The sequence below is a fragment of the Lathyrus oleraceus genome, chromosome 5 (assembly GCF_024323335.1).
Source record: "Lathyrus oleraceus cultivar Zhongwan6 chromosome 5, CAAS_Psat_ZW6_1.0, whole genome shotgun sequence".
Lineage (NCBI taxonomy): Eukaryota > Viridiplantae > Streptophyta > Magnoliopsida > Fabales > Fabaceae > Lathyrus > Lathyrus oleraceus.
In genome coordinates this window covers 229,727,789-229,799,877 of record NC_066583.1, presented here as the reverse complement: position 1 = coordinate 229,799,877, position 72,089 = coordinate 229,727,789, and the positions used below count along the sequence as shown (strand labels likewise).

Here is a 72,089-nt window from a genome sequence, read left to right as displayed (position 1 = left end):
GTGGTCTATGTTGGTTTTACCAGGCCTCACTGCGGGTGTCAACAGAATTTAAAAAGTTATGACATCACTTGTGTAGGACAAACAAAACATCAATCTATATAAATATATGAATAAGTGATTAATTACTCTTATTTGGAATTTGCTTATATATCATAGTTTTGGTTTTCTTTTACCATCACGCTTCCATTACGTAGTTACTGCCCTTAAATATCTTGTCTCTTCGATGTCTGAGACTTGACTCTACGACACACCACTTGTTGTTATGTCTGTTACGCCTGTTACATAATCATGTTCATTGCCGTAATATCTTATGTAGAACTCAGTCGTGTTACAAATATTAATAACTCCTCATGTGATTCGTGGTTGAGTCAACTCATTATCTTACAAATATTAATATCTTCTTAACATGATTCGAGATTGAATCCACCTCTCTTATATCGATTTAAGTATTTTCCATGGTCATGCGTGCTCTAAGACTAATGTGTTGGGTTAAACACCGTCATAAATTACCATCGCATGTCCGTAGAGCTTATATAACTTTGACATTTCTTGACATCCTCTTCAAGAATAACTTGTTTTAGTTTATCAGTTTTCAACACCCTCCAAACATAGAGCTCAACCCTTACGTACACCATGCCAAATCTTTTGAAATCCACTATAGTGAAAAAAGTGAAAAAACATAATAATAATTTCATCCATGCTAAAAAAAAAAGAACATGAACACCTTAAACCATAAACTACAATATCCAAACTATCTCATCCCAAATCCTGAATTCCAAAAGAGTAATAAACAACATACTAAAAAATAGCCATAAACAATAGAAGAACAAAATATTCAATGTCACATGTTTAAAAAATAAAAATTTATTGAGAGCAAGGTCTATATTGGAGTAACAAGTGTAGGACTCCAAATTTAGGAGTCCTAAATTTTAAAAAGTCTATTTTTTTTATTAATATTAATAATAAACAAAAAATGTTAAAGCAAAAATTCAATAAATAAAAAAAATACTATAGTAAATATTTAATACATTAAAAAATAAGATTCATCAAAAATTAAAATAATTATAATTAAATTTATTTTTAATTAGTATATAATTAAATTTTTTATTCAATACTGTATATAATAATGATATAAATGGTCCTATTTGAGAATGCAACTTAGCTAACACAATTCGCACTTGTGAATTTCATTTCACAAGTCACACTTTCCCGGTCACGTAATTAAAATATTTTGTATGTTCTCAGAAACACAATTCACACCCAAAAAACAATTACTATCCACCACGAATCTTACAGCCAATGAAAATAAAGCATTTTCAATCCAACGCTCGATGTTTCAAGTTCCCTGCTCACACGGATAGCTAACAATCCAACCGTTACAGTTACGTATCTAAATCCTATATAAACTCCGACTTCTCCGCAATCTAACAGAAAAGCACTAGAATCAGTTTCATTAGAGAGAAAAAACCTCAAGAAATCACACAGCTATGTCAGGAAGAGGCAAGGGAGGAAAAGGTCTCGGAAAGGGAGGAGCTAAACGGCACCGTAAGGTTCTCAGAGACAACATTCAGGGAATAACAAAGCCTGCAATTCGTCGTCTCGCAAGACGTGGTGGCGTGAAACGTATCAGCGGTCTAATTTATGAAGAAACCCGCGGTGTTCTCAAGATCTTTCTCGAGAATGTGATTCGCGATGCTGTTACCTACACCGAGCATGCTCGCCGTAAGACTGTTACTGCGATGGATGTTGTTTACGCTCTCAAGAGGCAGGGTAGGACTCTTTACGGATTCGGCGGTTAGAAAACTCGGAATTGCTGTTTAATTTAGGGTTTCTTGTAATTTGAATCTCAATGTTTAGGTATAATGTGTAATAGCACCCCGAGCTTTGGCATTAACATTAGTTTTTAGCTTTGTTCTGTGATTAATTGATGATTTGAGTTTTCAATCTTGTTCAAACCATTGCTCTGTAGACGTTAATTATGTTGTGCCTAATTGGATTTCTTTTGCAATTCACACACTTTCGTTTGAATCAATTTTGTTTTTCATTTTTTAAAATATGTTTTATAAAATTGTTTTAGAAAAGTGTTTATAAAAAGAGAATTACTTAAAAACTTGTTTGGTAACATGATTTTTCAAAATTGTTTTAAAAATGAGAAAATAAAAATATTCATTTGATAAACTATTTTTAAAAACAGTTTAACATACGAGAAAATAAAAAACCTATTTGATAAATCGACCTTTAAAAATTGTTTTTAACTAATATAAAATAATAAAGGTTTTTATTAATTAATAATTAAATTTTTTTTAATGATTTATAATTAAATATACAAATGTATAATTTTATTATTAAATAAAGTTGAGATACTTTTTTTTTAAATATATAATATTTTTTTTTAGAGTTGAGTAATAACTTGTTCACAGAAAATATTTTGTTAAGTACGATAAGAAGTCAATATTCGAAGTATATATCAACTTTTTTGGATTGAATGTGAATTTATGAATTGATATTTTTAATAATTGAGGTTTTATTCTTATATGATTTATTTATTTTTGTGCTTAACGTTTTTCTCTTTCTGATAAATTGAAAATTTATTTACGATTCTCTGCTAGGAAGAATTTTCACCAGTACTATTTGATTGAACTATTTTAGATTAGTTATCATTTAAGCCTTAGGGGTATTAACTAGAAATTGTATTGTTCTTGATAATCAAATGTGGGTCTACATTTACAATCTACTATGGGCATAAGGTTTGATTTACTAAAGATTTAAGAATAAATAAACTTAAGAACTAGTAATTTATAGGAATAAAACAAGTTCTTATGAGGTTAATTTAGGATATGAAACGAGGTCAAGTTCAAACTCTTATTCTTAACACGCTTTTCTCTTATTATTTTCTACTATATTAAATTTTTCTTAGTTTTATCTTTTGCAAACCAACAAATCTTAAAATCCCAAATACCTTTTTTTTAAATGAAAATTAAATTGAATTCTAAAATATAATGCAGTCTTCGAGATTGATACCATGACAACTACCAATATTACTACTTTGGAGGATTAATACACTAGCTAATTTACCAATCAAGTTTCATTTAGACCAGTCACACAATTAGTAGGAGAGCAGTCTCATGTTACACATGAAGTAGTCTTCACACTCTTATAGTTATACCTCTTAACTTTTGTCAAAGACGTGTTAATCCATGTTGAAAGTGTTTATCTTATTATGTGATGTAGACTCTTATCCTTAACACATTCTTATAGAATTTTTTCTATTAATATATTTTTACTCTAGTAAAATATTTTTATCAGTATATTTTCTGTTGATATTTTTAATTATGTTTTTAGCAATTAATTTGCTTTTAAAAATTATTTTTTATGTGCAAATAAATTTTATATCTCAAAGCTCCATACATATATAATTTGTATGTAATTAATGCGTAAAAAAGTTTAATTGAATTAAAATAAAGGGTGATATTATTTTATAAAATTAATTATTTATATATTTATTTAATGTAATTTAGTTGGATGTATGTTAAAAATATTTTTAGAGTATATATTATAATTATATATATATATATATATATATATATATATATATATATATATATATATATATATATATATATATATATATATATATATATATATATATATTAATGAGAAGTGATTAGCATTTTGACTCTTTAGATTAGAAAAGAGAACTTGCATGGATAAAAATAAAATATAATAGCCTTTAATAAAATAAAATAATAGAGGTCTCACATTTATTAGCTATAATTTCATTATGCAACATACAAAGCCTCCTAATCATCGATCATTGTGACACTATAAATAACAAATTAAAAAATTACCAAAGTGCCATTAATGAAAATTGATTGTTTTCCGCGTGTTATCATTTTGTGGGTTTTCCCAAACAAGAAACTGAAATTGAAAAGTGAAACAGCTTTTGTAAATTTTCTATCTTTTAGCTTTTAAAACTGAAAAACAAAATTAGTTTTCAAAACTAATATTTTAAAAAGAGTTTATCAAACAAGTTTTTTATCTTTTACTTTTTAAAAATTAAAAAACAGTTTTTAAGAATTGATTCAAACAGAACCTAAATCTTGACGATTTTTAAGTCTTGACGTTAATTCTCATTGTTATCAAACTAATTTTATCTCAAATAATAACAAGGAGAATGAATTGTGTCTACAACACTAATACACGCTTTGTATCCCTTTGACCTTATATAACTTATAACCTTAAGGTATGTTTGATTAGGAATCCACGAATCCTTCCATATCTTCACTTTTAATCCCCATTACCAATTCTTCATCTAACTCCTTTTTCCATTAGATCTTTGGCATTAAGAATACTAATCCAACAGTATCTCCACTTAAAGTATTTATTAACACTCTTTCTAAAAGAGATTTCTTTTCTTTCATAGGCCTCCAACAATGTTTTTCGAGGAGAGCCTTGTTGAATTCTTTTAAATCTCTGAATCTCATTTCACATCCAATGTATTTTTTTTCTAATCCTTGGACCCCGGTCCGAATTTGGCTAACATAGATTAAAATTCATAATGTAGTTCCACATTGATTGGGCAACTACTTAGATCAAGACCTCTTTTTCCCTCGAAAGCTTTCCTTCCAAACACTCTTAATGGCAAGAGAGAAGATGACATTTTCACTTCTATCTTGTTACAAATTATTTCCTTTTCTTTATGTAGCATATTTTGACTAAAAGATACCTTTGATTTGTCCAAGTTGGCCAGTAGTCATAAAGCTCTTTGGTAGGTAGAGAGAAGTTTGAGAATAAAGTTAGCTTAAGTGAGATTTGCTCTTGCAAAGAGCAATCTATCGCCCGCGAAGAAGTGGAATATTTGGGAAACCTTTCTTGCTATCTTGATGCTATGAAATTTTTCACTTCTAACTTTCTTATATAACATTTCAGAACATAAAATAAAAAGACAGGGTGAGAAAGAGTTACCTTGAAGCAAGTCGTTTTTTTTTCATCATCTGTCAAGCGGAAAGTCTTATAGCAAAAAATAGAGATTTTGGGCCTGTTTGAAACACTTTTCAATTTTAGTTCTTAAAATTTGTTTTTCAAATCTATTTTAAAAAACTATTTTTAAGAAGAAAATTAACAAAAAATTTGTTTGATAAAGTCATTTTTAAAAACTGTTTTAAAAATATGAAAATGAAATAACTTATTTGATAATCTAATCTTTTAAAATCACATTAATGTTATTAATGAAAATTATAAATTTTTTATGTTTTTTTTCAAGTTTTATAATACTAAAAACTAAAAAGTGAGAAGCAAAACACAACTAAACTGTTTCACTTTTTTACTTTTAAAAATTGAAAAATAGAAAAGAGTTTTTAAAAACACTTTTGCAAAATATTATATTCAAACAAGTTTTTAAATTTTAAATTTTCAAAAACTAAAAAAGAGTTTTTAAGATGCATTTCAAACAGGCCCTTTATGTTTGAATTGAAATTAATCATGGATACAGCTACACAATAAACAAACATTCCAGATTGATTAGAGATAATATCCAAAGAGATACGAGTTACAATGAATCTACAATTTGTAAATTACACGTGATGTGCTTTTTTACAAAAATTCAATTTCTATATGATTCTAACACCACAATTTGCATATTTCAATCAACACTAAAACACAATAGATTTTGATTCAAGTAAAACCTACAATAATGTAATAAATCACTATCAACAAGAATTAACAATAAATTACACTAATAAACGATTACCTATATCTATAATAGGATACAAAAATTAAAATGAGAGAGAAGGTGGGAGAGAGAGATATATTAAAAATCATATTTTGATATTTTTTTGATAATTTGTGCTTGGACAAAAATTTATTCTATGGTTTAGTGAGGGACAAAAGTTCATGTTTTTGCCATGTCTGTTGCCATATGTTTTGTCCAATTCTATGATTAGTTTTTGCATCAAATAAGATATAAAAAACATTATGAAGTTCAATCCCTCATTTTTTAGCAGATCAAGCGCACCCGTTACTTCTCCTTCTATAAATAAATTTAAAAAAAACTTAAATTAACCCATTAAAAACCATAAAATTATTCTAACTAGAGAAAAAATGGATTTTTTTTGGGTTCGCTTAATCATGTTCCAATACACCTACCAAACAGAAAAAAGGTATGGATTTGGTTCGTACTAAAAGTGTACTATTAGTATCGAGTACATATCTGATATCGATACTCTTCTCTAAACGATGTACTCGTGCTTAAAAAACTATTATGAAACAGAGACAAAACATTCATACTCTCATGACACATTTGTGTGAAAAATATTTTTTAAAAACAAATTGGACAAAATCACATGTGTCGGATTATCAGACACCAAACACACTTGTGTGTCTATGTAACAAACTATCATCCAAATATAAATATTTTAAGAAAGAATGGTGAATTCTTATCTACCCTTTAAAAAAAATTGGGTAACAATACCCCACTTAAGTGGTGAAACACAATTGGTACACTTAGTATTTTATATCTAATTCTCAAGCATTAATTTTTTAGTCTTTTTAATTATAACAAGTAACTTTTGGCTAATTACTCATTGAACCCGAGCTAATTACTCAGTTATGACAAATTTTTGGTAAATTAAAACTACATAAAGATCTCCCCCTTAATGTATCAGAGACATGCAATTTCACATGTTAGTTTTATTAGCTCTGCGGTGGACACCAATTGTACTCGTTAAAAATACAATTCGTGACAACCCCTTATGTTGTAGGGCTATCAAAGATTTTCAGGATTGTTTAAGGTGTTAGAACAAACTTACACAGATACATGAGCTAGATATGTAATGTTTTTGTTATTGCATATACTTTCTTCTTCAAATATTATTCCTTCTTCTTCATCTTTCGAAAGATTAATCTCTTTCTAGAGCTTCATGGTAGCAATCTAGATGATAAAAGAGGGTTGAAATGATAGAGATATCAGAGAAGAGATTTAGGTATCGATTAAGTAGAATATGTAAAAACAAAAAGGGACAGGGTTAGGGCATATGAGATGTGTTCAGGGATTAGTCAGGGAAAATCAACCAACACAAAATTGAGGGAAATCCAAAACTTGATGGAGAAGTAAACATGAGGTAGGGAAAATCAAAGACAAGGTAGGGAAAAACAACCACCACTAACCCTAGAATATGTGGGAGGAAAAGTCTTTTTTTCAAAGAATGCGAGGAAGATCGATGTTTATAGTTCTTAAACCAAACCAAACTAAACCATATAGGATTTTGTTTAGTTCTTAAAACAACTTCTTTAGTTTATTTGTTAAAAATAAATTGATATTTGGATCAATTTGATTTCAAAAATATTTCATATAAAAATTAATTTTTAAAATTAATTTTAAAACCAATTTCTCTCAAAACTCAATTATATCTAAATTGTTTTTTTTCTTTAATTGGATTTTTATTTGAACCAGTTCTAAAACAAAATTATATCAAAATCAATCATCTCAAAATTATTATTTTTATTCGTTAAATTAGGCCGATGTAGTCATTTCAAAATTATTAAGATGGGCCTAATTTTAAAATAAATTGGAACTGATTTAATCTATTAAAATAAGTTATTTAAAAATTGAAATATTTATCCACAACAGATGGTGGGGAATAAACAACATTATCTTTTTCCCTTCCACTTATAATCTCCGCCAACAAAATTTCAAAATAAAAAACATCAATTTTAGTACTCAAATTATGAGATGTTACATAAAAAGGATCGAGGCACCCCATAGTTTCAGCAAATGGAATCCACCTTATCCTATCATAACCCCTAACCTCTAAGTGCTAGATCAAAATCACCTAATAATTATCTTTACATCATCCAAACTTTCAATATATCTTTGCATTATCCATTATATTTACAAAGAAAATATATAAAATAATATTGTACATAAAATAAATAACTCAAACCACAATCAATCATAAAAATACTACCTCCTTTTTAAATTCAACTTTAAAATGTGGATGTAGATAAACTATCCATTTCACAAAGTGCTTATGATGTAGTAAAAAAGTTTTTTATCATAATAATTTGATTGCATTACTTATATCATGATACAACTTAAGTCAATCATATAAGAACCTAAATCACATAATTGGATCAAAACAATTATCAAGCAAAAATTACAAAATTACTTATCCACTCACCTCTAGGCCAAACACTATCTTACCCATTTGTGACAACATTTGTTAGATAGAAAATAAACATAACAGTATTTTAAATGATATATTTTATTATAAAGCTTTCATCTTACATAATAAAAAATCAAGATATAATTTCAGGACGTGTCATGTTTTATTTTTTTTAATAAAAAAATCGTATATTCCTTCGGTTATTGAATATAATCGGGGTGAAAACAAATTCAGGACATGCTTTGATTCTTAGCAAATATAGTTTATATTTTTATTTCTTTAAAAGTGATGCATTTCTTTTTATTATATTTTTTATTTATAAATTAAATAATCTATTTCTTCGGTTTCTTTAATCAGATTTTACTATAAAAGAACTCATTTATTAAGTTTTACCCTAAACATAACTTGTAACATCCGAGGACGAAGAGTGCAGAGAGTAGTAGCCCGAATTCACATTTGAATGAGAAGATCCTGAGGCTGTGCAGGTATGAGACTGCATGGTTGAAGGAAGACTTATAAATACTGATTAGTACTACCTATACCAACAAGATGCATCTTCTTTTTGGTAGCCTAACAAATAAGAACTTCATAGTTAATAAAGTTTAACTTGAAGTAGTATTTGGATGAGTGATCTTCTGGGAAGTTTCCCAAAAATCATGTGACTGAGGAGAAAACAAGCTGAAAAGATCCGTGTTGATTTGTGGGGTCAGTCGAACCAAACAGATGCCAATGGACATATAACACCCGAGGACGAAGAGGGATGTGAATGGTTGTAACACCCGAGGCAAAAGAGGGTGGGGAGTGGTCACTAAAATTCACATCGGAATAAGAGGATCACGAGGATGTCCAGGTATGTCACTGTATGGTTGAAGGAAAATTTATAAAGATTTATTGGTACTACCTATATCGACAAGATGCATATTCTTTTCGGTAGCCTAACAAATAAGAACTCCATAGTTAAGGAGGTTTGACTTGGAGTAGTATTTGGATGAGTGACCTTCTATGAAGTTTCCCGAAAAGCATGTGAGTGAAGACAAAACATGCTGAAAAGACCTGTGTTGGTTTCAGGGGCGGAGCCAGAAATTTTAAGTAGTTGGGTCAATATGTATATAACATTTCATTTTCAAGAATACAAATATACATTATAATTGTCCTAACGATTTTTTATGTTTTGAAAATGTTGAATGATTTTCTCATTTTCAACCTCAACAAAAAATATACATTATGTATTTTAGGATTAGTAGTTGATGATTGCTATGTTGATTTTCTTTTGAAATGTTTTTCCATTGCTTATTACTAAAACAATAAAAAAATACAATTAAAATCATATTAAGAAAGTTCATACTAATACTATAAAATTGGTACAAACATAACAATTTCAAATAAATATTACAAAATTATATTTTTTGCCATTATCACAATCTCAAACTTAATAAGATAATAATATATTTTTACTCTTATTACAATAATATAAATAAATTATAAATTCATAAAGATTAAAATTTAAAAATGAAGAATAAACTAGTATCATGGATGCTGTAAAATAAACACTACAAAACTCTAAAAATTAATTTTTTTGTTATTAACACAATCTCAAACTCAATAAGATAATAATATATTTTTACTCTTATTACAATAATAAAAATAAATTATAAATTCATAAAGATTAAAATTAAAAAATAGAGAAGAAACTAATAACATGGATGCACTTTGTAGTGAGAGAAAGAGGAATATGAAAAGTGGTTTGTTTATACTTGAAAAGAATCAAAGAGAATTAATAGGAATATGAAAAAAAATTGAATTTTTTTAATTTTATTTAAAATATTTATTTTATTTATTATATAAAATTAATTTTTTAAAAATAAAAATAAATAAATAATTAGGTATTTTAAATACAGTGGGATAATTGGTATGCGTGAGAAACTAAATTATTCAATATTATTTATTAAATGGGGACCACTATAAAATTTCCCCCCTAATTTTTAATACAATTAATATATTAATATATTATTTATAATACTAAATATTGAATAAATGATCATTGTGGTGGGGGCATGGGCCCACCCTTGCTACAAAGTAGCTCCGTCTCTGGTTGGTTTGTGGGGTCAGTCGATAATCATAAAAGTAATATGGGACATTACATAACTCATCTATAGTCGCTACAAACTTGTACACCATTACTTTGGGATAGATTGCAAGATAAAATAAATCTTCAAGGTTCTGTGTTGTATGTTGTTCTTCTAACACCAACCTTGAACAAAATATTTTTCTGCTCTTACCATCTATCTTACATTATGGTGTTTTTGTTTTTGTTTTTGTTGTTGTTGTTGTTGTTTCCACCTTTTGCAAGACCATTTTTATATTTTGAAATAACCTTTATATGTTGTCAATCAAAGAAAAAACTCCATAATTTATTGCTTTCCTCAATTGACAATATTGAGAGATTTATTCCTAAACATATTGTAAATTGCAAGAAATATTGTTGTTTCACAATACAAGAACTAGAAAAAATTATTTTGAATATTGCAACATGTAACACCTTAAACCCTGAAACTTATAAATAAAGCATTAAACGACAATTCAAGGTGTCACCAATGATAATATCTCAAAAACACATCAAATCATTTGAAACTACGCAATGAAAAAACATTTCCAACAAAACTTAATAAATATTTATAAACTATAAAATATCAGCAGCAACAACAATTTCAAAAACGTAATAAATCCCGTCCCCGATGTTACACGATCAAAGTAGTGAACCACTAATGTATTATAAAACGAATAAAATAAAAACAAAGAATAACTCCAACAAACCACCTTTCAACATACAACAACAAGGAGTCACTCATGAGTATCTGAAAGATATTCATTGGTGGACAACATGAAGAAATTAAAAGGTTATGTTATTCTTAATACGTGTACATATGGCTCATTAATTTTTTTGTAAAAAAACGAACAAACCAAACCAATGCAAACCACATTGGATTGACTTGGTTTGGTTGGTATTATTTCTAAAAGCCAACCGAACCAAATTGAACCACACTTTTTTTCTCTTGCGGTTCGGATAACTTTTAGCAACAAAATCTACCAAACAACACCGCAAACAACCCTAATTGAACGCTTTCAACAATTCACTATAACAATACTTATTATCAGAATCATAATTATATACCTTTGAAGTTTCACCTTTCTTACGTACCATCAAACATAGGTTGACACACTCATCATCCGAACTTGAACAAGAATCAAAGGAGGATCTCTCATCCTCTTCTTCCCATGTGATATAGCTCGACTACCTTTGGAGTTTTTTATTTTCCTCTTGTAGAATTCCTTATCTTTCTTTTTATGATGTTTGGTGAGACTTGGACAAGTGGTTCTAAAATGTCCCAATTTTCCGCACCCATAACACATAATATCATCATCCTTTTTCTTGTGATCTTTCTTAGGTGGGTGAGTATTTTTAAAACTCACTAGTCCTTTGTCTCTATGCTTGATCTTGTTTCTCTTTAAGTATCTATTGTAGCGTCTGACGAATAAACCTGTATCTTTCTTTTTATAAGATTCTTCGTCAAAGTTGTCATTTTCTTCCTTTGAATTCTTTGTTTTAGATGATGAAGCTTTCAAAGAAAGATCACAATTCTCTTCTTTTTATTTCTATTTCTTTTTCGACTTAACTTCGCTATCGGCGAGTCGTTTTAGCTTATTTTCATGCTCAGCTAACTTTCCAAACAATTTGTAATATCCAAATTATAATTATCATTAGGTTCTTTATTAGCGGTAACCTTTGGTTGCTACTCCATGCATATAGATCTCAATATTTTTTTTATTACGATCTTTGTTAGAAAAAGTTTTGCCCAAGTTTTGTAATTTGTTGATTAAGTGGAGGAATATAGTTTGCATGGAATCCACGAATTCTCCGGGTTCCATATCAAATAGTTCTAACTCCTCTGTAAACATATTGAATTTAGAATCCTTGACGTCATCTGTTACCTCAAAGAGAGTTTGGAGAGCGTCCCACATACCTTTAGCACTCATATAATGTGAAATTGAGTAGAATACTTTCACGCTTAAAACGAAGATAAGTATGTTCCTCGTTCTCAAATCATATGAAGCCTTTTTGGTCACATCATCCATCCAATCCTTATGATGTTTAACAACATCGTCACCGTCCTTGGGAATAAATGATCCCTCGGCAATGACACACCACAAATTTTTGTCAACTAATAATAAGCGTACATACATCTTCGCTTTCTAATAAGTATACTTATTTCCTTTGAAATATGTCCTCTATTATACGCTCTCTTAGGGCTGTCATCGTTGACCATATTCACAATTTTTAGATGTCGAATAGACATAATCAAATGACCAGGTCTTGATACAAATTCTTCTAAAACATGATTTTTACGCTCAACAATACCATTTTATTGTGGAGTTGTCGGACATGAGAAATTATGAGCAATCCCGTTTTCGGTGCATAGGTTTTTAAATTGATGGTTAACAAATTTACCACCATGATCACTACGCTGAGTGATAATTTTAAAACCAAAAACATTTTGGAGAAACTTAGCAAAATCAACAAAAGCCTTAAAAGTTTCATCCTTATGGGCTAAAAACAACGTCCAAGTAAATCTAGAGTAGTCATTAACAATCACAAACCCTTAATAGTTGCCTCTTAAACTTCTTGTCTGTGAATGGCCAAATAAGTCTAGGTGGAGAAGATCGAAAGATTTTGATGTGGAAATAACCTTCTCCGATTTAAACGAAAGTCTCGTTTTCTTTCTCATTTGGCAAACATCACATGGTTTGTATTTTAAAAACTTTATTTAATGAAGACCAACTACTAGATTCTTGGATGTTATCTTATTCAATAAGTCAAAATGCACACGACTTAAGTGCATATGCCATAATCAAGAATCTTCACCCTTGGATACTAAGCACTTATTCCCATGCATTGACACATCATCTAGGTCAGACATATAAATGTTATCAATCCTAGAACCCTTAAACACAAAGTCCTGACTAGTCTTATGCTCAATTATACAACTAAGAGTATCAAAAACAACAAAATACCCTTTGTCGCATAGTTGGATAATGCTAAGCAAGGTGTGTTTAAGCCCTTTGATTAAAAACATAATTTCAATGGTAATTATGGAGGGATTTCCCACAATACCTTCACCAAGAATTTTAACTTTCGTATTGTCCCTGTACGTGACATGATCGCTTTCCATCTCATTAAACTTAATGAACATGGAAGCATCTCCCGTCATGTGTCTTGAACATCCACTATCTAGAAACCATAATCTTTTAGCAGAGACAAGACTTTCTTGCGACAATTCATTAGGTAATTTAGGTCCCCGACTAGTGTGGAAGACTACAGGTAAGACGAAGTTCTTCTTAAATCTTCAAACAATTCATCGCTCAAGGAATCCGTAGGATTAAGGAGTTGATTGTTGCACACGAAGACTTGGAGTAAATTGGGGATATTATAAGATTCAAGAAGCGTTAATCGAGTAAAGATTACGCAGAAAAGATTAACATTATGTTGTATACAAGTCAAGATCCTAATAGGAGATTTTATATTTCTCAACATAATTGTGTACGGGTGATTGTATGAACTCTTGTAATTGATTAAAAACATCATGATCAAGTTCAAACATAACTAATAGTTTATGCATGCTAAAAGAATCATTTCAAAACTTAATTCAGAGAGGTGAAATCATGAAGGAGACTCAATAATCGAAAGTAAATCAAAATCAAAGCGATAAGACAAACAACAAAATAAATGTATTGGGGAGTTCCCCTTAAATCCATTAGAGACATGCAACTACATAATCAAATCATTTTTTCTCGAAATAAATCAACAAGAGCAAAATGAAGATGTAATATCTGATGAATTTTATAGGGAGACCAAGATTACCCGAGCAAGCAAGAAGGGAAAACATCATGTTTTAAGTGCTATTTAATTCTCAATGTATTTGCATTTAGACTCTGCATTAGTATGAAATTTTATAACATTTTGAGTGTAGCATTTTCCCCGTATTATATCAAAGGAATGTATGCATATCGATCAAAGTGAAATAAACTTGGTCGATGATGAAACCGACGTTTGCTACTATGAATGTGAAGTCCTCAAAGCCAACATAAAAGGTATGGAAAAATATATTGGACATGGATGATATGACTATACAAAAAGAAAAGAAGACAATGGTCAGTGATATTTTGTGTTTTACAATCAGTAGTCATTCAAAAATGGTGTATGTAACAGTGAAGAGACGATAAAGAGGGTATGATGTTGAAGAACAATGATATGAAGGATGAATTCGAAAAGTTTGTTTACTTGGATTATAATCAAAATGGATTACAACAATTAAAATATCTCCTTATCAAGTTGACAATAGTCTAAGTTTCTCTTTCAAAGATACTAATTTTTACAAGTTGTTTATCTTCTAAAAATTCAACCTTCAAAAGTTATTTGAGTGTTTCTAAAATCACTCTTATAAAAGAGAATATGAAATAAGTTAACTAGATCCCACAATCCCTAATTGTTTAGGCAAATGAGCATTGACGGTGAATTATTACTAAAAGACAAGCAATAAAACACAAGACATGGATTGTGAACCCCACCAAACATACGTAAGTGTGGTGTGGATAGGGAAAGGAATCAAAATGGCTATGATTCCTTACGAGGAACTCAACAAGAAGACAATGTGCAACAGAAAATTTGGTGTCAGTCTTAAAAAAAACAAAAACAAGCATCATTGTAATTGTAAACTTCGTCTTTGCTCAAACCAAACTATGTCATGTGGCCTAAACTGTGTTATAGAAATGCTACATTATGTGTAAAATATTAATAAAAGAGTGTCCCATTTCTGAAACATTACCTTAACATTGGTCATTTCATCTTTCTATATAGCTTTCTTCACATTCACTTGAAAGAAAATACCTTAAAAGTACTACTGAACTAGCTAGCCAATTATTTGGTATCTGCTTATTTTAGAGTTGAATTAAATAGTGTGATGAGTATACCATTTTCTGTGGCAGTAAAGCCTTCCATCATTAGGAACAAAAGGAAACCATGTTGCAGAAGATATGGTGTTATAACATCAGAATTAACCATGGTTCCAAAACATAGTAGAACCGCGTCTTTTCCTCAACTGTCAAAACAAGGAGTTTCTGTTGCTGATTTACATGTACAAGAAGTCGTTGAAAAACAATCTCGGATAGCTGATTTCGATACTCCATATCTTAGTAATTTCGTGCCACAGTTTGAGCCTGGTTTTCTCAAGAACGCGTATGAAATGTGCAGAAACATCTGCGCTGAATATGCCAAGACATTCTATCTAGGAACGTTACTTATGACGGAAGAAAGACAGAAGGCTATTTGGGCTATATACGGTAAGAACTTGAAAAAGAAGATAGAAACAAATATATATATGATGATTTGAAACTTGTTTTGTATTGAAACCTTTGTTTGCAGTTTGGTGCAGGAGGACAGATGAGTTGGTGGATGGTCCTAATGCTGACTATATGAGCTCTGCTGTTCTTGATAGATGGGAAGATAGATTGCATGATATTTTCAATGGACAACCCTATGATATGCTCGATGCTACTCTTACCGATACAATTTCCAAGTTTCCTTTGGATATTAAGGTGACAACTGAAACTCGTTAAACAATCAATTCTCATACTTTTATAAGGGTAATTCAATTAATGAGATAAGACTTGTCTTTGATTATAGCCTTTTAGGGACATGATAGAAGGTATGAGAATGGATACGAGGAAAACGCGATACAAAAATTTCGAAGAATTATATCTTTACTGCTACTATGTGGCGGGAACGGTTGGATTGATGAGTGTTCCGGTAATGGGAATCGCGCCGGAGTCTCACATTCCAGCTCAAAGTGTATATAAATCAGCATTATATCTTGGTATTGGAAATCAACTCACAAACATTCTTAGAGATGTAGGGGAAGAGTAAGTTCATAATTTCTAATTGATTTGCTTCACTTAATTGTTGTTCACTTTTCTTTTGAATTATTATGTAGTATTATATATGATCTTTACTAAAGAATTATCAACTTTTTGTTTGAGTATAGTGCATTAAGAGGTAGAGTGTATCTTCCACAAGATGAACTTGGTGAGTTTGGTTTATGTGACAAAGATGTTTTCTCAAGAAAGGTGAGTGAAAGATGGAAAGAGTTTATGAAACAGCAGATTGCAAGGGCAAGATTCTACTTCAACTCTGCAGAGGAAGGAGCTTCTCATCTTGACAAGGCCAGTCGTTGGCCGGTACGGACATTTTACACTGTCAATCAATCATAATGGATTGATTATACACGTGATAACGGATTGGTTTATGTGTGGTTTGCAGGTTTGGTCGTCTTTAATATTGTATCGCAAGATCTTAGATGCAATCGAAGACAACGATTACGACAATTTGACAAAACGAGCTTATGTAGGACGAGCTGAGAAGTTTGTGTCATTGCCTGCAGCTTATACTAGATCTCTTTCAATTCCAAAAACCAATACGCATTCTTCCTTCACAAGACTAATGTAGCAAAATTGTACTGAATTAAACCGTTTTATTATTATTCATCAGCTAAGATGTATGACAAGATATTTTTATTAATTGGTCAAGTACAGTCTGTAATTAAATAATAAAATTGAGGGCAGTTTTGTATTATCCGGTGGAATCGACATGTGAACTTGTCTCAAGTTCTGGTTAAGAGTGATTATACAAATATAAGAATAAAATAAAATAAAATACTTTGATCAGCAGGGGTCTTCAATGCCATGTTCTTTCTGCAAGGTTCCTTTTGTCGTGTATGTTTTTTCTTATTTGGAGTTCGGCTATATATGCTCATCTTATGTATCGAAAATTGAAATAGTAAAGTTAGGATTGGAGAGTTCTGAATATTGTTCAAATGTACTTTAGTGATTTGACTCCAAATATGAAAGAATCAGTGATGCTGTTTGTCATAATAAAGAGCAGTATTCATGAAGAAGAAGAGAGAGTTTTGTTGGGAATATTTTGGTAAAGAAAAGTATGAATAAAGGTCTATGAGAGTTGTCATAGGGTCCTTCACTCAGTCAATTTATTAAGAATTGAGAATATATAGTCTGAATATGTCTTTATAAGTGATGACATTTTTCACTTTCCAAATTGGTTTTGTAAAGTTGAGTTAGACTCAACCATATTTCTTTAACATGAAGATTCAATGAGTTATTTGCTATCAAGTTTCTGCTATCGAGTCATCCATCATTTATTTTTATGTTTCGGATGTCCAGTTTTAAGTGTGAGGAGGTGTGTTAAGAGTCTTACATGAAACAATTTATGGTCTGAAGATGTCTTTATAAGTGGAGTCAATACTCACCTACAAGCTAGTTTTATAGAGTTGAGTTAAACATTGACGCATTTCTTTAACACTTTTTATATTAGATTTTAAAATTTGCGCCAATTTATTCAAACCTCTTGGTAGAAGTAGTATTCCATTAGATTAGTGTTGATTATAGAAATCTGACTTTAGTGTAGAGTGCATTAACAAGTTTTACTTTAAAGAAATATTGTATTATTAAGACTATGTTTGGATATTGTAAAAACAATCGAAGGGAGTAGAGCGGAGAGGAATGGAACAATAACAAACATGTTTTTCCTTGTATGGGTATTTCATAATATAATAGAGCAATTTTGTCATCCAACCCAAATCGAATATACAAAAAATGATTGAAACCGATGGAATGAGATAAAATGCATTCCACTAGTTTCCGCTCCATTTCATTCCTTTTTAACTAATTTAAACACTAGAACATAAGTTTATACCATTTCATTCCATCTTATCAGGTTTTGTTTTATTCCATCCCATTACATTTCATTTCATTTCATTTCATCAATACAAATATAACTTAAGATTATGTTTGGATATTATAAAATAAAAAGACAAAATGAAGCAGAGCAGAATGAAGATTTCATTCCACTGTTAGGAAATTTTATAATGAAATAATGCAAAATCTTCATTCCGCACAAATCAGAGAAAAATAAATATAATGGTAAATGATGCAATGAAATCATACCACTTCATTCTGCTCTGTTCCATCTAATTTTAAATGATCCAAATAATATAATATATTTCAGATCATACTGCCCCGGTGCATTCGGTTTCATTAATCCAAACAATGTCTAAGTATTTCAAGGAATGAAAGTTTCTCCCCCGATATGCATACAATAACATGAAAAAAAACAATCAACATAGGAATAAACTTTCTCCAACTCATTACCATACAAGGGATATGCCAATTCCAAAGATAACTTGAAAAAAATACAATAACAATCAGATGAAAATAACAACAATTTTTAAACCTACAAATTCCATATATCATCAACTATCAATGATCCAACAAGTTACAAGTAATAAGAACATGCATAAAATTAACAGAGAAAAATAATTACCTATATATGTGTTGCATTTGAATGTCATGCTCAAATTTGCATTTATATATCTTGACATTAAGAACAACGTGATATCAGCCTCTCAAAGTAAACTTCAGGTCTAGAATTGATTGTTGTTCTGAATATCGAGAATATTCAAAGTATCATTTTTGGAATTATAAACAACCAACTTCAAGTTGACACTTCCCAACTCATGAAAATCTATCAACAATTGGTCATCCTCAGAAATATACAACGCTTTCGTATATGTATACAAACCTCAATTTTCAATGTAAGAAACACCGAACAATATAACATAAGACTCCTTTCCATATTCCTTCATAATCCAAACATCCAAACACATTTGACTACTTGCAAAGATGCATAGGGAATCCCTCATCACCCCAACGTCCATAAATCATTCTCCATATCAAGCTGCGAAAGCGTTTGATACGACTCGTTCTTCAAATAAAAAAAGAAACAATGGCACGCCATGAACTCATCTTATCAAATGTCAACCAATTAACCATGTCATTTATAAATATTCCAGACCTACGAATTGAACTATAATACGAGAAGTCGTCAACCCTTTTCCAAGACTTGGTACCCATAATATGAACTTTAACTTCATTGTTATTATGACAAAACGAAACAACAAAAACCTTATAATTATCTACGAGAGGATCATACCCAAAGAGTTATATATATATATATATATATATATATATATATATATATATATATATATATATATATATATATATATATATATATATGAATTAATTCAATAACAATTAATCTATACAACACATGTTCAATACAAAAATTAAAGCTATACTCATAATTTAAGATGGAAACGAAACAAACATACGAGCATGCATGCATACAACCTTATGAATTAAAAAATGTTAATCTATGAGATATTATTAAAGATTATAGGAATACCTACACGGATCTAACGAGAAAACTTTTTAGGCAGTGACAACGATAATTCTCAAAAGTGTAAAGATAAATGACAAACACTTGTTGGCTTATGGATCTTCATCAACCGATACTCATAATGCATTAAACACTATTCAAGTGAGGAAAAGAATCTGACAAGAGGGTGCAATGGGTCACAAGAATTAGACTTTATTGATCTTAAGGAGAGTGTGATTGGTCACAAGAATCCGACTCTATTGATCTTAAGATCCGTGTCAATTTTACCAGGCCCCACGGTGGGTGCCAAATATTCACGTATGGACATAATTTGATAACTCTATCGATACTGGTCAGTAAGAGTCACACATATATTTCTTCTAGTATGAATCATATCTGAAAGGTCTATCATCAATTTATGATGTTGACCCGTTTATATAGGATCCCCACCCTTCTGAATCCTTAATGACCAATTTATTGGCAACTAAGGTGCTCGTCCCCTTGTCTTATTGAGGGGATTAAGTGGATTTAAATCTCATGCTACTTGTCTATGATTGGCAATTCATGGTTGTTTAATGCATATTGCCAAGTTAATTGATGTGTCTGCTAGACCGGACAGACTCTCCTAAGCTTGGGTATAGATCCGTCCCAAGTTTATGGATATGTACACAACCCCCAAGCATGAGGTCCATAGGGGAAAATGCTTAAGGGAAAAAAGTCTTTATCTCGCCCGATCGTTTTATTTTATAACTCAATAATTAATCCCAATCTATAATTTTAATTAGGATGTACACAACAAAACTAAAATCTTTCATGAGGTAAAACTAATGAGTGCTTCCAAAAGAAATGAATGAATGAGATTGTTGGTTAAGAACGTGTGATGTCATATGCAAGTATACATGTATGTTTAATGCAATAGTAAAGATATCGAATCCATAGGGAGTGGAAAATAACTTAGGTTGATTTTGTAGAGACTTTCTTTTGTAAATGAGCATGAGCAAGATAAAGATAGTTTGTGGTTGTCATAGGTTCAGATTAGTAGCAAACAATGTCAAAAATAGTTTAAGAAATTAAATGGGTTCAAAAATGAAGGCATGTTGGGCAATGATCAATTAATATAACTTTGCCATTTATATGTACATGAAGTGTTATGTTGTGCCATGAAAGGTCAGAAAGTGATCTTATGGTGTATCTCTATAGGATCGTGAACATATACACCAAAGGAAGGGGACATATCTCTAACTCTCACTTGTAATCTTAATGCATGTATGGTTTCCATCTAAATATCCTCTATGCTTGTATCTCTTTATTTATGAAGTATCTAATATTGTGAATATCTCTATCCTACTATTTTAAATCACTTTTATCATAAAATCCACTTGTTGCTGGATCTCTCATAATAACAAGCTTGTATCTCTTTTCCAATTTGACCAGTCAAAGAAACATATTTATAATATGTTAACACATGATAAAACTAAGCATTAATAACACATCATTTAACCAAAAAAAGACTATTTTATGTTAACTTCACATTGCTCAACATAAAAGGTTTTAACTCATAGTGAGCTTAGTACATACATCAATGCTAGTACCTAAGCTAAGCATTCTTAAACACATGGTGAAAAATAAATAACAATCTAAGAGTAAATTCTTATTCTTGCAATGGTTAACCACCAAGAGATGACTTATGTCACACCAGATACTAGTAGCAGACACTTGAGGGAATGGAAAGAAGAATCTCCACTTTGTTCAGCTTACTTCCTTCACTGGTTTTTCTCTAAGTGTTCTATCTCTAAAATTGTTGTTCTCATTCCATTTTCTTCAAGTGTTGCTTTTATAGTCACTTCCAACTAGGGTTTTCATGTTGTCTTGGAACACGGGCTTGTGGATAATTGTGAGATCAGGCCCAAGGAAAACAATATTCCCTCAATTTCTTCCAATTCGTACTAACACATAATTAGGTACATACGTAAATGGGGGACAATGTGTAATGTAGCAGGATGGTGGCTCAGGGAATCATGAGGCGTTTTACTTTGCAGCAGCGTGACACTGTAGTAGATGTACTAGGGTACATACATTTTATCTTCTAGTTCCTTGCTCTTATACATTTTCAAAATCAATTCAACCATTCTTCATTCTGCTGATTGTTGCCATGTGTGCCCTAAGGGTGTGATTGATGGTTTTCTCTTGTCTCAACTGCCTCAAAATTTCCATAAATATTTGAGGAAGAAAGATTATAAACCTATCTTTTTAATCCATCAATGCGTTGATCCAAACAACTTTGAAAATTTTAGTGATATAGACTCCTTATAGGAAGCATGTGACATCTTAGAAAAATCAGTTGGAGGTATTGAGAAGGTGAAAGATGTGAGCTTACAAACTCACAAAAAAATGTATGAGCCGATTCAGATGGAAGAAAATGAAAGTGTAGTTAATTTCTTCACCGTAGTAACGAGAATGGTGAATCAAATTAAGATGTGTGAAGAAGTGTTAACATTAAGATCAGTAGCTGCAAAGATCTTGAGGTCTTTACTTCCAAATTTTGATCTTGTGGTAGTAACCATAGAAGAATCGAAGGATTTGTCAATCATAAGGCTTCAAGGGATGCTTGAATCTCATGAACAAAGAATGGCTAAAAGATATGCAAACAAGACAAAGAGTAATGTAGCTTTGCAGGGGCATTCAGCAAAAGAAAAGAAAGACAAAGGAAAATGGAATGATAACAAAGGTAGAGGAGGTTACAACAATTTGACTTGTAGAAGAAACCAACAAGAAGGTAGTTCATTAAATCCTAGACAATCTTCAAACCAAAGCAATCACAAAGGTGAAGTTGCAGGTAAAGGAAAAGGTGATGGAAGAAAACCTGACAAAAGCCATATTATGTGTTATAATGTCAAAATTATGGACATTATGCAAGTCAATGTTCGAGGAGGTAAGATTCAAGGACCAATGTTACTTAGACTCAGGTTTCTCATCACATATGACTGGAAATAAAGATTGGTTTGTCAACATAAGTCCCTCAATGAAGAACAAGGTGAAATTCACAAACAAAGATACCTTGGATGTTGAAGGCATTGGTGATGTTCTGGTCATGAGAAAGTATGACAAAAGCTCAATAATTTCCAATGTATTGTACATGCAAGGCTTGGAAACAAATTTTCTCAACATAGGGAAAATGATCGAGAAGAATTATAAAATGTTGATCAAAGATAAGATGATGGTAGTTATCGATTTAGGTGGTATGTTAGTTTTGAAGGCACCTATGTCTCAGAATAAAATCTCCAACATTGAATTTAATGCGATGAAGCATAAGTGTCTGGAAATTGCACCTAGCAGAGATGAATGACCAAGGCACTATAAACCTGGCCATCTCAACTTCAAAGACATCAGAAATCTGAAGAGAAGAAACATGATTTCAGGATTACCAGAAATCGACATTCTAAATGAAGTGTGTGAAGAATGTGTTCAAGCAAAGCAGCACAAGAATAACTTTAGCAAATATGCAGGAAGCAAGTCTAAGGCAATTCTTGAAGTCATATATTCAAATGTGTATACTCCTACCCAGGTGGATTCGATTGGAGGTAACAAATACTTTGTCACATTCATAGATGATTTCATTCGAAAACTGTAGACATGCCTAATCAAGAAGGCACATCATATGGTTGATGTGTTCACGAAGTTTAAATCTACGATATGGAGGCAAAGTGGACAAAACCTCAAAACCCCGAGAACTGATGGTGGAGAGTATGTTTCCAATGTTTTTGTTGTTTTATATCAGAAAGAATGGATTGTGCGTGAGGTGGTTCCACCCTATACAGAGGGAGAGTAAAACCATCATGAACATGGTGAGAAGTATGCTAAGAGGCAAGCACTTTTCTAATGAGTTATGGGGTTAGGCTGTGTCGACTATAACATACATCATGGATATATGTATGACTAAGAAGTTAGAAGGAATCACACCAGAAGAATGTTGGTATGGTGTCAAACTTAGCTAAAGTCATCTAAAGGTGTTTGGATACATAACACATAGACATGCACCTGATCAGCTGAGAAGAAAACTTGATAGCAAATCAAACCAAATGATCTTGATAGGATGTCACTCAACTGGTGGATAAAAACTATTCGACCCATTGAAAAAGAAGATAAATATATTTAAAGAGTATTATGTCTTGATGAATACTTTTAGAATTTAATATACTATCAAAATTTAAAGATTTGAAATTTGCTAAAATAATTAAATGGATATTAAAATATTTAATAAAATCTATAATAGACACTTAATAATATTGTCTCTCTTAGTATATTTAAATTTAAAAATTAATCAAAAAAATTAAAGAAATCATTTTTAAAGACTAAATAATAACATTTATTAATTAAATATTTAAAATGAAAATTTAAGGATTAAATAATGGCTTAAACTAAGCTATTTTATTGGTATTTAATCTATTGATAGTGTGTTGCTCAATATGATATTAGTTTTAATTTTAGATCATCCGATTCATAGATATATTTTTTTTATCAGTTCATTTTTTGAAAAGAGAGAGAAGAGTATGAAGAGTAATATATTAATAATGAGAGGTAAAAGAAATTGACATCAGTCTTGTTAAGGTAGTTCAATTAATAATTGAAAAAATATTAGACATGAAGATTTTACTTATTCTAAAGAAACAAATACGTATTTCACTTTTTTTTTTCTTTGTTATTTTTGCATTGCTCTCTAATTCCAATTAGCCCCATTTATTTTATTTTTATAAGATGGAAATAGGATACAGAGGTTTTTTCATTTTTTTTTAATAAAAATCATGCACTGATTTTAATAAAAATATATAATTTTTTTAAATAATTTTTTCAATATAAAGTACTCTATAAATAAATTTTAAACTATTTTAAAATAAAATAATATTAAAATATGACAGGAGCAATATCGAATATAATTGTTTCAATAAATAAAAATTCTAGACAGCGTACCTCCACCTTTTTACACTCCGTTGGCGAGGAGATGAACCGTGGAAAGAAAGAAAAAATCAGTCGTTAATGGTACAACCAACATTCTACAAACTGAATTGAAGATTAGTTTGGTTTCAATTCAAAATCACTTACGATGTGCTCAATCTCATCCTATGCGACATGTTCATCAACGCTTCTAACTTCTTCGTCTTCTTCCTCCTGTTCATTCCCTTGTTCCTCTCTCAAAACCACCATTCTTACCCTCCCAACCACTATCTCTAACGTATCCGTATCAGCCACACCCAAACATGTCTGGACCCGAACACCCCGTTCTCCAGTTTCCCACACCAACAAACTACAACGCCGTACCAGAACCCAGCAACAACAATACGAACCCTCTTATCTAGACCGCAGCGTAGACATGAAGGAACTCTTAACCTCAATCGGACAAACCCACAACGTCGAACAGCTCTACGCACTCATGTCCCCTTTCAATAACAGACAACTTTCAATTCGTTTCATGGTTTCCATTCTCTCCCGTGAACCCGATTGGCAACGCTCTATCGCCATTCTCGATTGGATGAATGAAAAAGCTCGATATTCACCTTCACTCTCCGCTTACAACGTCGTTCTACGTAACGTACTTCGTGCTAAACAGTGGCACTTTGCACACGGACTGTTCGATGAAATGCGTCAAAAGGGTCTTTCCCCTGATAGATACACTTACTCCACACTCATTACATGTTTTAGTAAACAAGGTTTGTTTGATTCCTCTTTCTTTTGGCTACAACAGATGGAACGTGACAAAATTTCTGGTGACCTTGTTTTGTATAGTAATTTGATTGAGTTTGCGCGGAAGCTGTGTGATTATTCCAAAGCCATTTCGATTTTCAATACTTTGAAAGCTTCTGCTAATATTGCTCCTGATCTTATAGCTTATAATACCATGATTTGTGTGTTTGGGAAGGCTAAGCTCCTTCGGGAAGCTCGTCTTCTTCTTCAAGAGATGAGGGAGAAGGGTGTTAGCCCGAATACTGCTAGTTACTCGACGCTTCTTGCGATTTATGTTGACAATCAGAAGTTTGTCGAGGCGCTTTCTTTGTTTTCGGAAATGAATGAACTTAAATGTCCGATTGATCTTACTACTTGTAATATCATGATTGATGTTTATGGTCAGCTTCAAATGATCAAGGAAGCTGATTGCTTCTTCTGGGGTATGAAGAAAATGGGAATTGAACCCAATGTGGTTAGTTACAACACTATCTTGAGGGTTTATGGAGAGGCGGAGCTATTTGGGGAAGCGGTTCATCTTTTTAGTTTGATGCAAAGGAAAGGTATACCACAGAATGTTGTCACTTACAATACCATGATTAATATCTATGGCAAATCTCTTGAGCATGAGAAGGCGACGAATCTCATTCAAGAAATGCAGAGTAGAGGTATTCAACCAAATGCTATCACTTATTCAACCATAATATCTATATGGGAAAAGGCAGGGAAATTGGACAGGGCAGCCATGCTGTTTCACAAGTTAAGGACTTCCGGAGTTAAAATTGATGAGGTTCTATATCAAACAATGATTGTCGCGTATCAGAAAGCTGGATTAGTTGCTCATGCCAAAAGGCTACTTAATGAGCTCAAGCAACAGGATAATGTTTCCAGGGAGACAGCAATCACAATACTGGCCAAAGCCGGTAAAGTTGACGAGGCTATGTGGGTTTTCCGACAGGCTTTTGACGCAGGAGAGGTGAAAGATATATCTGTATTTGGGTGCATCATTGATATTTTCTCAATGGACAGAAAGTATGCACATGTGGTTGAAGTGTTTGAGAAGATGAGAGAGGTTGGACATTTTCCCGACTCTAATGTTATTGCTCTGGTGCTAAATGCTTTTGGAAAGCTTCGCCAATTTGAGAGAGCAGATGCTTTATATAAACAGATGTATGAAGAAGGGTGTGTTTTCTCCGACGAAGTTCATTTTCAAATGCTTGGTTTATATGGCGAGAGAAGGGATTTCAAGATGGTGGAATCATTGTTTGAGAAGCTAGATTCTTATCCCAATATCAACAAGAAGGAGTTGCATTTTGTTGTCGCCCACATTTACGAAAGAGCAGATAGATTTAATGATGCTTCCCGAATCATGAGCAGGATGAAATCACAAAGCAAAAAGAAATGATGGTAATGCTTAGAACATTGAAGTATGAATCTGAGTTTCCCACTGTAACTTATTGATCGACATTCTTTGGCCACTGATCATATCCATAAACAGTATTTAGAAAATCTCTCTTATTCCCAACTAAGTGTCAGAAACTCTCATGTGTATATGATATTTGAGGAACAAACACACATTCTGAATAGCATCATCCATGTAATTAATCATTACAGTTCTTGTCAGCACTACTATACTCGTATCACCAAGGTTGTGTTTCCTCTTTCAAAAAATGGAGCCAATTTTTCATCTACATGAATGATGTGTATCTGCTGAGAATTTCATCTGTGAATATAATTTGAAACCTATAAATATCTAATTTGAATTTCAATTTTCAATCTAATGTGGCTCATAGCTTACATAAGACGACAATTTCTAAATGCTCGTTTGATTTGGCGTTTGAAAGCATTAAATTTGAGTTACAATTCCAAATTCAATTCTAAGCCAAATTCACATGTTTGTCTTTCTTTTCACTTTAAACTTACAAACTTCTAGCACCTAAAAAAGATTATACCTAAACTTCTTAAAATTATATATATATTTTTTCTCTCACAATTTTATGTAATTAATGTTAATTTTTATTACTTTTATGAAAAAAGTCAATTTAATTAATTTATTTATTTTATTTCATGTTAATACTAATTAAAAAAAATTAAATTAATATTTTAAATTATAATAAAATTAAATATAAATAAAATATTAATACATAAACTAAAATTGTGAAATTAAAATGAGTTCTTTAGAATTACACAATTGAAATAAAAATTAATTTGAATTGAAGTTGTGATAAATTACATCATTAGATAGGGGTGTTTGCGGTGTGGTTTTGACGGTTTTGACAATAAAAACCATCCGAGCCGCAAGAGAAAAAAACATGCGGTTCGGTTGACTTTTAAAAATATAACCAAATCAAACCAAATTAAATCAATGCGGTTTGAATTGGTTCGATTGGTTTGGTTTTCTAGAAGATTTTTATTCAACCATACATACACATAAATAAAATAACATAACTTTGTGGTTAGTCATTCATTAGTTACCAAATAACATCAAAATTCATCATATTTAGACAAAAACTCTCATTCAATATACAAAATTCAGATTAGACAAAATTAAAATAAAAAATAAAAAATAAAATAGAGAAGGGGCGAGATTAGAAAAAAAATATACATTATAATAAAATAGAAAAAAAATAGAGAAGGGGCGAGATTATAGAAGATGAAAAAGAAAGAACGGAAGATATGCGAAATTAGAAAATGAAGGTGTTATGAAAACGTAATTGGAAGAGAAAACATAAACATAAAAATGAGAAGATGAAAAAGAAAGAACATAAGAGATGAAATATTAGAGTAAAAGAGGAGAGACTTACATGGCAAAGAAGATGAGAAGAATGAGCGATACTACTAGTAGAGATTTGAGAAAATTGAAACTGAAACACTAAGTGTGAGTAAGAGAAAATAGTTCGTAATTGTAAGGTTAAGGCATTATAGGTTTGGGTTTTGGGTTGAATGTAGAATAAATGAAGTTTGGGTTGTAATATAATGTGGTTTGGTATCGTTTAGTTCGGTTTGCAAAATACAAATCGCAAACCAAACCGAACCGCACGGTTTCATTAAAAAATGGACCAAACGCATCTGAACCGAATGCGATTTTTTGCGGTTTTGATTTGATTCGGTTTGATTTATGATTTTCTATTGGGTTGGGTTGGTTTTGAACACCCCCTAATTGGACATGCTTCAAGATAGTTTGACTATTTATTTTTGAAATTGCCTTTTTACTTTAAATTTATGTTCAGGGATTGAAATTGAACTTATTCGGAGTGGGTACCTTATAAAATTTATCCACAACGAATAGGAAAAAAATCTGCAAAATATATATGGACACGAACACAGAAAATTACCCATTTAAATAAGTGGGTATAGACGTGGACTTAATACCCACATCACCTCATAATCGCACAACATATATTTATGTACTTTTATTATCATGTTCACAAGTTAATTTATCAATTTTATTAAATATATCACCGTTAAATTTATATGCATTTTATTTATAAATATTTGTTTATTTCTTAACTCAACAATAACATCCTTGAATTTTATTTAGTGTTATTAAAAATTTAATATTATATAATTTATCAATTATTTTTATTAAAAATATGGATAAATGGATATGAATATATGTATTTAGATATTCATAAGATACAGATATAGATACAAATGCTAATGTCCACTTAAATACATATGATTTCAAAAACTTGAATTTTTTCAAACTGCGGGTACCCATACTTATGTTAAACTTAAAACACCTTAGGATAGCTTAAGCAATCACTAAGAACGTAATCTAGATTTTTATATGGCTTATTCTTTTAATTCTTTTCTTTAATTCCAACAAACTTAACTTCATCCTTGAGTTTTTCTTATTAACCTAGTGGTAAATACTATTAACTAATTATAAATTTATAATTACTATAATAGTATAATTGTAAATAATCAACCAAGAAAAAAAGAAAATGTTTAAGCTAAATCTATAATTAATAATGACAATATATAAAATAAAGTTACGTAACATTGACATTATCATCACTATTTTTTTAAGTTTTGCCCCCTTATTTTAAAATTGACTATTTTTTACTGCATTTCATATTTTTGATATTTTAACCTCCTTTCAATCTGAAGATAGATTTTATTTCCTGCATTTCATATTTTTGATATTTTAGCTTCCTTTCAATCTGAGGACAAATTTTAATAACATAGCATCAGACATGATAATGTGTCATTGTCACATTTACAAATGTTGTTCTATATCATTTTCTTTTATAACTATAATAAATTAATGACATTAAAAAAAAGTTAATAATATATATAATAAATCAATAACAATAATCTAAGAATATTAATAATAACATAATTATAATATGTTCTTCCTCATTTTCAAAATCTAACAATTTCGCATTGTCTTCTAGTTCACAAAAAGCATCATCACAACTATATCATGTTTTACTTCTAGCTTATAAAAATTTAGCGTCTCAACTATACCATATTTTATTTTTAGTTTATGAATTTTTTTATCATAACTAAAGTGTCTTTTACTTCTGATTTATGAAAGAAATTGTATCATAACTATATCATGTTTTACTTTTAGTTCATGAAAAATCATCATCATAAATATATCATATTCTAATTCTAGCTCATGAAAAATTAGCATAACAACTATACCATATTTTACTTCTAGTTCATAAAAAATCAGCATCACAACTATATCATGTTTTATTTCTAGTTTATAAAATTTAGCATTACAACTATATCATATTTTATTTTTAATTTATGAAAGTTTAGTATCATAATTATACCATGTTTTACTTTTATTTCATGACAATTTAGCATCACAAATGTACCATATTTTATTTTTAGTTTTTGAAAATTCATTATCATAACTATATCATGTTTTACTTCAAGTTTATGAAAGTTCAACATCATTACTATACCATATTTTGCTTTTAGTTCATGAAAATTCACTATCATAACTATATCATATTCTAATTATAGCTTGTGAAAACTCAGCATCACTACTATCCTACATCCTACGTATAGCTCATAAAAATTTAGTATCATAACTAGACTGTGTTTTACTTCACCCTCATGAAAATCCAACATCATAACTATACCATACTCTACTTATATATCAATGAAAATCATCATCATAATCATTTTATATGTACTCTAATGTCGTGTAACTACAACAACACAATCGCAACCACGAACAACAACAAAACAACAATACCAACAAAAACAACAAAAATAAAATAATTTATTTCAAATGTTACCCAGAGCACCAACAAAACAAAAACAATAATACAACAATATATTATAAATGTTACCACCACCACCTCAACACCAATAATAACAACAAACAACAATAGTACAATAATCTATTTCAAATATATAATACTTTTTTACTAATATTCCCATAATCACCCCCTCCCCCAATTGTTTTAGTAATGAACATTTTATATTAACGAGTAGTTTATCCATTGTTTTCTCTTTTTTGTTTTGTTTTCCATATCCTACCATAATAATCATATGTTTTTCTGCCTCATCAAATGTATATGTTTTTTTAGGTATAATATAAATTTTGTACTCTTAAAAAATAATAGCTATATTATCTTTTTTGTGAATCAAATAATTTTTCGATCCAAGATATTATTTTCTTACCTTCCCATGTGTGCATAATATTCTCCTTTAAAATATTCTTTTCCATGCGAGCACGACATACTCTTTCATTCTGGTGACTATTTTTTTTTACCTTTTTCTTTGTTATTTATTTGTTCCCTCTGAATATCATAATAAAAGATTGAACTATATTTGATGACCGGAATATTGAATATCAAGAAAGGAAAATGTTGTTGTTAGGCATTTGAGGCTTGCGTCACAGTGGAAACCATGTTTCATATTTAGAAAGAAGAAAAATAATTCATTATACAAGGATATATTCAATCATCTTATTTGTAATAAAACTTTACGCTTCATTGTAAAATCAAGGTTGTGTATCAATGATTTAAAGGATTAAAAAATTACATAACTTTAAAACAAGATTATAAATTTTAACATAAGTTTGACCTCAAAATTTTGTGCCTAGTTTTGATGTTATTGTAATAATTTAGAACATTCATCTTTCTTGTGATACCGAAATAACAGTTAAAAATCAATAACTATATTTTTTCATAACTGACTTTGATATTAATTTCCTTTAATTAATTTGTAAGTATCATTCACTAATAAAATTTTAAAGTTTTTATAAAATATACATTTCCTTTTTGTATACAATTTTTATAAGTGGATATAAGTTTTGCCCAATTTTTGCATACAATGGTAATTTCTTTATTAAAAATATGTTATATATAGGCTAAATTATTTATAATTATGGTGTATAATTTGTTTGAACAATAATAATAATAATGCTACAAAATATTAAAATTTTAAGATGGATATTATTCGTGAATGTGCGTAGAATGGTATAGAAGGGGGTTGAATAGACAGGTCCCTTCTTAAAAATATTTTTCAAAACACAGAGTTGAGAGCGGAAGTAGAAGTTTAAAAAACATTTTTAGAGATTACACCCTTGGATAAATGTATATTGAAAATTTTAAGGAATTGCAAAATAATGATGAATCAACTAATAATAATAGAAGAGTTAATCTACTTAAATCCAAATAGAGAAATTTGAATATTTGACTGGGGATGATTATATTGGGCATGTAAGCGTAAGCCCATGGCCAAAGGTACTTATATAAGTTTCGCATAGGCGCGCTCATGGGTTGTTCGATTGGAGATTGGGTTTTTCGATAAAACATATGATTATGATCCATCAATTTCATCACATGTGGTGTATGATATGTCTAAGAGAATATTATTTGAGTCTTTGTGATAGTAAAGGATATCGTCCCCGATAATAGAGGAAGAGTCGATCCCCATACTTCCACTTACTCATTGAGAAAGTAGGAGAAAATAATTTTCTCCCTAGGATCCAATCCAAAAACTCCTCTATTAATATTTTTGTTCCAAGAATTGGAAGATTAATTCACTAATTCTAAAAAAATTAGCATATAGAGACTATTGCAACCATATATGTGGACACTTCTTCCCTTATTGTATTTTCCGAGAACAAATATAATTGAATTAATCAATTAAACATTATAATATTATGTTTCTTCAATATAATCAACAGAAATATGAATTTATAAGACTATATCTAAATATACCTACACTAAGAAACTAAATCTCTATGAATAAGAAATAAACTTAAAGCATACAAATTACTAAAAATAATAAAGCTACTTTGTAGACTAATTTTGGATTCTTCTTCAACTATAATTAGCTTACAAGGCTTCTAAAATATCCAAGATCCACGATATTGAGTTGATTCACCTTCATAAATCACAAGTACTCCAATATCCTACTTCACTTGATTCCATCAAAATTACCTTGTATGAATCTTTGAACGGATGACAAGTCCTAGAAACTCCAAATCCTCTTTGGATAAGACTTACTCTTTTTCTTCAATAAAAATCCCTCTTAAGAAATTCAATAACCTAATTTTCTATCTTGAAACCCATTCAAAAAATTATTAGTACCTCTAATGAATAAACTTACAACAAAAACTTACACTCTCTCCTAAAGTTGAGACGTGCTTATACTCATCAATGGTATTTAGTGTTTGAGGTAAAAGATGAAGCTTTTAGAAAATCTCACACAAACCAATGTTTCACTCGAGAAATTGAATGTTATGATGAACAACAAAAGTCATCAAATGTTCTTATGAAAATATGAGAGAAAAGTTTTATATAAGTATTAGATATTAGACAAAATAATGGTGAGAATGACTATTTAGTTAGTCTAAAATATAAAATATGATTCGAGTAGAGATGAGATGATTTGAACCAAGTAACAAAAACTAAGAATATTCAAGTTGCTATTCCAATCATGATTTTGGATCATGTGATTCATATCACATTAATTTTTAATTTGAATCACAATTCCATAATTGAATTCATTTTAAAAATAAGTGTTCATGAATCGAATCAGATGAGACAATGATTCAAATCATGTTTCCCAAATTCAACATTGAAAAATCATGAAAGTTCATGATTGGAATCAAAGCCACTCGTGGTTTGAATCATGTTGAATATTACTACTTGATTCAAATCATCCAAATCTTTGATTCAAGTCAATTGCGTTGAATTTAGTCAAATGTCCAATTTAATTCAAGGTGATTTTCAACCTATGAGCTAATGAGATACTTATGTGAGAGACTCAAATATGATAAAGGTAAAATAGGACAAACATCAAAACAAATGAATTGATATTGTCATCAAGAGAGCAATTTCATATATTAGATAATAAAAAATAGAATATGTAAAAGAAGATATAAGTGAAAGATTTATGTATAAAAAAGAAAGAAAATTTTATGGATGTGGTTGTTGAAATTGCATTGATTGTGTAATATTGTGCTAGGATTATAATAAGATAAAAGAAATGGTATGCTTACTGTTATATATTCTATGAAATTTTAATCCATATGATTTTTTTTAAAATTTTGGTATAGTGAAAATTGTGATCGTGTGTATTTGATTCTTTAGTAATGAAAGTTATAAGAGAGATTAATAGTGTTTATTTAGAGTGAGTGAAGTTGTTTCAAATTTTGATAGGTATAAATTTATTAAAGGTGAGTAAATTATTTTTAATTGTGTATTGAATTATAGAATTGAGATTCATTTTAAGTAATTGAATTGAAATATTTGTTGTTTTATATGATGTTTTTGTGATAATTAATGATAAAACTATGTAATTGAAATAATTTGAATAAATCTGTAATGAATTTTAAAAGCTTAATATTTTTTTATTCTTGTATATTAATTTTGGGGTTCGTTCTCTTACCCTAAAAAAATATTCATATTGATCTTTTAACTCTTCAAAACGTTTCATATTAGTCCTTTTGTCTTACTAGCGACGAAAAAACTCAAAAATTGATCGTTAAATTTGTTATTAATTAGACGAAAATGACTAAAATAATATTTTTTTGAAGAATTTATTTTCCACATTTACATTTGAAATGGAATTTTAATTTTTATTAAAAAATTATTTTAGAAAGAAATTTAGCATGGATTACTACAAAAAAAATTATAGAGTAATGTATAATTGAGTAGTCTCTTTGGATATAAATTCAAACCATAATTATTTGTATGGATTAAATATAATATTAAAATTAAAATTTAAGTTTAATATTATAAAATATTAAATTCTTTTAAAATTTGGATCTCTAAAATGAATGGTACTAAATGTTATATGTATATATATTAATTAGTTGCAATATTGTATTTGAATTTCATAAATGCAATTTTTTGGTGGGAAAATTCTAATAAAACTCTATTGATCTCACCTGATCAGGAGGGCCTTCCAAGGTCTTGGTGAATGGGCCGGAGAATGAAATGAGAGGGGGGTGTACCTGCAAGGTGCTCCAACGCTTAAGTCAGAAAAGGTACAGAATGAGATTATCAGAGTGTGAGTTAGAATACCTGCCCCTTTGCCATAAAAGGGGTATTTATAGTGAGCCCCCAGCGCTGGGCCAAGGCTCCTAATGGGCTGGATTAGCTAGGCCCAAGGAGGAGCTGCCAGGGGACGCGTAAGAAGCGTTAAGACCTAGACCAAGGTCTGCTCCCTGGTCCAACTGCCCCTATCCCTACGGAGACAATATAGGGGAGTTGGGTGACGTGGTGAGTGAGATGCCGTTATGGCTCTGCCCGACACAACTTAGGTGCCCGCGGCGTGGGTTGACGATGAGTGGATGGAGATCATATGAGGAGGACCCGCTCGTTGTCCGACACGCATTCAAGGGGCCGGGGAGACATTCTCCGGGCGGACGGTCGTTCACCTGACGTGTCCTCGTGGTCGCTTGGATACGGTCGTTTGGACGTGGGCTTGGCGAGCATTGGGCCGTGTCGTGCTAAGTGTCGTGGCCCAGTCCAGAACAGGAGCCCCCCAAGTCGAGTCTCTGAGCCAGAGAGATGACTTATGTTTCAACTAAGGGTTCCCCGAGACGATGGGGAAGCTTGATCGTTAGACAGGTGAGGTCGTAACAGACCTATTCATGACAGACATTTCTCCGGGAATGTCGGGGATGGAGGTGATCGGTTGATCTGCACCTTCCTTGTAGTAAACGTGGGTATGGCGCGGGGAGGAGGCGTCTTGGTGAGTCGAGGAGACGGACAGGTGCTCGGGTCGTTTCAGCTTCTTGTCTTTGATAGACGTGTCTCACGATTAGTGGCGTCGCTTCGTTTCGCGCGCAAAGACGGCGTAGGCAAGCTAGGCAATGATGACCTAGCGTGTTGGTCCACGTGCCAAGCCCTATAAAAAGGGGTTGAGTAACTTCATTTCTACCTTTTTCTCGCTCATACGTTCACCGGAGATCTCCACCTTCTCTCTCGTTTGCTTGCTCAACCGTCTGGACCGCCGTCTCCGCCCGTCCTCCTATCTGAACCACCGTCTTCTGTTCGGACACCACCGTACCCTTTCAACTTAACTATGTCAGGTATGATTTTCCACTGTGACCCATTCTTTTTCCTTGTTGTTTTCTGTCAAACGCATGATAATGTTGTAGAAATGTGGTTAGGTTTGACTTGGGAACAGTGTAGTGGACTGTAGGTGTATATTAGATGGTAGAAAATAGGGTTGGGATCCTACTGTACCGGGCACAAACTTCATATGCTGGGCAATACTTGCATAGGCTGTATGAAGTTTATGCCCGGTCTCCATAGGATGCGTGCGCCACCGAGTTGAGCGCGGTTAGTGTCCGTCGCCGCTACGCCCTTTCACTTGACCTGCGGTGGAAGGGTGGATTTGATATGACGTCGAATTCACTCTTTCTGTCTGCGTTTCAGGTGCTACCGGGCGCTTACGACCGAGGAAGGAAGATTCTGGGTCCTCCACCGAAGACGCGACAATCGCTCGTCTCCCTGTCGGGGATGGGAGTGTCCGAGATGGTACCGAACACGCCTCCTCTTCCGGGCAGGTCGACTTCTCATGGGTTGCGGACGAGCCCTTGGAGGAGGAATCAGACTTCTGTGACGAGGCCATCACTGCTCACGCTATGGTCGAGGCCATAAGCCGGGAGGATCCACCAAACTGGTATTGCTGCGCCCCCAAGGAAGAAGACCGCATTTGTCATCATTTCCCGGGGAAGCAGTTCACCATGTATGAATTTGCTTTTCGTGAGGCGGGGATTAGACTGCCCTTCAGCTCCTTCCAGATGTCGGTCTTCAAGTGGCTCCGGCTGGCGCCGTCCCAACTACATCCTAATGCTCTCGCATTTATGCGGGCATTCGAGTTAGTTTGCCAGTTCCTCGGCATTGGTTGCACCCGGGCTCTCTTCTTCCACGTCTTCCATCTCCAGAGGTCCGGTTCCCGTGGTCGCCACAGTTGGGTTTCTTTCAAGCAGCCCGTGCGTCTGTTCAAGACGTACGAGGATTTTGTTCGCCATTTCAAAAGCCGGTGGTACGTGGTGATGCCGATTACCCGGGCTGCCCTTCACTCTCTCTACTACTATCAACGGGAACCCAACGGGGAGGAGACGCTGATGTCGAAGATACCGCTGAGGTGGCAGCGTGATCATTTCGATCTCTCCACAGCGCATTACCGGGTCAAGTACGCGATGCTCGGCGAGGAGGATAGGCTCGCGTACAAGAAGCTGGTCGATTACGTGCAGAGCTTCAGCTTGGCGTTCTGGGCGAATCGACAGGGCGTGCCCTACCTGGATGAGGCCGGGGAGCTAATCACCGAGACGCGTTATATCAATACGAAGGCTCTGCTCGAGTGTGATACCGAGGAGGAAGCTCTGGCGTTATTGAGTAGGCAGACTTTGTTTAGCCTTTTATTTCTGTTTATGACTTCGGTCGCTAATGTTTGTGTGTAATTTATTTGCAGGTGCCATGCCCAATGCTCGTGATCGGGTGCTGAAGCTAGCGAATCAGGTCGGCGCTCCTGACCGGGTGCCCAAGAAGAAGAAGAAAACTGCGGCCCGTGTCTCGGAGACTGCTGGCGATGCCGGGGTCGGTCCCTCGCAGGCGGCGAGCGTGATTCCTTCCTCTCCTCCTCGGCTTAACCCGATCAACATTCCTGATAGCAGCCCGTCGCCAGCGGCTTCTCCCCTCCATAAACGGAAGCGTCCGGCTGGGGCCCTTACCAGGTCGTCTCCAGGAAGTCCGAACGGACCGGGGAGCTATCTTCTACCTCCCTGCTATGTGGAACGGTCGTTCTTCAAGGCCGAGGAGTCGATTGTTGTGCCCGCGCCTGAGGCCAAGGCTATTCTGGACCAGGATGCTGCTGCTCGGAGAAAAGATCTGGCCAGGGATATTGCTGCTGTCATCCGGGTGATGGAGACGGCCATGGTTTTGACCGACACTTCGGTCTCCACTGCCTCGCTGGAGGGTGCCCTTTTGCAGGTCCGGGCGGAGAAGGAAAAATTATCTAAAGATCTGTCGGACTACAAAGAAGAGCATCAGCTACAGGAAGGGCTGAGCCGGAAGCTGGAGGAGGTGGAGAAGGAGAGGGACCAGTTGAAGGCTGCGACGGCGAGCTTGGAAGAGCAGGTGGCCGACCATCAGAAGCTGACCGAGGACAACGCTGGCCTACGGGCTCAGGTTGCGTTTCTCGAGGGAAAGGTCCGTCCCCTGGCAGATGAGACCGAGGAGGAACGCGCCCTTGGTTCGCGCGGTGAGTTGCTAGGGCATATTCGGACTCTCAACCAAGATCTCGTGGCCTGCTTCAAAGAGGGTTTCGACAATGCTGTCGAGCAGCTCGGGCTTCTGAACCCTGAGTTGGTGACAGCAGGGTCGGCCTATAACTACTGCGTCCGGGATGGTGAGATTGTCTGCCCGTTTGAAGTGGAGGAGGAGCTGGGGGGAGAAGAAGAAGAAGAAGAAGATGATGAAGAGGTGCTCCGAGCGGAGTCTTAGTTTATCTGTTTTTCTTTGATTCTAGTTATCATGGCCTGCGTGCCTTATGTATTTTGGCCTTCGGGCGTTGTAATATGGCCTTCGGGCGTACTTGGCTTCGGCTACTGTTACCGTTTTTAATGTATGAATATTTTCGTTATCATTCATTGTGCTCGTTTGTGTCTGATACTTGTTTGTATGAATTCGTACTCTGCTCGACTTTGTTCATCTCCTCGGTTTAGGGAACCGACGAAGTGTCGGGCTTTGTGCCCGTGGGTATCGAAGCCCGGGTCCGTTGTTCGAACCCTGGTCCCGAGGCTTGGGTCCTCCCATCGCGAGCTGGGTGCCCTGCCAGTCTTGGTACTTCGACGTTGAGCCTTGGTCAAGATCCCAACCGTCGGGGAGGGTTGTGTTTGTTATGTGACCCCGGATCGTTCCCGGGTCTCGTGGTTCCTCCCTGGGGTTTTGGGGACGAAGAGCGTGGTCGTACCTGCCACGTCTCCCCGTGGTGTATTTAGCTGTAATATTGTCTAAGTTTTTCTGCGTTCCATGGTCGAGCGAGTTCTTCTCCTTGTAGGTTTTCTAGGTAATAGGCCCCGTTGCTCGTTTTGTCGCGGACGCGGTAAGGGCCTTCCCAGTTGGCCGCCAGTTTGCCCTCTCTCGGGTTTTTCTGGTTTCTTCTGAGGACCAGGGTGCCGACCTGGAACTCTCTTTTTATGACTTTCGCGTCATGGCGTAGTGCTATCTTTTGTTTGAGGGTTGTTTCCCGGAGAGCTGCTTCGGAACGTATCTCCTCGACTAGGTCGAGCTCGGCTCTAAGGGTTTCATCGTTCATTTCCTCGTCTAGGGGCTCCTCTGTCCTCCTCGTTGGCGTCCGTATCTCCACCGGGATGACTGCCTCGGTGCCGTAAGTTAGTCGGAACGGGGTTTCCCCGGTGGTAGAATGTGGTGTCGTGCGGTAGGCCCATAGGACGCTATGTAGCTCCTCGACCCATGCCCTCTTTGCCTCGCCGAGTCTGCGTTTGAGGCCACGTAAGATTACCCTGTTGGCCGCCTCTGCCTGCCCGTTCGTCTGCGGATGCTCGACAGACGTGAAATGCTGTGTGGTGCCCAGGCTGGCGATGAAGTCCTGGAATCCTCCGTCCGTGAACTGTGTCCCGTTGTCTGTGACAAGTGCCTGGGGTATACCGAACCGAGCGAGGATGTTGCGTTTGAAGAACCGGAGAATGTTCTGCGCGGTTATTTTAGCCAGTGCCTCCGCCTCGATCCATTTGGTGAAGTAATCCACCCCGACGATGAGGTATTTATTCTGATATGATCCGGTGACGAAGGGTCCGAGGATGTCCATGCCCCACCACGCGAAGGGCCATGGGGAAGACAGTGATTTGAGGTCGTTCGGGGGTGCGAGGTGCATGTCGGCATGTCGTTGGCATTTGTCACATCTTTTGACGTGCTCTTTCGAATCGTTTTGCATGGTCGGCCAGTAGTAGCCTGCTCGAAGGGCTTTTCGTGCGAGCGATCGTCCGCCGAGGTGTTGAGCGTTAATTCCCCGGTGTATCTCTCCAAGTATGTCGGGGACTATCTCTTCCTCGACGCATTTGAGTAGTGGGATGGAGAATCCTCTCCGGTAGAGTTTGCCTTCGAGGAGTACGTACGAGCATGCGCGTCGTTTGACAGTGGTCGCCTCTTTCGGGTCAGCCGGGAGTTCGTCTCGTGTGAGGTAATTGTAGATGGGTGTCATCCAACAGTGGGCATCTCCAATAGCGTTGACCTCGAGTGGAGGCGGTAGTTTGTCGATGCTGGGCCGCGGGAGAATTTCTTGGATTACTGATTTATTCCCACCTTTTTTCCTCGTGCTGGCTAGTTTCGAGAGAACGTCTGCCCGTGTGTTGTGCTCGCGGGGTATGTGTTGAACTTCCCATTTTTCAAATCTATCAAGTTCTTCTTTGACGAGGGACAAGTACCCGAGGAGGTTGTCGTTCTTGGTTTGGTATTCTCCTCGCACTTGTGAGGCCACGAGCTGGGAGTCGGTGGATATTTTTACCTCTTTTGCTCCCAGGTCCTCGGCTAACCTCAGGCCTGCGAGGAAGGCTTCGTATTCGGCTTGGTTGTTTGATGTTGGGAACGCTAGCGCTAACGATACCTCTATCAGGATCCCTTCTTCATTTTCGAGGATGATCCCGGCCCCGCTGCCTGATGTGCTAGAGGCGCCATCGACGAAGATCGTCCATTTGTGGGCGCTTTCTGCTGGAGTCGGGCAGTGGGTCATCTCCGCGACGAAGTCGGCCAGCGCCTGAGCTTTCAAGGCTTTCCTACTTTCGTATTGTATGTCGAATTCGGAGAGTTCTAGTGACCACTTGAGCATCCTCCCGGCCATATCCGGGCGCCCGAGCAGCTGTTTGATTGGCTGGTCGGTCCTCACCTTTATCGTGTGTGCGAGGAAATAATATCGTAGTCTCCTCGCTGCGTTGATGAGGGCCAGGGCGACCTTTTCGATTTGCTGATATCGGAGCTCGGGACCTTGGAGTGCTTTACTCGTAAAATAGATGGGCTTTTGTCCTTCGTCGGTTTCTCTTATTAGAACGGCGCTGACGGCCTCGGTCGCCACGGATAGGTATAAGTATAGGGTTTCCTTTTCTGATGGCCGTGACAAGACCGGGGGTTGGGACAGAACCTTCTTTAGATGGAGTAGCGCTTGCTCGCATTCATCGGTCCAGTCGAAGGTAGCCTCTTTGCGAAGGAGTCTGAAGAATGGCAATGCGTGCTGGGCGGACTTGGCGATGAAACGGGAGAGTGAGGCGAGCACTCCATTGAGCGACTGGATCGATTTTTTGGTTTTCGGGGTCGGAAACTCCGAGAATGCCCGGCATTTGTCGGGGTTGGCCTCGATCCCTCTTTCGGTGAGATAGAAACCGAGGAACTTGCCTGCCCGGACTCCGAACGTGCATTTCTCGGGGTTGAACCTCATTTTACACTGTCTCGCCTGCTCGAACACCTTCGTAAGGTGTCGAGCATGGGTTATCTCCTCGTGTGATTTGACGATCATGTCGTCCATGTATACTTCGAGCATGTCTCCTATTTCGTCCTTGAAGACTTTGTTCATCATGCGTTGGTATGTAGCGCCAGCGTTCTTGAGCCCGAACGGCATCACGTTGTAATAGTAGTTGCCCGTTGGGGTCATGAACGCTGTGTGTTTCTTGTCTGCGGGCGACATAGGGATCTGGTTGTATCCACTATATGCGTCCATGAAGGACAAGAGTTTAAAACCTGCAGAGTTGTCAACGAGCGAGTCTATATTAGGGAGGGGGAAAGCATCTTTCGGGCAAGCCCTATTAAGATCAGTATAATCAACACACATACGCCATTTTCCATTATTTTTCTTAACGAGGACTACATTAGAGAGCCAGGTTGTGTACTGGGCTTCAGAAATAAAATTTGCCTCTAAGAGGTCTTTTACAGCTCGCCCGGCAGCCTCTGCCTTTTCGGGCGATTGCTTGCGTCTACGCTGTGCTATGGGCTTGGCTGCCCGGTCTACAGCTAGCTTATGACACGCGATCTCGGGGTCCAGCCCGGGCATTTCTGCGGCATTCCACGCGAAGAGGTCGGAGTTCTCTTTGAGGCATGCTACTAGCTCTTCTCTTGTTTCCTCGGGTAGTCCCTTACCTATCTTCACCGTCCTTTTCGGATCGTCCCCAAGAGGAATGAGTTCGAACTCCCCGTCGGGGATTGGTCGGACCGGGTGTTTGAGAGAGCGTTCCTTGGGGAACCTCCCCTCTTCGGTCTCGTCCAGCCCGATGCGACAGTCGAGGTCGATGGCGTTGACTCCTCGGGCAAGATCCTCGGTCTTGAGTTTTTTGTTGTTGCAGTTGCTCTTCGTGCTGACTACGGCCTGTCCTTTTACTGCGGCGTCGTAGCATCGTCGGGCTGCTTCGATGTCACCATGGATAGTGACCACACGTCCCAATTTGGTGTAGTATTTCATCTTCAGGTGGACGGTGGATGGGACCGCAGTGAGTTCGGCCAGTGTCGGGCGTCCAAAGATGCAATTGTAGAGAGACGGACAGTCTACGACCAGGAATTGGATTTTGACTTCCCTGGCCGTTTCTTGTTCGCCGAAGGTGACGAGGAGCTCAACATATCCCCACGGTCTGGTTGTTGCTCCGTTGAATCCTTGGAGATCTGATCCGACGTAGGGGGTTAAGTTGGTCTTGTCTAGCTTCAGAGTCTTGAAGAGGTGGACGTACATGATATCCACTGAGCTGCCTTCGTCGACCAGGATGCGTCGTACGTCGAATCGGGCCATCTTTGCTCTTATCAATAGTGGGATGGCCGAGTTCGGGGATCCGCCCGGGAGTTCCTCCAGGAAGAAGGATATTGGGTTGGATTTTCCCCGGTATTTTGTCAATGTCGCTTTCTGCTCGGGGGCAGTCAGTAGGAGTTCGTCGAACTTACGTTTGACGGAGAGGGCCGCGGATTCCCCGTTAGTTCCTCCTCCTGATATCACCAGTGTGGTAGGGAAGTCTTCCCAGGGGCTGAGTGCAGTGATCTTGCCCTCGGGCAATGGTTCGGGGAGGAAGAAATCTTCCGGTCGTGACACGCAGAGGGCCACTTGATAGGGAGAGTTGTCGGGGGGTGTGTTTTCCCGGGGTCTCTTCTTCTCTGGCTCGTCGTGTCTGGGAGCTTCGTTCTTCCTCGTGTACTGCTTCAGATGCCCTTCCTGGATTAAAATTTCAATCGCATCTTTCAGGTGGACGCAGTCTTCGGTCACGTGCCCGTGACTTCTGTGGAACCGGCAGTACTTTGATTTGTCGGTGTGGGGCTTTGGTGCAGACGGTTTTGGGAACCTGACCCTGCCCTGCTTAAATTCAGAGTTGATACATTCTGCGAGGATACGCTCTCGAGGAGCTGTCAGTAAGGTGTACTCGCTATATCTGCCCGCGGGGCCTCTTCCTTCCCGGAGCTCGCGAGGTCTTTCTTCTCTTCGTTTGTCTCCGTTGCGACGGGAAATGCTCGTGTCCTCGCGTTTTGAGTGCTCGGTCTCCCCAGCGTTACGTCCGCTGCGGGCATTGTGTGCCACCTGCTTTTCCTCGTATCTGATGTAGGCCTGGGCTTTATGCAGGAGCTCGTTTAAGGTGCGGGGAGGTTCGATCCCTACGGCTCTGCTAAGTTCACTGCCGGGTAAGAGACCTCTCTCGAGGAGATACTTCTTCATGTGCTCGGTGGTATCTACCTCGACAGCTTCCTGGTTGAATCGCTCGATGTATGAGCGCAGTGTTTCATTCTTCTTCTGCACTATGGCTTCAAGGGTCGCCTCAGTCTTGGGGTGACGACGGGAAGCTGTAAAGTGCCGGGTGAACATGGACCTCATGACTCTCCATGACGTAATGGACTCAGGGGCCAAGCTTTTGTACCAGGCCATGGCCCCTTTCCTGAGGGTCGTTGAGAACAGTCGGCATTTTAGGTGCCCGGTTATATCATTGCGGTAGTCGAGCATCGCGTTGACGTTGTCGACGTGATCGTCGGGATCTGTAGTCCCGTCGTACACAGCTAGGTTTGGCGGTTTCTCCATGCCTTTGGGGAGCGGGGCTTCCATTATTGCCCGAGATAGGGGGCAATGCAAATCTTCCTCGTCGCTCCTTAAGGGAGACAGTTCGTTGTTGTCGGGGCTGTGCCCGCGCCTTGGTGATGTTCTCGCTCGACCACCGTCACGATGGGCGCGTGCCCTGCTGGCGTGGGGTTCGGGAGAGCGACGTCCTCGCTTCTTCGTGGGCTCCGAACGTTGTTGTATCCTACTCACCGGCTGGGGCCGGGCCTCTTGTCGTTCGGCTTCGAGGGCCATGATTCGTTCGTGCTGCTGGTGGAGCATAGAACCGGCCTGATTGAGGGCATTCACCATGGCAATCATTACGGCGTCTCCTTCAACGGGAACGGGAATGGGATGAAATGTCTCTGCCCCTAAATTGTGGGCGTGAGAGGCATCTCCGTTGTTTTGGGGCTCTGGAGACGGGGTGGATGGATGACCGTCCCGAACGTCCGCTTCATGGGATGGCGGGCCGTCGTCCATATTGTAGTTGACGAGGGGACGGCTGTGATCGCTATGTTGTTCTCCGGCCATGTTGGAAGGACAGAAACAAATGAGCTTTTGATCCTCGTTTGATGAAGATGGGGATAGCTAGTTCCCACAGACGGCGCCACTGATCTCACCTGATCAGGAGGGCCTTCCAAGGTCTTGGTGAATGGGCCGGAGAATGAAATGAGAGGGGGGTGTACCTGCAAGGTGCTCCAACGCTTAAGTCAGAAAAGGTACAGAATGAGATTATCAGAGTGTGAGTTAGAATACCTGCCCCTTTGCCATAAAAGGGGTATTTATAGTGAGCCCCCAGCGCTGGGCCAAGGCTCCTAATGGGCTGGATTAGCTAGGCCCAAGGAGGAGCTGCCAGGGGACGCGTAAGAAGCGTTAAGACCTAGACCAAGGTCTGCTCCCTGGTCCAACTGCCCCTATCCCTACGGAGACAATATAGGGGAGTTGGGTGACGTGGTGAGTGAGATGCCGTTATGGCTCTGCCCGACACAACTTAGGTGCCCGCGGCGTGGGTTGACGATGAGTGGATGGAGATCATATGAGGAGGACCCGCTCGTTGTCCGACACGCATTCAAGGGGCCGGGGAGACATTCTCCGGGCGGACGGTCGTTCACCTGACGTGTCCTCGTGGTCGCTTGGATACGGTCGTTTGGACGTGGGCTTGGCGAGCATTGGGCCGTGTCGTGCTAAGTGTCGTGGCCCAGTCCAGAACATCTATATATAAATTAATTAATACAATTATGAAATTAACCAAAACGACATCATGACATGGGATAATATAGTTCACTAGTAAAGGACCCGTGCGTTCGCACGGGTCGCGCAAGTGCAATAATTTATTTTAAAAAAATTAAAATATAATATATTTTTTGTTTATATATATATATATATATATATATATATATATATATATATATATATATATATATATATATATATATATATTTGGATCAACGTACACAAATTTATTGCATAAGAGTTTTTTTTAATGTAATGGAGGTTAAATGATCAATAAATGGGTTCAAAAAATTTCCACAAATAACTTTTTTCAGTTTGGGACATAATAAAGTAAAACATTATTAATTTATAGTAATATAATTTGCTTAATTTTTTTGTATACTATATTAAGGAAATAATCAAAAAATATAATACAAAAATATTTTAACAATTTATTGATATATTGATATATAATAAACATTCCATTGTTAATGTTATGAATAAACATTCCATTTATCATTGAGATTTTTGACATAAGAAATAAAAATATATTTATTTAGTAATGAATGAAATTTTCCAATCTGTTACTAATTTGAGGTATAAAAGCGCAAATATTAACCTTCATAATAAATGATTATTTAACCAAAATACATTAATCATGTAAAAGAAATACCAAAACCTCATTTGTTTTAAAATATAGTAATGAATACTACCAAATGTTGAAATTAATTGCAATTGATACAGTAAGGTTTAATGCAACAAAAGATATTGAAACAAAAGGTTCATAATTTTAGTTAAAATTGTGAGAAATAAGTCCAACAACAAAAATGATTTAACTTCGTACAATTCTTTGGTCCTTAAAAAACTGGGTTTATACAAAACCTGTCCGCAACCTTTTAGGAAGTGATGATTCAAAACATGTCCGCAACCTTAAAAAACTACAATAATAACTAATTTGATTTCAGGATATTGATTTCATTTTGGAATGATAAGATTGCAACAACAATAAAATAACGGTAATATTTTTTAGTAGTATAAATAGATAATTTATTTTATCACATTTTTCACTCACATCTAGTCTAAATTTGACCAATTTATTTTATTTAATTTTAATTTTTTTGTGTACACATTTCATTTGAAAATGAACCTCAATCAACATAACACATGCTCCAATTTTATGCAAAATGATGGAAGTCCTCTTTGTATCCCAAATCAACAAAACACCCCATATTTTAGAAATCCACCTCTTATTCCAAATCCACACCATAATTCAAGATTTCAAAATTCTCTTTTTATCCCAAATTCATAAAATAATTCACCCATTGGAAATTACTCATATCATACATCACCTTACCCAATGAAAAACTCTCTTTTAATGTATTTTGATATATTTGAATCAATTTTTTAATTATATTTTATATAATATATAGTGGGATTTAGTGGGGCCCATTTTCTTAGTCCACTTTAATTATTTACAATCATTTTCTTATACAACTAAATGTATAGAGAATTGATATTCTTATTGATTTATTACAAATCATGCATAACATTAATTATCTTACGGCTGAATTATTTTAATACTCCACTGACCTAGTCAATAGAAAGGAGGCAGTGGACATAATTATTCATTTCAACCCCCAACTATATTTTGGCAAATAAATAATTTAAATATGTTGAGTTATAATACTATATATGATGACGTGAGATTGGTAAAAAGTATAGTTGCATGCTTAACTTAATCATTTCAAACAAACAATGTAGATTTTCCATTACCAATCAAAAGACAATTCACTGTATATGATAATTATACCTTATTTTTTTTATAAATTCTTAATTCAGTTGAATGCAAGATTCAAACATTGCTCCAACATTTCTGAACTACCTGCAATTTTAACATATGTATTAGACTTTGAAAAAAATTGTAAAAAAATGTGTTTCTATGTGTTTTCTATAATTAGTTTTGAAGGATTTCATAATAAATTTTTATGTAATTGTTTTTTTAATTTCTAACATCATTAGGCATGCTGAAACCAAACATGACATGCAATAATATATTTATAATTTAGTCGTATACACATATTTCATAAGATGACAACGTATTTTGTTATCAATCTAAAATACTTATTAACATTTGAAGATATGATACTCATATAAATTTTGTAGTTGAAAGAACACACAAAACACAATGTTCAACATAACAACATAGGATTTTGAATAATTTCACACACATGAATTAAATACTCATTATCATCCTTTAAACCATACATGAAATATAAATGTCAATTGTAATCCCACAAAATAAACACTTCAAAAAAGTAAGAACACATCCTACAACCAAAACATATCATGTTCTTAACAACTTCATACTTAAACTCATTCTGGTGCTAAAAAGTTCATAAAATATATTTCAATATCAAATTTCCAAAAATTATAATTAAGAAGATGGTTCTATCTTTAATTTCTTGGATGGTTTGGTGCCTGATAATATCGTAGCGCCAGACGCTTCAAAATCAACTTCTTCACCCTTGTCAGCAATTACAACATCCTTAGCCGGAGTCATTAGAATGATTGATTCTGGATCATTTTCACCAGATGCAGATAATGTTTGCTTGCAATATAAAAAATTAATTGTCAGATATAAAATGAATTATAATAATACAATATTTATCATAGAAAATTATTATGTTAACAAATGAAGATACTTAATGCGGAAGTTTCCAAATTTTCTTTGTTAGGGACCAACTTTGCATATTCAGTTTTAGACTGATTCTGCACATTGAAACATCGAATATTTATTATACTTGTTAAATGTTTAAATAATACATGAATTAAGTGAATATTATACGTCTTCTACTATGTAGTCATTTTCAATCTCTTTAACAAAGGCTTCATCATCACAAAGCTTCCAAGCAGACGCTTGGGAAAACGTTGGCTGCACTTTAACTCTAAAAGTCATTTTCTTATTCAACAGCATTTCAAGCTCATCAGGATAAACCATTGGATCATCTTCTCCATTCTAATGGAAAAATAAAATATCAACCATGTTTGATTTTGCAGAACTGACTTAAGGACATACATTTTGCATTATGAACAAACCTTTCTACTGGCGAATACTGAGAACCACCAGACCAATTAGAAAGAGATTTTGCAGATTGAGTAGGCTTCTCCTTCTGTTCATTAGTAGGCAACCTATAGAAATAAGATTGTTTTTGAAATTAAAAATTATGTATAATAATCTGAATATAAATAAATAAATAAAATCCATACTTAGACATAAAATCTTGAATTTCAGGGATGTCTTCATTTATCAACAATTTGGAACCACTCCATGCATTTGACACTGTAAATTGTATAATTAATATAAAAATTATTGAACGTATAATGAAAAATACAAATCAGCTATGTATTTATAAAGTCTGATAGTGTAATACCTTGACCATCTTTTACCATTGCATGAGTGAGCAGAATTACAATAGCTCCATTGTTTTTAGGATCATTGTAGTAAGCCAAAAATTTTGATCCATAGATTTCCCATAAATTGCAATTTATGCAATTACCCCTATTTTGCAATATAAATAAACAATATTATATGATGGGATTCAGTGATGCAAAATATATAAATTTATCAAACACATAAGTTATGAAAACAATTATCATTACTTCAAATCTTTCAGCACAACAGAAACAACAACTTTCTTCCCCGGAGTGTTGGATTGGATATGGTTTATCTCACTAACAACACCAATAATATCTACATTAAAGTAAGGTTCATTATTGAATGTGTTTGCAAATATATAAGTTATATAAGTTATAATAGAATTTAAATTACCTTCCAGTCTATCGGTTTTGCATTTGCCTTGAAGTATCTCACCAAAATCTTTAAAGAAATATCCTTTAGGTGGAATATTTTGAAGTTCGATTGCCTTCATTGTGGTACCACCAAGAAACACAAATTTTTTTGAATGATCACATACCTTCCACTGAAAATCATTGTTATAGACACTGCCATTGTTTATAATGCAGGTCATATTCTCCTTAATGACCTCTTTCCATTTCAGTAAATGGTCATGACGAATAAGGACCTGAATCCGATCACCCTAACAAAATGAAAATAATCTTCTTTTTATATGTTATACAAAAAAGCATTTTGTTGTAATTACTAACTATCATACAAAATCTATACTTAAAAAAAGAAAAGCAATTTACCAAGGAATCCATAACAATCATCTCCAAATGTTCAATACCCTTATTATTCACAACACTCCAAACATCTATTATTCGAACAGCAAGACGCCAAGTTTCTTTTGAGTCATTGATGTCTTTCACAGAATCAACCTTTCTACTCATTTTCACTGAAAAAAATTCAAAAATTAATGTAACTGCAAATTTAGATGAATATAAAATTACAAACCTAATAACCTGAAAAAAAAAAGAGTATATAAATTTGATAGAGGTGTGTGGCAAAATGCTGAAAAGGATCCAACCTTTGATGTTACACATATATAACATCGTTTTGATTGTATAATTATATGTTATTAAATTATAACTTTAAATTAAAAATAACTATTTAATATAGTTGATTAATATTAATTGAGTAATTTAATATTATTGTTAATTTACCTACCAATTAATTATTATTATTGTTATTATTATTATTGATATTTACCCGCCATATATGATAAGAATATTTTTAAAATTTAAATAGTATATTTATTATTTGATTTGATTTGATTTAATTGAGATCCAAACTCTATAAATTAAAATCGGTTACTTATTATGAACAATAATATAGGGTCATTCCAATGTCAATCTATTATTAATTGAATTTTACATAGATGTAATTTTGCAATAACACGCTGGCATATTGAATCTTATACGCTGTTATCTTTGCACTAACATATTTTATCCTTTCAACAGAATAATTATAGTAAATACGTACATTCTGTATACCGAATTATAATAAAAATATATTAAAATCAAAAGCAATAAAACTGTTTAAAGTAAATAAAAATTGATCTCACCTGATCAGGAGGGCCTTCCAAGGTCTTGGTGAATGGGCCGGAGAATGAAATGAGAGGGGGGTGTACCTGCAAGGTGCTCCAACGCTTAAGTCAGAAAAGGTACAGAATGAGATTATCAGAGTGTGAGTTAGAATACCTGCCCCTTTGCCATAAAAGGGGTATTTATAGTGAGCCCCCAGCGCTGGGCCAAGGCTCCTAATGGGCTGGATTAGCTAGGCCCAAGGAGGAGCTGCCAGGGGACGCGTAAGAAGCGTTAAGACCTAGACCAAGGTCTGCTCCCTGGTCCAACTGCCCCTATCCCTACGGAGACAATATAGGGGAGTTGGGTGACGTGGTGAGTGAGATGCCGTTATGGCTCTGCCCGACACAACTTAGGTGCCCGCGGCGTGGGTTGACGATGAGTGGATGGAGATCATATGAGGAGGACCCGCTCGTTGTCCGACACGCATTCAAGGGGCCGGGGAGACATTCTCCGGGCGGACGGTCGTTCACCTGACGTGTCCTCGTGGTCGCTTGGATACGGTCGTTTGGACGTGGGCTTGGCGAGCATTGGGCCGTGTCGTGCTAAGTGTCGTGGCCCAGTCCAGAACAGGAGCCCCCCAAGTCGAGTCTCTGAGCCAGAGAGATGACTTATGTTTCAACTAAGGGTTCCCCGAGACGATGGGGAAGCTTGATCGTTAGACAGGTGAGGTCGTAACAGACCTATTCATGACAGACATTTCTCCGGGAATGTCGGGGATGGAGGTGATCGGTTGATCTGCACCTTCCTTGTAGTAAACGTGGGTATGGCGCGGGGAGGAGGCGTCTTGGTGAGTCGAGGAGACGGACAGGTGCTCGGGTCGTTTCAGCTTCTTGTCTTTGATAGACGTGTCTCACGATTAGTGGCGTCGCTTCGTTTCGCGCGCAAAGACGGCGTAGGCAAGCTAGGCAATGATGACCTAGCGTGTTGGTCCACGTGCCAAGCCCTATAAAAAGGGGTTGAGTAACTTCATTTCTACCTTTTTCTCGCTCATACGTTCACCGGAGATCTCCACCTTCTCTCTCGTTTGCTTGCTCAACCGTCTGGACCGCCGTCTCCGCCCGTCCTCCTATCTGAACCACCGTCTTCTGTTCGGACACCACCGTACCCTTTCAACTTAACTATGTCAGGTATGATTTTCCACTGTGACCCATTCTTTTTCCTTGTTGTTTTCTGTCAAACGCATGATAATGTTGTAGAAATGTGGTTAGGTTTGACTTGGGAACAGTGTAGTGGACTGTAGGTGTATATTAGATGGTAGAAAATAGGGTTGGGATCCTACTGTACCGGGCACAAACTTCATATGCTGGGCAATACTTGCATAGGCTGTATGAAGTTTATGCCCGGTCTCCATAGGATGCGTGCGCCACCGAGTTGAGCGCGGTTAGTGTCCGTCGCCGCTACGCCCTTTCACTTGACCTGCGGTGGAAGGGTGGATTTGATATGACGTCGAATTCACTCTTTCTGTCTGCGTTTCAGGTGCTACCGGGCGCTTACGACCGAGGAAGGAAGATTCTGGGTCCTCCACCGAAGACGCGACAATCGCTCGTCTCCCTGTCGGGGATGGGAGTGTCCGAGATGGTACCGAACACGCCTCCTCTTCCGGGCAGGTCGACTTCTCATGGGTTGCGGACGAGCCCTTGGAGGAGGAATCAGACTTCTGTGACGAGGCCATCACTGCTCACGCTATGGTCGAGGCCATAAGCCGGGAGGATCCACCAAACTGGTATTGCTGCGCCCCCAAGGAAGAAGACCGCATTTGTCATCATTTCCCGGGGAAGCAGTTCACCATGTATGAATTTGCTTTTCGTGAGGCGGGGATTAGACTGCCCTTCAGCTCCTTCCAGATGTCGGTCTTCAAGTGGCTCCGGCTGGCGCCGTCCCAACTACATCCTAATGCTCTCGCATTTATGCGGGCATTCGAGTTAGTTTGCCAGTTCCTCGGCATTGGTTGCACCCGGGCTCTCTTCTTCCACGTCTTCCATCTCCAGAGGTCCGGTTCCCGTGGTCGCCACAGTTGGGTTTCTTTCAAGCAGCCCGTGCGTCTGTTCAAGACGTACGAGGATTCTGTTCGCCATTTCAAAAGCCGGTGGTACGTGGTGATGCCGATTACCCGGGCTGCCCTTCACTCTCTCTACTACTATCAACGGGAACCCAACGGGGAGGAGACGCTGATGTCGAAGATACCGCTGAGGTGGCAGCGTGATCATTTCGATCTCTCCACAGCGCATTACCGGGTCAAGTACGCGATGCTCGGCGAGGAGGATAGGCTCGCGTACAAGAAGCTGGTCGATTACGTGCAGAGCTTCAGCTTGGCGTTCTGGGCGAATCGACAGGGCGTGCCCTACCTGGATGAGGCCGGGGAGCTAATCACCGAGACGCGTTATATCAATACGAAGGCTCTGCTCGAGTGTGATACCGAGGAGGAAGCTCTGGCGTTATTGAGTAGGCAGACTTTGTTTAGCCTTTTATTTCTGTTTATGACTTCGGTCGCTAATGTTTGTGTGTAATTTATTTGCAGGTGCCATGCCCAATGCTCGTGATCGGGTGCTGAAGCTAGCGAATCAGGTCGGCGCTCCTGACCGGGTGCCCAAGAAGAAGAAGAAAACTGCGGCCCGTGTCTCGGAGACTGCTGGCGATGCCGGGGTCGGTCCCTCGCAGGCGGCGAGCGTGATTCCTTCCTCTCCTCCTCGGCTTAACCCGATCAACATTCCTGATAGCAGCCCGTCGCCAGCGGCTTCTCCCCTCCATAAACGGAAGCGTCCGGCTGGGGCCCTTACCAGGTCGTCTCCAGGAAGTCCGAACGGACCGGGGAGCTATCTTCTACCTCCCTGCTATGTGGAACGGTCGTTCTTCAAGGCCGAGGAGTCGATTGTTGTGCCCGCGCCTGAGGCCAAGGCTATTCTGGACCAGGATGCTGCTGCTCGGAGAAAAGATCTGGCCAGGGATATTGCTGCTGTCATCCGGGTGATGGAGACGGCCATGGTTTTGACCGACACTTCGGTCTCCACTGCCTCGCTGGAGGGTGCCCTTTTGCAGGTCCGGGCGGAGAAGGAAAAATTATCTAAAGATCTGTCGGACTACAAAGAAGAGCATCAGCTACAGGAAGGGCTGAGCCGGAAGCTGGAGGAGGTGGAGAAGGAGAGGGACCAGTTGAAGGCTGCGACGGCGAGCTTGGAAGAGCAGGTGGCCGACCATCAGAAGCTGACCGAGGACAACGCTGGCCTACGGGCTCAGGTTGCGTTTCTCGAGGGAAAGGTCCGTCCCCTGGCAGATGAGACCGAGGAGGAACGCGCCCTTGGTTCGCGCGGTGAGTTGCTAGGGCATATTCGGACTCTCAACCAAGATCTCGTGGCCTGCTTCAAAGAGGGTTTCGACAATGCTGTCGAGCAGCTCGGGCTTTTGAACCCTGAGTTGGTGACAGCAGGGTCGGCCTATAACTACTGCGTCCGGGATGGTGAGATTGTCTGCCCGTTTGAAGTGGAGGAGGAGCTGGGGGGAGAAGAAGAAGAAGAAGAAGATGATGAAGAGGTGCTCCGAGCGGAGTCTTAGTTTATCTGTTTTTCTTTGATTCTAGTTATCATGGCCTGCGTGCCTTATGTATTTTGGCCTTCGGGCGTTGTAATATGGCCTTCGGGCGTACTTGGCTTCGGCTACTGTTACCGTTTTTAATGTATGAATATTTTCGTTATCATTCATTGTGCTCGTTTGTGTCTGATACTTGTTTGTATGAATTCGTACTCTGCTCGACTTTGTTCATCTCCTCGGTTTAGGGAACCGACGAAGTGTCGGGCTTTGTGCCCGTGGGTATCGAAGCCCGGGTCCGTTGTTCGAACCCTGGTCCCGAGGCTTGGGTCCTCCCATCGCGAGCTGGGTGCCCTGCCAGTCTTGGTACTTCGACGTTGAGCCTTGGTCAAGATCCCAACCGTCGGGGAGGGTTGTGTTTGTTATGTGACCCCGGATCGTTCCCGGGTCTCGTGGTTCCTCCCTGGGGTTTTGGGGACGAAGAGCGTGGTCGTACCTGCCACGTCTCCCCGTGGTGTATTTAGCTGTAATATTGTCTAAGTTTTTCTGCGTTCCATGGTCGAGCGAGTTCTTCTCCTTGTAGGTTTTCTAGGTAATAGGCCCCGTTGCTCGTTTTGTCGCGGACGCGGTAAGGGCCTTCCCAGTTGGCCGCCAGTTTGCCCTCTCTCGGGTTTTTCTGGTTTCTTCTGAGGACCAGGGTGCCGACCTGGAACTCTCTTTTTATGACTTTCGCGTCATGGCGTAGTGCTATCTTTTGTTTGAGGGTTGTTTCCCGAGAGCTGCTTCGGAACGTATCTCCTCGACTAGGTCGAGCTCGGCTCTAAGGGTTTCATCGTTCATTTCCTCGTCTAGGGGCTCCTCTGTCCTCCTCGTTGGCGTCCGTATCTCCACCGGGATGACTGCCTCGGTGCCGTAAGTTAGTCGGAACGGGGTTTCCCCGGTGGTAGAATGTGGTGTCGTGCGGTAGGCCCATAGGACGCTATGTAGCTCCTCGACCCATGCCCTCTTTGCCTCGCCGAGTCTGCGTTTGAGGCCACGTAAGATTACCCTGTTGGCCGCCTCTGCCTGCCCGTTCGTCTGCGGATGCTCGACAGACGTGAAATGCTGTGTGGTGCCCAGGCTGGCGATGAAGTCCTGGAATCCTCCGTCCGTGAACTGTGTCCCGTTGTCTGTGACAAGTGCCTGGGGTATACCGAACCGAGCGAGGATGTTGCGTTTGAAGAACCGGAGAATGTTCTGCGCGGTTATTTTAGCCAGTGCCTCCGCCTCGATCCATTTGGTGAAGTAATCCACCCCGACGATGAGGTATTTATTCTGATATGATCCGGTGACGAAGGGTCCGAGGATGTCCATGCCCCACCACGCGAAGGGCCATGGGGAAGACAGTGATTTGAGGTCGTTCGGGGGTGCGAGGTGCATGTCGGCATGTCGTTGGCATTTGTCACATCTTTTGACGTGCTCTTTCGAATCGTTTTGCATGGTCGGCCAGTAGTAGCCTGCTCGAAGGGCTTTTCGTGCGAGCGATCGTCCGCCGAGGTGTTGAGCGTTAATTCCCCGGTGTATCTCTCCAAGTATGTCGGGGACTATCTCTTCCTCGACGCATTTGAGTAGTGGGATGGAGAATCCTCTCCGGTAGAGTTTGCCTTCGAGGAGTACGTACGAGCATGCGCGTCGTTTGACAGTGGTCGCCTCTTTCGGGTCAGCCGGGAGTTCGTCTCGTGTGAGGTAATTGTAGATGGGTGTCATCCAACAGTGGGCATCTCCAATAGCGTTGACCTCGAGTGGAGGCGGTAGTTTGTCGATGCTGGGCCGCGGGAGAATTTCTTGGATTACTGATTTATTCCCACCTTTTTTCCTCGTGCTGGCTAGTTTCGAGAGAACGTCTGCCCGTGTGTTGTGCTCGCGGGGTATGTGTTGAACTTCCCATTTTTCAAATCTATCAAGTTCTTCTTTGACGAGGGACAAGTACCCGAGGAGGTTGTCGTTCTTGGTTTGGTATTCTCCTCGCACTTGTGAGGCCACGAGCTGGGAGTCGGTGGATATTTTTACCTCTTTTGCTCCCAGGTCCTCGGCTAACCTCAGGCCTGCGAGGAAGGCTTCGTATTCGGCTTGGTTGTTTGATGTTGGGAACGCTAGCGCTAACGATACCTCTATCAGGATCCCTTCTTCATTTTCGAGGATGATCCCGGCCCCGCTGCCTGATGTGCTAGAGGCGCCATCGACGAAGATCGTCCATTTGTGGGCGCTTTCTGCTGGAGTCGGGCAGTGGGTCATCTCCGCGACGAAGTCGGCCAGCGCCTGAGCTTTCAAGGCTTTCCTACTTTCGTATTGTATGTCGAATTCGGAGAGTTCTAGTGACCACTTGAGCATCCTCCCGGCCATATCCGGGCGCCCGAGCAGCTGTTTGATTGGCTGGTCGGTCCTCACCTTTATCGTGTGTGCGAGGAAATAATATCGTAGTCTCCTCGCTGCGTTGATGAGGGCCAGGGCGACCTTTTCGATTTGCTGATATCGGAGCTCGGGACCTTGGAGTGCTTTACTCGTAAAATAGATGGGCTTTTGTCCTTCGTCGGTTTCTCTTATTAGAACGGCGCTGACGGCCTCGGTCGCCACGGATAGGTATAAGTATAGGGTTTCCTTTTCTGATGGCCGTGACAAGACCGGGGGTTGGGACAGAACCTTCTTTAGATGGAGTAGCGCTTGCTCGCATTCATCGGTCCAGTCGAAGGTAGCCTCTTTGCGAAGGAGTCTGAAGAATGGCAATGCGTGCTGGGCGGACTTGGCGATGAAACGGGAGAGTGAGGCGAGCACTCCATTGAGCGACTGGATCGATTTTTTGGTTTTCGGGGTCGGAAACTCCGAGAATGCCCGGCATTTGTCGGGGTTGGCCTCGATCCCTCTTTCGGTGAGATAGAAACCGAGGAACTTGCCTGCCCGGACTCCGAACGTGCATTTCTCGGGGTTGAACCTCATTTTACACTGTCTCGCCTGCTCGAACACCTTCGTAAGGTGTCGAGCATGGGTTATCTCCTCGTGTGATTTGACGATCATGTCGTCCATGTATACTTCGAGCATGTCTCCTATTTCGTCCTTGAAGACTTTGTTCATCATGCGTTGGTATGTAGCGCCAGCGTTCTTGAGCCCGAACGGCATCACGTTGTAATAGTAGTTGCCCGTTGGGGTCATGAACGCTGTGTGTTTCTTGTCTGCGGGCGACATAGGGATCTGGTTGTATCCACTATATGCGTCCATGAAGGACAAGAGTTTAAAACCTGCAGAGTTGTCAACGAGCGAGTCTATATTAGGGAGGGGAAAGCATCTTTCGGGCAAGCCCTATTAAGATCAGTATAATCAACACACATACGCCATTTTCCATTATTTTTCTTAACGAGGACTACATTAGAGAGCCAGGTTGTGTACTGGGCTTCAGAAATAAAATTTGCCTCTAAGAGGTCTTTTACAGCTCGCCCGGCAGCCTCTGCCTTTTCGGGCGATTGCTTGCGTCTACGCTGTGCTATGGGCTTGGCTGCCCGGTCTACAGCTAGCTTATGACACGCGATCTCGGGGTCCAGCCCGGGCATTTCTGCGGCATTCCACGCGAAGAGGTCGGAGTTCTCTTTGAGGCATGCTACTAGCTCTTCTCTTGTTTCCTCGGGTAGTCCCTTACCTATCTTCACCGTCCTTTTCGGATCGTCCCCAAGAGGAATGAGTTCGAACTCCCCGTCGGGGATTGGTCGGACCGGGTGTTTGAGAGAGCGTTCCTTGGGGAACCTCCCCTCTTCGGTCTCGTCCAGCCCGATGCGACAGTCGAGGTCGATGGCGTTGACTCCTCGGGCAAGATCCTCGGTCTTGAGTTTTTTGTTGTTGCAGTTGCTCTTCGTGCTGACTACGGCCTGTCCTTTTACTGCGGCGTCGTAGCATCGTCGGGCTGCTTCGATGTCACCATGGATAGTGACCACACGTCCCAATTTGGTGTAGTATTTCATCTTCAGGTGGACGGTGGATGGGACCGCAGTGAGTTCGGCCAGTGTCGGGCGTCCAAAGATGCAATTGTAGAGAGACGGACAGTCTACGACCAGGAATTGGATTTTGACTTCCCTGGCCGTTTCTTGTTCGCCGAAGGTGACGAGGAGCTCAACATATCCCCACGGTCTGGTTGTTGCTCCGTTGAATCCTTGGAGATCTGATCCGACGTAGGGGGCTAAGTTGGTCTTGTCTAGCTTCAGAGTCTTGAAGAGGTGGACGTACATGATATCCACTGAGCTGCCTTCGTCGACCAGGATGCGTCGTACGTCGAATCGGGCCATCTTTGCTCTTATCAATAGTGGGATGGCCGAGTTCGGGGATCCGCCCGGGAGTTCCTCCAGGAAGAAGGATATTGGGTTGGATTTTCCCCGGTATTTTGTCAATGTCGCTTTCTGCTCGGGGGCAGTCAGTAGGAGTTCGTCGAACTTACGTTTGACGGAGAGGGCCGCGGATTCCCCGTTAGTTCCTCCTCCTGATATCACCAGTGTGGTAGGGAAGTCTTCCCAGGGGCTGAGTGCAGTGATCTTGCCCTCGGGCAATGGTTCGGGGAGGAAGAAATCTTCCGGTCGTGACACGCAGAGGGCCACTTGATAGGGAGAGTTGTCGGGGGGTGTGTTTTCCCGGGGTCTCTTCTTCTCTGGCTCGTCGTGTCTGGGAGCTTCGTTCTTCCTCGTGTACTGCTTCAGATGCCCTTCCTGGATTAAAATTTCAATCGCATCTTTCAGGTGGACGCAGTCTTCGGTCACGTGCCCGTGACTTCTGTGGAACCGGCAGTACTTTGATTTGTCGGTGTGGGGCTTTGGTGCAGACGGTTTTGGGAACCTGACCCTGCCCTGCTTAAATTCAGAGTTGATACATTCTGCGAGGATACGCTCTCGAGGAGCTGTCAGTAAGGTGTACTCGCTATATCTGCCCGCGGGGCCTCTTCCTTCCCGGAGCTCGCGAGGTCTTTCTTCTCTTCGTTTGTCTCCGTTGCGACGGGAAATGCTCGTGTCCTCGCGTTTTGAGTGCTCGGTCTCCCCAGCGTTACGTCCGCTGCGGGCATTGTGTGCCACCTGCTTTTCCTCGTATCTGATGTAGGCCTGGGCTTTATGCAGGAGCTCGTTTAAGGTGCGGGGAGGTTCGATCCCTACGGCTCTGCTAAGTTCACTGCCGGGTAAGAGACCTCTCTCGAGGAGATACTTCTTCATGTGCTCGGTGGTATCTACCTCGACAGCTTCCTGGTTGAATCGCTCGATGTATGAGCGCAGTGTTTCATTCTTCTTCTGCACTATGGCTTCAAGGGTCGCCTCAGTCTTGGGGTGACGACGGGAAGCTGTAAAGTGCCGGGTGAACATGGACCTCATGACTCTCCATGACGTAATGGACTCAGGGGCCAAGCTTTTGTACCAGGCCATGGCCCCTTTCCTGAGGGTCGTTGAGAACAGTCGGCATTTTAGGTGCCCGGTTATATCATTGCGGTAGTCGAGCATCGCGTTGACGTTGTCGACGTGATCGTCGGGATCTGTAGTCCCGTCGTACACAGCTAGGTTTGGCGGTTTCTCCATGCCTTTGGGGAGCGGGGCTTCCATTATTGCCCGAGATAGGGGGCAATGCAAATCTTCCTCGTCGCTCCTTAAGGGAGACAGTTCGTTGTTGTCGGGGCTGTGCCCGCGCCTTGGTGATGTTCTCGCTCGACCACCGTCACGATGGGCGCGTGCCCTGCTGGCGTGGGGTTCGGGAGAGCGACGTCCTCGCTTCTTCGTGGGCTCCGAACGTTGTTGTATCCTACTCACCGGCTGGGGCCGGGCCTCTTGTCGTTCGGCTTCGAGGGCCATGATTCGTTCGTGCTGCTGGTGGAGCATAGAACCGGCCTGATTGAGGGCATTCACCATGGCAATCATTACGGCGTCTCCTTCAACGGGAACGGGAATGGGATGAAATGTCTCTGCCCCTAAATTGTGGGCGTGAGAGGCATCTCCGTTGTTTTGGGGCTCTGGAGACGGGGTGGATGGATGACCGTCCCGAACGTCCGCTTCATGGGATGGCGGGCCGTCGTCCATATTGTAGTTGACGAGGGGACGGCTGTGATCGCTATGTTGTTCTCCGGCCATGTTGGAAGGACAGAAACAAATGAGCTTTTGATCCTCGTTTGATGAAGATGGGGATAGCTAGTTCCCACAGACGGCGCCACTGATCTCACCTGATCAGGAGGGCCTTCCAAGGTCTTGGTGAATGGGCCGGAGAATGAAATGAGAGGGGGGTGTACCTGCAAGGTGCTCCAACGCTTAAGTCAGAAAAGGTACAGAATGAGATTATCAGAGTGTGAGTTAGAATACCTGCCCCTTTGCCATAAAAGGGGTATTTATAGTGAGCCCCCAGCGCTGGGCCAAGGCTCCTAATGGGCTGGATTAGCTAGGCCCAAGGAGGAGCTGCCAGGGGACGCGTAAGAAGCGTTAAGACCTAGACCAAGGTCTGCTCCCTGGTCCAACTGCCCCTATCCCTACGGAGACAATATAGGGGAGTTGGGTGACGTGGTGAGTGAGATGCCGTTATGGCTCTGCCCGACACAACTTAGGTGCCCGCGGCGTGGGTTGACGATGAGTGGATGGAGATCATATGAGGAGGACCCGCTCGTTGTCCGACACGCATTCAAGGGGCCGGGGAGACATTCTCCGGGCGGACGGTCGTTCACCTGACGTGTCCTCGTGGTCGCTTGGATACGGTCGTTTGGACGTGGGCTTGGCGAGCATTGGGCCGTGTCGTGCTAAGTGTCGTGGCCCAGTCCAGAACAAAAATATAGTCTAATTTCTTCATGATCATAAATATTTAAAGAAAAATTCATTGAAATAAAAAATCAATAATAAATCAAAAGTTGAAATAAATGCTAATGACACAACATATATTTAAAATTTTATTTGATATATTTTTATATAATAAATAAATTAGTAATAAGTAAATGAATAATCAAATAGAATAGAATTTTAAGATGTTATTCTATATTTTTATTTACTGTAAACAGTTTTATTGCTTTTGATTTTAATACATTTTTATTATAATTCGGTATACAGAATGTACGTATTTACTATAATTATTCTGTTGAAAGGATGAAATATGTTAGTGCAAAGATAACAGCGGTATAAGATTCAATATGTCAGCGTGTTATTGCAAAATTATATCTATGTAAAATTCAATTAATAATAGATTGACATTGGAATGACCCTATATTATTGTTCATAATAAGTAACCGATTTTAATTTATAGAGTTTGGATCTCAATTAAATCAAATCAAATCAAATAATAAATATACTATTTAAATTTTAAAAATATTCTTATCATATATGACGGGTAAATATCAATAATAATAATAACAATAATAATAATTAATTGGTAGGTAAATTAACAATAATATTAAATTACTCAATTAATATTAATCAACTATATTAAATAGTTATTTTTAATTTTAAAGTTATAATTTAATAACATATAATTATACAATTAAATATTCATTTTGTCATTTAAAGAAAATCAAGTAACGATAATATTTGGCAAAAAAACTACAATAATAATTAATTTGATTTCAGAATATTGATTTCATTTTGGAATTATAAGATTGCAACAACAATAAAATAACGGTAATATTTTTTAGTAGTATAAATAGAGTTTAGTACGAAATTACTTATAGGAACATGAAAGTAGCTGTATTATGGATTGTAATTAGGGTAATTAAGTAATTATGGTGGTAATTAACTTTTATATATTAAAAGTAGATGAGAGAAAGATTATTGGTTGTGTATTTTGCGTTACAACATAAATCTTATGGGTTTAATGGAGATGCACTGACAGTGTAAAATAGTTTTACACTGTTATTCAATAAGAATAGTTTTACACTGTTATTCAATAAGAATATATTATTTCGCCATGTCATATTAGTATTTTAAAATTTTCGGTCTGACTAGGCATGATGCATAGTTGTCATTGGTTGACAGTATAAAATAAATTTACACATTGCATCATTTTTTTTAAATCTTATTTATATAACATACATTTAGGTTAGAAGCACATAAATATCACTAATTATTAATAACAATCACATTTAATTATAGAGTTAAGGTATATAAAGTTTATTGGGAAAATGAACATCCATATTAAATATCATTTACAACACATATTCATTGAAGATATCACTCTAAAAATTTACTAGAAAAAAAATCATAGTGAAGAAAAAAGAGTATAAAATATATTTATCTCTTCCCATCATGCATATATTTATATGGAGAAGATATTCTTTGCCGTTGCCTGAAAAATATAGTTGGCGGGTGACTTTGTAAACTATTTCTTTTATCTCTTTTATCATAATATTTTTCAAAATAGACACGCAGGTAATATTATTTCCGTTAAATCGCCACAATAAATTGTGTAAGAAGAAAATCACGTGTCTTTTGTACGATTTGAATCAAAAACCTCATGCAAAACATTTGTGACTTATCTAACGCATATAAACAAGTTATTTATTTTTATTTACCATTATGAATATCATAAAAGTAATCTTCTCATCTAAAACAAGAATTATATATTTTATAATAAATTTATAAATAATAATATACCATAATTGTATAAGCAACAAAACATATTGTTGTCTCCAATTGAACTAAAATATTGTACTTTTGGATCAAGTACTCTTCACTATTTTTTTTAGATCATAATTCAATTTTAGTCTCTTAAAAAATTTCCTTCAAATTTTGGTCATTCTCATTAATTTCCCTTAACGGAAGCTGACATGACACGCCACATGGAAGTTTTTTGGTGACTAGACATACACATGACAATGCTAGTGTGGCAAAATGCGTTGACATAACATTTTGACCATTTTATATTCAACCATATTTTTTCTTTGTTGAATTATAATTCTTTGTGTCGAAGCAGGTTGCTCGACAGAAGCAAGGAAATGTCGAATCACCTAGTGTGTTGAGTTGTATTAGTATGTCGAAGTGTTGAAGCATGTTGCTTCACACAGAATTTTGACTTAGGCCTATTTTAGTAGTGTTAGCTATTTTGGGCTTTTATAGTTTGGGGTTTTAGCATGAGGTCCAAGTTAACCTAAATCCATAAATAGAGAGAGTAACTCTTATTCTTATAATAAAATGATTAGATTATTCATAATATTGTAATTCATAGTATTTTGCAGTTGCAAAGTTTGTGGGCAAAGAGAAACTCTATAGAATTTTTATTCTTCTTATCTTTCATTGTTCTTTACTTTCTTTCTTTCTCCATTGTTCTTCTCTTTTCATTGTTATTGTCTGGGTGATAACAATCTTGTTCATCAAGATTGATTGAAACTCTCCATGGGTTGTGGTGGATTTCCAACATCTGGTATCAGGAGCTCCGGTTGAAACGATTCCTGGGAAGAAAATCACCATGGCAACGAATTATCCAAACGGGCATTTTCCAGCAAATCTTCTGATTCTCAAGAACAACAACTATGAGAATTGGTGCAAGCAGATAAAGGTTGTGTTCTGTTATCAAGATCTTTAGGATCTTGTGAAGGAAGGAGTAGTAACGCTTGTAGAAGACACGATAAATCAAGAAAAGGCTGCACATAAAGAATTGAAGAAGAAAGATTATAAAGCTCTTTTTATAATCCATCAATGTGTTGATGCAAATAACTTTGAAAAGGTTAGTGATGCAGAGTCAGCGAAAGAAGCATGGGAAATTCTGGAGAAATCGTTTGGAGGCTCGGAGAAGGTGAAAGAGGTGAGGTTACAAACTCACAAAAGGACGTATGAATTGCTTCAGATGGAAGACAATGAAAGCATAACTGATTTCTTCACCAAGGTTACGAAACTGGTGAATCAAATGAAGGTATGTGGATAAGTGTTGACATCAAGATCTGTTGTTGGAAAGATCTTGAGGTCGTTGGCTCCAAAGTTTGACCACGTGGTAGTAGCCATAGAGGAGTCAAAAGATTTGTCAAAACTGACAGAGGAAGAGATTTAAGGGACGCTTGAATCTCACGAACAAAGAATGGCTGAAAGAGTTGCAGGAAAGTCGAAGAGTGATATGACTTTGCAGGCGCAATCAGCAAAAGAAAGGAAAGGCAAAGGAAGCTGGAATGGCAACAAAGGAAAATGAGGTTACAACAATTTGATTGGTCGAAATCAGCAAGAAAGAAACTAGTTGAACCAGAGAAAACTCTGGAACCAAGGCAACCAAAGAGGTGGTGTTGCAGGTAGAGGAAGAGGTGGTGGTCAAAAGCCAGACAAAAGTCACATTTAGTGTTACAATTGTCAGAAGTATGGTCACTATTCTAGTGATTGTCCAGAAAAGCAGAAGAATCAAGAAACTTATGCAAAGCTGGCGAAACATGAAGAAGAAGAGACGTTGATGATGGTTACAACAAGAGATGAAGAGAGATTCAAGGACCGGTTGTACTTGGACTCAGGATGCTCATCACACATGTCTGGAAGGAAAGATTGGTTTGTCAGCATAAAGCCCTCAATGAAGAACATGGTGAAATTTGCAAATGACAACACTTTAGCATATGAAGGTATTGGTGATGTTCTGATTATGAGGAAAGATGGCAAGATGTCAGTAATTTCAAATGTGTTGTACATACCAGGCATGAAGATCAATTTGCTCAGGTGTAGATCAAAGACAAGATGATGAGAGTTCTCGACTCAAATGGAAGGTTGATCTTGAAGGCTCTAATGTCTCAAAATAGAACCTTTAAGATTGGGCTTAATGTGATAGAGCATAAGTGCCTTGCAACAACAGCCAACAGAGATGAATGGATATGACATTATATACTTGGCTATCTCTATTTCAAAGACATCATAGATCTGAAGAGAAGAAATATGGTTTCAGGATTACCAGAAATCGACATTCCAAACAAAGTGTGTGAAGAATGTGTGCAGGCGAAGCAACATAAGAATAACTTCAATAAGGATGCAGGAAGCAGGTCAAAGGAAATTCTTGAAGTCATATACTTTGATGTATGTGGTCCTCTCTAGGTGGATTCGATTGGAGGTAACAAATACTCTATTACATTCATAGATGATTTCAGTCGAAAATTATGGTCTTACTTGATCAATAAGAAAAGTGAAGTGATCGAGGTATTTGCCAAGTTTAAATCTATGGTCGAAAGTTAGAGTGGTCGAAAGATCAAGATTTTGAGAACTGATAGTGGTGGAGAATATGTGTCGAAAGACTTCGACGTATTATGTATGAAAGAAAGGATTGTGCATGAGGTGGTGCCACCCTACACTCCACAGTAGAATGGAGTCACAGAAAGGAAGAATATAACCATCATGAATATGGTTAGAAGTATGTTTAAAGGCAAGCATCTACCCAAAGAATTATGGGGATAAATTGTGTCGACTGCGACATATATCCTGAATAGATGTTCGACGAAGAAGGTATAAGAAATCATGCCAGAAGAATGTTGATCTGGTGTTAAGCCTAGCTTGAGTCATCTTAGGGTGTTTGGATCTATAACACATATGCATGTGCCAGATCAGTTGAGAAGAAAACTTGATGACAAGTCAAGACAGATGATCCTGATAGGATATCATTCGATTAGAGGATACAAGTTGTTCGACCCAGTGAATAAGCAAGTAGCGATCAGCAGGGACATGGTCATATATGAGCTTAAGGAGTGGGACTGGACTTAGAATGTTAAGAAGGATTGAGTGAGAATCTTTTGTGATGAACCAGCTAGTGAAGTCGAAAGAGAAGTTTGGCAGGAAGAAGTCAGAGGTGAAGCAAGCCTAAGCAGACCTCAGAGATTAAGACACATGCCTACAAGGTTGCAAGAATGTGTGATTACATTAGTTGATGTGGTTGATGAAGAAGGTGAGCTGGTACATTATGTTTTCTATGTAGATGTCGAACCAGTCAATGCAGCTGAGCCATTGAAAGATTTAAAGTGGATGAAAGTAATGGACGAAAAGTTGAAGTAAATTGAAGTCAACAACACTTGTTCACTTGTCGAATTGCCCTAAGACAAGAAGGAAATCTATGTAAAATGGGTATACAAGGTGAAGTTGAATCCCATAGGAGAAGTGACTCGACACAAGGCGAGGCTTATGGCGAAAGGATTTCTTCAGAAAGAATGAATCGACTTCGATGAAGTTTTTGCACCTGTTGCTAGGATCAAAACAATCAGGTTGGTTGTTGGTCTAGTAAACATGAAAAATTGGTAAATATGCTAGATGGATGTGAAATGTGCATTCTTGAATGGCCCCTAGAAGTTTATGTTGCACAACCAGCTGGGTTTGTGAAACAAGGCGAAGAAAGAAAGGTGTACAGGATGCATAAAGCCCTGCACGGACTTAAACAAGCTCCAAGAGCTTGGAACAAGAAGATAGATGGATTTCTAAGGGAGAAGGAATTTGGGAAATGCAAATCTGAACATGGAGTATATGTAAGAAGAAGTAAGAGTGAATTACTTATACTACGTCTCTATGTCGATGACCTATTGATAACAAGTAGCTGCAAGAAGGAGAGCAAAGACTTCAAAGATGATCTCAATAAGGAATTCGAAATGTAAGATCTGGGTGACATTTCATACTTCCTTGGCATTGAATTCTACAAGAGTGGTAGAGGTTTGTGAAGGAGAAGGCGATCCAAAATGTAGCGGAATTTAAAAAAAAACTCCTTTAGTGATCCTTACGAATGGGCATGATCAGTGATAGAATTGTTACCTCTTGTGGCGATTGAAACCTTTGATGCAGATCTACGGAGCGATCACGAATGTTGAATGATGACAATGCCTCTACTCAGTCCACACGAAAGGATTCCTTCAATCTCAATGCTAGTTGCTACGAATGAATGCTTTGAGTGAGTGAGTCAGTGAGAGAGAGAGAGAGAGAGAGAGGGAGAGAAATGAAATTGCAACTACCCAAATGCTTCTACACAAGGGTTCTATTTATAGAACCAATTGTGTGGGTTGCAAGCTAAAAAGCCCACTTAAGTGTATGTGGCCTATATCTTATAATATGCCAAAATCACTTAAGCGCGTGGTACCTTACCATATTTCGTATTCTACTTAAGTACAATGTACCTTACGATGTTCTATAATTCGCTTAAGTGCAATGTACCTTACGGTGTTCCTTAGTTACTCTATCTCTCATTAATCCGTCCTTTTGTGTGTGACCCTGTAGGTTTTCGCGGCATTGGCAATTATATTAAATCACGTATTTAACATAATAATCAGTGAGCGGTATCTAGCAACACATCACTGTTACCCAAGACACGAAAATGTCATGTGATCTGACAAATCCTTTTGTGATAATACTTATGTGTACAATTACTCTTTTGCCCTTATGTCTATATTGAACACAAGGCATAGACCATGTCATCCTTATCCAGTTCAATATTGGGCCCGTAGACATTTATCCTGTCATGCAGGATGGGCAAATTCCATTTAGGTCACTCATGTCCCTCATCATGCTTCGTGGAGTACCCATCAACTGTCTTTATGGTCATCCAGTTACGGACAATGTTTGATCAGCAATAAGGCACTCGACTATACATTTAGGGTACATAGTGGTTTCAGGTCAAAGGGTGGTATACACCATTATCACCATGAGAATAACTTATGACACTTAGCATAACATTCTATATAGTATTCTCATAGCGGGTCAATCCAGTATAAATATTACTCTCAATATTCATACTTATGTTTAAGACTTAATAACTCCTTATCCATGATCCATGAGATGTGATCATCAGTCTATATACATAATAGTCTTAATGCTTTAATGTTATCCCACTTCACAACAAAGCTCGACTACGGATACTTTAAGAATAATGTCCTTATGTTTAATGGGATCTCATGATTAAGTCACACTTGATACATTAAACGGAGTAGCTATTCTAGGGACTTTATTAAACAAACATAATAAAGAAAAAACCTTTGATTATTAATAAATAATTTGATACAAGTACCAAAAGTATTGGCCTCTAGGGATTACACCAACAATCTCCCACTAGCACTAGAGCCAATTAGGCATACCTCTAATGCCCATAGATCTAGTATGGCCATCATGCTTCTGCTGCGCAAGAGGCTTTGTCAGTGGGTCAGCAATATTGTCAAGTGTAAGTACTCTGCATATTTTCACATCTCTTCTATCTATTATCTCTCGAATGAGGTGATAACGCCTAAGTATGTGTTTGGATCGTTGGTGAGATCTAGGCTCCTTAGCTTGTGCGATAACACCATTGTTGTCACAATAGAGACCAATGGGATCCACAATGCTAAGAACTATGCCAAGTTCACTAATGAACTTTTTGACCCAAACAACTTCCTTTGCTGCACTTAAGGCAGCAATATACTCGGCCTCAGTTGTAGAATCAGCAATTGTATCTTGCTTTGAACTTTTCCAGCTCACAGCACCACAGTTTAAGCAAAACACATAACCAGATTGCGATCTAAAGTCATCCTTATCTGTCTAGAAGCTAGCATCGGTGTATCCAATTACAGCAAGCTCTTCCTGATCTCCATATATCAAGAATGAGTCCTTAGTCCTTCTCAAATACTTAAGGATATTCTTGACAACTACCCAATGAGCATCATCGAGATCAGATTGGTACCTACTCGTTGCACTTAAAGCATACGAGACATTTGGTCGAGTACATAACATGGCATACATGATAGATCCTATTGCAGATGCATATGGAATCTTATTCATGCGATTCCTTTCTTCCTTAGTTTAAGGGGGTTGTGTTTTTTATAGATATAATCCATGTTGCATAGGTTTGAATCCTTTCTTAGAATCATGCATATTAAAGCGTCTCAGCATTTTGTCTATGTATGTACTCTGACTTAGGCCAAGCAGTTTTTGTGATCTATCTCTATAGATCCTGATTCCCAATATATAGGCTGCTTCACCTAGGTCCTTCATAGAAAAGCATTTCCCCAACCAAGACTTTACTTGTTGCGGGGTAGGGACATCGTTTCCAATGAGTAATATGTCATCTACATATAATACCAAGAAAATGATCATGCTCCCACTAACCTTCTTGTAGACACATGGCTCATCTTTGTTCTTGATGAATCCATATTGTTTTACTGTTTCATCAAAACAAAGATTCCAGCTTCTGGAAGCTTGCTTCAATCCATAAATTGATCTTTGTAACTTACATATCTTTTGGGCTTCTTCTGGTATGTCAAAACCTTCGGGTTGTTTCATGTACACATCCTCAAGAAGATTCCCATTAAGGAAAGCAATTTTGACATCCATCTGCCATATTTCATAATCATGATATGCAGCGATAGCAAGTAAAATCCAAACAGATTTAAGCATTGCAACTGGTGAAAAGGTTTTATCATAGTCAACCCCATGAATTTGTTTATATCCTTTTGCAACCAGTCTTTCCTTATAGGTGTGTACCTTACCATCCATGGCAGTCTTCTTTTTGAAGACCCACTTGCATCCTATAGGTTTAACTCCTACCGGAGGCTCTACCAAGGTCCAAACCTGGTTTGTGTACATGGAATCCATTTCAGATTTCATGGCTTCTAGCCACTTCTCAGACTCGGGACCAGTTATGTCCTCTTGGTAGGTCATAGACTCATCTTGATCCATGAGTAATACATCACCTCGATCAGTTATGAGATATCCATATCTCTCAGGTAGGTGACGTATCCTGCTTGACCTACGTTGGTCTTGTTCTACTTGAGCAGGTTGCTCTTCCATAACTACTTGTGTTTCCTGCTCTAATTCCTCCATAGATGTATCAATGCTTTGTGATTCTTGAATATCTTCAAGCTCTACTTTCCTCCCACTAATTCCTTTAGAAATAAAATCATTTTCTAGGAAAACTCCAGTTCGAGCGACAAACATTTTGCCCTCAAAAAGGATTGTAGAAGTAATACCCTATTGTTTCTTTAGGGTACCCCACAAATAAGCATTTGTCAGATTTGGGCTCAAGCTTAGTTGAAAATTGTCATTTCACATAAACTTCACAATCCCAAATCTTCATGTAAGACATATGTGGTTTCATACCACTCCATATCTCATATGGTGTCTTCTCAACCTTTTTGGATGGAACATGGTTAAGTGTGTAAGTTGTTGTCAATAGTGCATGTCCCCAAAAGGAGTTTGGAAGATCAACGTGACTCGTCATGGATCGGACCATGTCTAACAAGGTTCGATTTCTTCTCTCAGATACACCGTTCCATTGGGGTGTTTCAAGAGGAGTAAGTTGGGATAGAATCCCACACTCTTTCAGATGATCATCAAACTCTAGGCTTAAATACTCACCACCTCGATCTGATCGAAGAGTTTTAATATTCTTACCTAGTTGGTTTTGTACTTCATTCTTGAATTCCTTGAACTTTTCAAAGGACTCTGATTTGTGTTTCATTAAATACACATAACCATATCTACTGAAATCATCAGTAAATATGATGAAGTACTGAAAACCTCCTCTGGCTGGTATGTTCAGTGGTCCACATACATCAGTATATATGAGGGCCAGAAGATCATTAGCTCTTTCACCTTTTTCTGTGAATGGAGACTTTTTCATATTTCCAATTAAACAAGATCTGCATGTCTCATATGATTCATAATCAAAAGAGTCAAAGAGTCCATCTTTATGGAGTTTGGAAATGCATTTCTCATTTATGTGGCCTAATCGACAATGCCAAAGGTAAGTTGAATTTAACTCATTAGGTTTCATCCTTTTAGTATTAATGTTATGAATAGGCATTTCAAGATCAAGGGCATATAGTCCATTGTTCATTTGTGCAATAGTATAGAATATATCATTCAAATAAATGGAGCAACAATTGTTCTTTATTATAAATGAAAAACCAAACTTGTCTAAACAAGAAACATAAATGATATTCCTGCTAATTACAGGTACATCATAACAGTTCTTTAACTGAATTATTAAACCGGTGGGTAAAGTCAATACATAAGTTCCTACGGCTAAAGCGACAACCTTTGCTCCATTGCCAACTCGTAAGTCAACTTCACCTTTTGCCAAATCTCTACTCCTTTTTAGCCCCTACACATTTGTACAAATGTGAGAATCGCATCCAGTATCTAATACCCATGATGCAGAAGTAGATAAATTAATTTCAATAACAAAAATACCTGAAGTTGAAGTCTCTACTTCATTCTTCTTATCTTCCAAGTACTTTGGGCAGTTTCTCTTCCAGTGTCCGGTCTTACCGCAATGGAAGCAGGTGCATTCCTTTGCTATGCCTCCACTAGGCTTCAAAGCAGGAGCAGTGGGTTTGGGTTTGGCAACTTCCTTGCCTTTCCCTTTATCACCCTGCTTAGTGGGTCTTTTGTTCTGTCTCTTTCCATTTCCGATCATTAGAATGGACTTCCCTTTTGACTTCAGATTCTGCTCAGCAGTTCTTAACATGGCTAGCAGTTTAGGAAGAGATTTGTCCATATCATTCATATTGAAATTAAGGACAAATTGAGTGAATCTATCTGGCAACGATTGCAAGATCAAATCAGTCGCAAGTTCCTTTCCGAGGGGAAAACCCAACCTCTCAAGGTTCTCCACATACCCAATCATCTTGAGCACATGGGGACCTACAGAGGCTCTTTCAACTAACTTGCCTTGAAAAAGGGCTTTTGAAACTTCAAACCTTTCATGCCTTGCTTGCTCTTGATAGAGCATCTTCAGGTGTTCGATCATATCGAACGCTGTTATGTTCTCATGTTGCTTTTGCAACTCTGAGTTCATGGTAGCTAAGATGAGGCAAGCAGTTTCATTGGCATCATCGGTATGCTTCTTATAAGCATATCTTTCCGCCTTAGGTGCAGAACTAGGATGTTCCTCTTCAAGAACAGGTTTCTCCAAGACATACAACTTTCTATTATGTTTGAGGACAATCCTCAGATTTTGGTGTCAATCCAGAAAATTTGTCCCAGACAACTTTTCCTTATCAAGGATTGATAGCAAAATGTTGTTAGAGGTGTTTGTGGTCATGGTAATATACATGAAAATAATGAAAATATAAGTATCAATAACATATTTAATTAGGCCTTTAATTAAATATGCTCCCACTATTTTACTCAAAACAAATGACCCTCACCATTTGATTCGGAAAATCCCGTTGGAAGATTCTCTAGTGGGTCGAGATCCACATTTCACTTTGTTTTAAGTCTGCGTAGGCAGATTACACAAAACTAGGTTATTTAGGTAGTAACTCCTTCCAATTGTATCTAATACAACTCTCGAATATTTTAGTTGGGTGAATAACTCCTTATTCCAATCCATCACATGGATCATTCCAACTCTTGCTTCTAAACATATATAATCTTATTATAATTTGTTTAGTTAAGTTTGACCCATTGTTTTAGCAATTGGATATTACAATTATCCCATCGCACCTTACTAATATAGAATATGCACCTCGCGTAGGCGAAACCTACATTACTCGATACTAGTCTTGATGAGTGCTAAATCTTGGAAAGCATAAACTTAATATTTAATTTGAGAGAATTTGCAATTATTCTGATCTCATCGACTTATTTATCATATAAATCGTCTCTCACATGCATCAACATACATTCACATGCATCAACATACATAATGAAACAGTTATG

At 37.6% G+C, this 72,089-nt stretch overlaps 5 protein-coding genes across 5 annotated transcripts; 3 read left to right on the top strand and 2 right to left on the bottom strand.

The window, feature by feature from the left end:
- The first annotated feature begins 1,274 nt into the window (after nucleotides 1–1,274).
- On the top strand, nucleotides 1,275–2,012 carry LOC127083210 (histone H4). Its single transcript, XM_051023469.1, has one exon. The coding sequence runs from the start codon at nucleotides 1,488–1,490 to the stop codon at nucleotides 1,797–1,799; it is 312 nt and encodes a 103-aa protein (XP_050879426.1). The 5' UTR covers nucleotides 1,275–1,487; the 3' UTR covers nucleotides 1,800–2,012.
- Nucleotides 2,013–14,971: 12,959 nt separating this feature from the next.
- On the top strand, nucleotides 14,972–17,000 carry LOC127083209 (phytoene synthase 2, chloroplastic). The gene is made up of 5 exons (XM_051023468.1): nucleotides 14,972–15,557; nucleotides 15,640–15,812; nucleotides 15,901–16,136; nucleotides 16,259–16,451; nucleotides 16,534–17,000. The coding sequence occupies exons 1-5, from the start codon at nucleotides 15,179–15,181 to the stop codon at nucleotides 16,717–16,719; spliced, it is 1,167 nt and encodes a 388-aa protein (XP_050879425.1). The 5' UTR covers nucleotides 14,972–15,178; the 3' UTR covers nucleotides 16,720–17,000.
- A 7,450-nt stretch (nucleotides 17,001–24,450) lies between these two features.
- LOC127083208 (pentatricopeptide repeat-containing protein At5g39980, chloroplastic) lies at nucleotides 24,451–26,915 on the top strand. The gene is given in 2 exon segments (XM_051023467.1): nucleotides 24,451–26,605; nucleotides 26,607–26,915. Coding segments are annotated over 2 exon segments (2,034 nt in total). The 5' UTR covers nucleotides 24,451–24,607; the 3' UTR covers nucleotides 26,643–26,915.
- Nucleotides 26,916–38,661: 11,746 nt separating this feature from the next.
- On the bottom strand, nucleotides 38,662–44,262 carry LOC127079907 (uncharacterized). The gene is made up of 2 exons (XM_051020259.1): nucleotides 40,570–44,262; nucleotides 38,662–39,324 (listed from the first exon to the last, which is right to left on the bottom strand). Exons 1-2 carry the CDS (start codon nucleotides 44,260–44,262, stop codon nucleotides 38,662–38,664), a joined length of 4,356 nt encoding a protein of 1,451 aa, XP_050876216.1.
- A 12,542-nt stretch (nucleotides 44,263–56,804) lies between these two features.
- Nucleotides 56,805–59,627, bottom strand: LOC127079906 (uncharacterized). Its single transcript, XM_051020258.1, has one exon. The coding sequence runs from the start codon at nucleotides 59,625–59,627 to the stop codon at nucleotides 56,805–56,807; it is 2,823 nt and encodes a 940-aa protein (XP_050876215.1).
- Nucleotides 59,628–72,089: the final 12,462 nt, after the last annotated feature.

Excerpts from the sequence above, each read along its gene's own strand:
- LOC127083210 (XM_051023469.1), top strand. The coding sequence starts at position 1,488 with ATGTCAGGAAGAGGCAAGGGAGGAAAAGGTCTCGGAAAGGGAGGAGCT.
- LOC127083209 (XM_051023468.1), top strand. The coding sequence starts at position 15,179 with ATGAGTATACCATTTTCTGTGGCAGTAAAGCCTTCCATCATTAGGAAC. Across the intron at positions 15,813-15,900 it reads AGTTTCCTTTGGATATTAAG|CCTTTTAGGGACATGATAGA; the intron begins GTGACAACTGAA and ends CTTTGATTATAG. Across the intron at positions 16,137-16,258 it reads CTTAGAGATGTAGGGGAAGA|TGCATTAAGAGGTAGAGTGT; the intron begins GTAAGTTCATAA and ends GTTTGAGTATAG.
- LOC127079907 (XM_051020259.1), bottom strand. The coding sequence starts at position 44,262 with ATGGCCGGAGAACAACATAGCGATCACAGCCGTCCCCTCGTCAACTAC. Across the intron at positions 39,325-40,569 it reads TCCTCGCACACACGATAAAG|GCACTTGTCACAGACAACGG; the intron begins GTGAGGACCGAC and ends GGTATACCCCAG.
- LOC127079906 (XM_051020258.1), bottom strand. The coding sequence starts at position 59,627 with ATGGCCGGAGAACAACATAGCGATCACAGCCGTCCCCTCGTCAACTAC.